Here is a 72,089-nt window from a genome sequence, read left to right as displayed (position 1 = left end):
AAAAAAAATTAAAAATTAAAAAATAAAAGTATTTTTTTTTCAAAACACGTTTAGTGTGATGAGTCGATCGACCCACCATACATACGCTCATAAGATTTTCAATATAGTTAAGGTCAGTGTGAGCTTGTTTATACATATTTGAATTTTAATTTTTGTGACAGTATAGAATTCTTAAGCATCCTGTGTATGTTTGTTAGCAAAATCCATTTTGTCAATTTTTTGCAAAATGGCGACAAGTATTAAAATTCAATCACCTATAACTCAGTAGTGTTGAATTTCGTCAAAAAGGTCTCAATACATGAAATGTTGAGAAGCCTAAAGTTCATCAGAATAAAATATAAAAAATATATATTTTTGCTTGAAAACAAGCGATGTATCAGTTCGATCGTACCCCCATACTAGCCATTTTGAGACTTTCGGAAGAGTTAACGCTCTTAACTGCTTGGTTTCAAAGATTAAAATTTAAATTTTAAGTATCGCATAGAACTAACGCGCAGCCCCTATACGTTGTGTTTAAAAAAAAAAAAAAAAATTTTTTTTTAAAATGGCGGCTATCGTAAAAATTCAAAGTGTCATAACTTTGCTAAATGACATCCTACTGAAAAATGTCGTATGCAAAAAGTGTTTGGAATTTTAATTTGCATATAAACGCAATTTTTAATTATTTTTTTTTTAATAAAAACCGAGTCTTACCATATATTGACCGAGACCTCGAACGAGCTTTTATGCGACTCTGCATAGAGTTAACGCTCGTATGAGGTTTCTATTTAAGAAATCGATTTGAATTTTTAATACAAAATAGAGCTTTCGACTATACTTACGATACTATAAAAAAAAATTAAAAATTAAAAAATAAAAGTATTTTTTTTTCAAAACACGTTTAGTGTGATGAGTCGATCGACCCACCATACATACGCTCATAAGATTTTCAATATAGTTAAGGTCAGTGTGAGCTTGTTTATACATATTTGAATTTTAATTTTTGTGACAGTATAGAATTCTTAAGCATCCTGTGTATGTTTGTTAGCAAAATCCATTTTGTCAATTTTTTGCAAAATGGCGACAAGTATTAAAATTCAATCACTTATAACTCAGTAGTGTTGAATTTCGTCAAAAAGGTCTCAATACATGAAATGTTGAGAAGCCTAAAGTTCATCAGAATAAAATATAAAAAATATATATTTTTGCTTGAAAACAAGCGATGTATCAGTTCGATCGTACCCCCATACTAGCCATTTTGAGACTTTCGGAAGAGTTAACGCTCTTAACTGCTTGGTTTCAAAGATTAAAATTTAAATTTTAAGTATCGCATAGAACTAACGCGCAGCCCCTATACGTTATGTTTAAAAAAAATATATAAATTTTTTTTTCAAAATGGCGGCTATCGTAAAAATTCAAAGTGTCATAACTTTGCTAAATGACATCCTACTGAAAAATGTCGTATGCAAAAAGTGTTTGGAATTTTAATTTGCATATAAAAGCAATTTTTAATTATTTTTTTTTTAATAAAAACCTAGTCTTACCATATATTGACCGAGACCTCGAACGAGCTTTTATGCGACTCTGCATAGAGTTAACGCTCGTATGAGGTTTCTATTTAAGAAATCGATTTGAATTTTTAATACAAAATAGAGCTTTCGACTATACTTACGATACTATAAAAAAAAATTAAAAATTAAAAAATAAAAGTATTTTTTTTTCAAAACACGTTTAGTGTGATGAGTCGATCGACCCACCATACATACGCTCATAAGATTTTCAATATAGTTAAGGTCAGTGTGAGCTTGTTTATACATATTTGAATTTTAATTTTTGTGACAGTATAGAATTCTTAAGCATCCTGTGTATGTTTGTTAGCAAAATCCATTTTGTCAATTTTTTGCAAAATGGCGACAAGTATTAAAATTCAATCACTTATAACTCAGTAGTGTTGAATTTCGTCAAAAAGGTCTCAATACATGAAATGTTGAGAAGCCTAAAGTTCATCAGAATAAAATATAAAAAATATATATTTTTGCTTGAAAACAAGCGATGTATCAGTTCGATCGTACCCCCATACTAGCCATTTTGAGACTTTCGGAAGAGTTAACGCTCTTAACTGCTTGGTTTTAAAGATTCAAATTTAAATTTTAAGTATCGCATAGAACTAACGCGCAGCCCCTATACGTTATGTTTAAAAAAAATATATAAATTTTTTTTTCAAAATGGCGGCTATCGTAAAAATTCAAAGTGTCATAACTTTGCTAAATGACATCCTACTAAAAAATGTCGTATGCAAAAAGTGTTTGGAATTTTAATTTGCATATAAAAGCAATTTTTAATTATTTTTTTTTTAATAACAACCGAGTCTTACCATATATTGACCGAGACCTCGAACGAGCTTTTATGCGACTCTGCATAGAGTTAACGCTCGTATGAGGTTTCTATTTAAGAAATCGATTTGAATTTTTAATACAAAATAAAGCTTTCGACTATACTTACGATACTATAAAAAAAAATTAAAAATTAAAAAATAAAAGTATTTTTTTTTCAAAACACGTTTAGTGTGATGAGTCGATCGACCCACCATACATACGCTCATAAGATTTTCAATATAGTTAAGGTCAGTGTGAGCTTGTTTATACATATTTGAATTTTAATTTTTGTGACAGTATAGAATTCTTAAGCATCCTGTGTATGTTTGTTAGCAAAATCCATTTTGTCAATTTTTTGCAAAATGGCGACAAGTATTAAAATTCAATCACTTATAACTCAGTAGTGTTGAATTTCGTCAAAAAGGTCTCAATACATGAAATGTTGAGAAGCCTAAAGTTCATCAGAATAAAATATAAAAAATATATATTTTTGCTTGAAAACAAGCGATGTATCAGTTCGATCGTACCCCCATACTAGCCATTTTGAGACTTTCGGAAGAGTTAACGCTCTTAACTGCTTGGTTTCAAAGATTAAAATTTAAATTTTAAGTATCGCATAGAACTAACGCGCAGCCCCTATACGTTATGTTTAAAAAAAATATATAAATTTTTTTTTCAAAATGGCGGCTATCGTAAAAATTCAAAGTGTCATAACTTTGCTAAATGACATCCTACTGAAAAATGTCGTATGCAAAAAGTGTTTGGAATTTTAATTTTCATATAAAAGCAATTTTTAATTATTTTTTTTTTAATAAAAACCGAGTCTTACCATATATTGACCGAGACCTCGAACGAGCTTTTATGCGACTCTGCATAGAGTTAACGCTCGTATGAGGTTTCTATTTAAGAAATCGATTTGAATTTTTAATACAAAATAGAGCTTTCGACTATACTTACGATACTATAAAAAAAAATTAAAAATTAAAAAATAAAAGTATTTTTTTTTCAAAACACGTTTAGTGTGATGAGTCGATCGACCCACCATACATACGCTCATAAGATTTTCAATATAGTTAAGGTCAGTGTGAGCTTGTTTATACATATTTGAATTTTAATTTTTGTGACAGTATAGAATTCTTAAGCATCCTGTGTATGTTTGTTAGCAAAATCCATTTTGTCAATTTTTTGCAAAATGGCGACAAGTATTAAAATTCAATCACTTATAACTCAGTAGTGTTGAATTTCGTCAAAAAGGTCTCAATACATGAAATGTTGAGAAGCCTAAAGTTCATCAGAATAAAATATAAAAAATATATATTTTTGCTTGAAAACAAGCGATGTATCAGTTCGATCGTACCCCCATACTAGCCATTTTGAGACTTTCGGAAGAGTTAACGCTCTTAACTGCTTGGTTTCAAAGATTAAAATTTAAATTTTAAGTATCGCATAGAACTAACGCGCAGCCCCTATACGTTATGTTTATAAAAAAATATATAATTTTTTTTTTCAAAATGGCGGCTATCGTAAAAATTCAAAGTGTCATAACTTTGCTAAATGACATCCTACTGAAAAATGTCGTATGCAAAAAGTGTTTGGAATTTTAATTTGCATATAAAAGCAATTTTTAATTATTTTTTTTTTAATAAAAACCGAGTCTTACCATATATTGACCGAGACCTCGAACGAGCTTTTATGCGACTCTGCATAGAGTTAACGCTCGTATGAGGTTTCTATTTAAGAAATCGATTTGAATTTTTAATACAAAATAGAGCTTTCGACTATACTTACGATACTATAAAAAAAAATTAAAAATTAAAAAATAAAAGTATTTTTTTTTCAAAACACGTTTAGTGTGATGAGTCGATCGACCCACCATACATACGCTCATAAGATTTTCAATATAGTTAAGGTCAGTGTGAGCTTGTTTATACATATTTGAATTTTAATTTTTGTGACAGTATAGAATTCTTAAGCATCCTGTGTATGTTTGTTAGCAAAATCCATTTTGTCAATTTTTTGCAAAATGGCGACAAGTATTAAAATTCAATCACTTATAACTCAGTAGTGTTGAATTTCGTCAAAAAGGTCTCAATACATGAAATGTTGAGAAGCCTAAAGTTCATCAGAATAAAATATAAAAAATATATATTTTTGCTTGAAAACAAGCGATGTATCAGTTCGATCGTACCCCCATACTAGCCATTTTGAGACTTTCGGAAGAGTTAACGCTCTTAACTGCTTGGTTTCAAAGATTAAAATTTAAATTTTAAGTATCGCATAGAACTAACGCGCAGCCCCTATACGTTATGTTTAAAAAAAATATATAAATTTTTTTTTCAAAATGGCGGCTATCGTAAAAATTCAAAGTGTCATAACTTTGCTAAATGACATCCTACTGAAAAATGTCGTATGCAAAAAGTGTTTGGAATTTTAATTTGCATATAAAAGCAATTTTTAATTATTTTTTTTTTAATAACAACCGAGTCTTACCATATATTGACCGAGACCTCGAACGAGCTTTTATGCGACTCTGCATAGAGTTAACGCTCGTATGAGGTTTCTATTTAAGAAATCGGTTTGAATTTTTAATACAAAATAGAGATTTCGACTATACTTACGATACTATAAAAAAAAATTAAAAATTAAAAAATAAAAGTATTTTTTTTTCAAAACACGTTTAGTGTGATGAGTCGATCGACCCACCATACATACGCTCATAAGATTTTCAATATAGTTAAGGTCAGTGTGAGCTTGTTTATACATATTTGAATTTTAATTTTTGTGACAGTATAGAATTCTTAAGCATCCTGTGTATGTTTGTTAGCAAAATCCATTTTGTCAATTTTTTGCAAAATGGCGACAAGTATTAAAATTCAATCACTTATAACTCAGTAGTGTTGAATTTCGTCAAAAAGGTCTCAATACATGAAATGTTGAGAAGCCTAAAGTTCATCAGAATAAAATATAAAAAATATATATTTTTGCTTGAAAACAAGCGATGTATCAGTTCGATCGTACCCCCATACTAGCCATTTTGAGACTTTCGGAAGAGTTAACGCTCTTAACTGCTTGGTTTCAAAGATTAAAATTTAAATTTTAAGTATCGCATAGAACTAACGCGCAGCCCCTATACGTTATGTTTAAAAAAAATATATAAATTTTTTTTCAAAATGGCGGCTATCGTAAAAATTCAAAGTGTCATAACTTTGCTAAATGACATCCTACTAAAAAATGTCGTATGCAAAAAGTGTTTGGAATTTTAATTTGCATATAAAAGCAATTTTTAATTATTTTTTTTTTAATAAAAACCGAGTCTTACCATATATTGACCGAGACCTCGAACGAGCTTTTATGCGACTCTGCATAGAGTTAACGCTCGTATGAGGTTTCTATTTAAGAAATCGATTTGAATTTTTAATACAAAATAGAGCTTTCGACTATACTTACGATACTATAAAAAAAAATTAAAAATTAAAAAATAAAAGTATTTTTTTTTCAAAACACGTTTAGTGTGATGAGTCGATCGACCCACCATACATACGCTCATAAGATTTTCAATATAGTTAAGGTCAGTGTGAGCTTGTTTATACATATTTGAATTTTAATTTTTGTGACAGTATAGAATTCTTAAGCATCCTGTGTATGTTTGTTAGCAAAATCCATTTTGTCAATTTTTTGCAAAATGGCGACAAGTATTAAAATTCAATCACTTATAACTCAGTAGTGTTGAATTTCGTCAAAAAGGTCTCAATACATGAAATGTTGAGAAGCCTAAAGTTCATCAGAATAAAATATAAAAAATATATATTTTTGCTTGAAAACAAGCGATGTATCAGTTCGATCGTACCCCCATACTAGCCATTTTGAGACTTTCGGAAGAGTTAACGCTCTTAACTGCTTGGTTTCAAAGATTAAAATTTAAATTTTAAGTATCGCATAGAACTAACGCGCAGCCCCTATACGTTATGTTTATAAAAAAATATATAATTTTTTTTTTCAAAATGGCGGCTATCGTAAAAATTCAAAGTGTCATAACTTTGCTAAATGACATCCTACTGAAAAATGTCGTATGCAAAAAGTGTTAGGAATTTTAATTTGCATATAAAAGCAATTTTTAATTATTTTTTTTTTAATAAAAACCGAGTCTTACCATATATTGACCGAGACCTCGAACGAGCTTTTATGCGACTCTGCATAGAGTTAACGCTCGTATGAGGTTTCTATTTAAGAAATCGATTTGAATTTTTAATACAAAATAGAGCTTTTGACTATACTTACGATACTATAAAAAAAAATTAAAAATTAAAAAATAAAAGTATTTTTTTTTCAAAACACGTTTAGTGTGATGAGTCGATCGACCCACCATACATACGCTCATAAGATTTTCAATATAGTTAAGGTCAGTGTGAGCTTGTTTATACATATTTGAATTTTAATTTTTGTGACAGTATAGAATTCTTAAGCATCCTGTGTATGTTTGTTAGCAAAATCCATTTTGTCAATTTTTTGCAAAATGGCGACAAGTATTAAAATTCAATCACTTATAACTCAGTAGTGTTGAATTTCGTCAAAAAGGTCTCTAACCATGAAATGTTGAGAAGCCTAAAGTTCATCAGAATAAAATATAAAAAATATATATTTTTGCTTGAAAACAAGCGATGTATCAGTTCGATCGTACCCCCATACTAGCCATTTTGAGACTTTCGGAAGAGTTAACGCTCTTAACTGCTTGGTTTCAAAGATTAAAATTTAAATTTTAAGTATCGCATAGAACTAACGCGCAGCCCCTATACGTTATGTTTAAAAAAAATATATAAATTTTTTTTTCAAAATGGCGGCTATCGTAAAAATTCAAAGTGTCATAACTTTGCTAAATGACATCCTACTGAAAAATGTCGTATGCAAAAAGTGTTTGGAATTTTAATTTGCATATAAAAGCAATTTTTAATTATTTTTTTTTTAATAAAAACCGAGTCTTACCATATATTGACCGAGACCTCGAACGAGCTTTTATGCGACTCTGCATAGAGTTAACGCTCGTATGAGGTTTCTATTTAAGAAATCGATTTGAATTTTTAATACAAAATAGAGCTTTCGACTATACTTACGATACTATAAAAAAAAATTAAAAATTAAAAAATAAAAGTATTTTTTTTTCAAAACACGTTTAGTGTGATGAGTCGATCGACCCACCATACATACGCTCATAAGATTTTCAATATAGTTAAGGTCAGTGTGAGCTTGTTTATACATATTTGAATTTTAATTTTTGTGACAGTATAGAATTCTTAAGCATCCTGTGTATGTTTGTTAGCAAAATCCATTTTGTCAATTTTTTGCAAAATGGCGACAAGTATTAAAATTCAATCACTTATAACTCAGTAGTGTTGAATTTCGTCAAAAAGGTCTCAATACGTGAAATGTTGAGAAGCCTAAAGTTCATCAGAATAAAATATAAAAAATATATATTTTTGCTTGAAAACAAGCGATGTATCAGTTCGATCGTACCCCCATACTAGCCATTTTGAGACTTTCGGAAGAGTTAACGCTCTTAACTGCTTGGTTTCAAAGATTAAAATTTAAATTTTTAGTATCGCATAGAACTAACGCGCAGCCCCTATACGTTATGTTTAAAAAAAATATATAAATTTTTTTTTCAAAATGGCGGCTATCGTAAAAATTCAAAGTGTCATAACTTTGCTAAATGACATCCTACTGAAAAATGTCGTATGCAAAAAGTGTTTGGAATTTTAATTTGCATATAAAAGCAATTTTTAATTATTTTTTTTTTAATAAAAACCGAGTCTTACCATATATTGACCGAGACCTCGAACGAGCTTTTATGCGACTCTGCATAGAGTTAACGCTCGTATGAGGTTTCTATTTAAGAAATCGATTTGAATTTTGAATACAAAATAGAGCTTTCGACTATACTTACGATACTATAAAAAAAAATTAAAAATTAAAAAATAAAAGTATTTTTTTTTAAAACACGTTTAGTGTGATGAGTCGATCGACCCACCATACATACGCTCATAAGATTTTCAATATAGTTAAGGTCAGTGTGAGCTTGTTTATACATATTTGAATTTTAATTTTTGTGACAGTATAGAATTCTTAAGCATCCTGTGTATGTTTGTTAGCAAAATCCATTTTGTCAATTTTTTGCAAAATGGCGACAAGTATTAAAATTCAATCACTTATAACTCAGTAGTGTTGAATTTCGTCAAAAAGGTCTCAATACATGAAATGTTGAGAAGCCTAAAGTTCATCAGAATAAAATATAAAAAATATATATTTTTGCTTGAAAACAAGCGATGTATCAGTTCGATCGTACCCCCATACTAGCCATTTTGAGACTTTCGGAAGAGTTAACGCTCTTAACTGCTTGGTTTCAAAGATTAAAATTTAAATTTTAAGTATCGCATAGAACTAACGCGCAGCCCCTATACGTTATGTTTAAAAAAAATATATAAATTTTTTTTTCAAAATAGCGGCTATCGTAAAAATTCAAAGTGTCATAACTTTGCTAAATGACATCCTACTGAAAAATGTCGTATGCAAAAAGTGTTTGGAATTTTAATTTGCATATAAAAGCAATTTTTAATTATTTTTTTTTTAATAAAAACCGAGTCTTACCATATATTGACCGAGACCTCGAACGAGCTTTTATGCGACTCTGCATAGAGTTAACGCTCGTATGAGGTTTCTATTTAAGAAATCGATTTGAATTTTTAATACAAAATAGAGCTTTCGACTATACTTACGATACTATAAAAAAAAATTAAAAATTAAAAAATAAAAGTATTTTTTTTTCAAAACACGTTTAGTGTGATGAGTCGATCGACCCACCATACATACGCTCATAAGATTTTCAATATAGTTAAGGTCAGTGTGAGCTTGTTTATACATATTTGAATTTTAATTTTTGTGACAGTATAGAATTCTTAAGCATCCTGTGTATGTTTGTTAGCAAAATCCATTTTGTCAATTTTTTGCAAAATGGCGACAAGTATTAAAATTCAATCACTTATAACTCAGTAGTGTTGAATTTCGTCAAAAAGGTCTCAATACGTGAAATGTTGAGAAGCCTAAAGTTCATCAGAATAAAATATAAAAAATATATATTTTTGCTTGAAAACAAGCGATGTATCAGTTCGATCGTACCCCCATACTAGCCATTTTGAGACTTTCGGAAGAGTTAACGCTCTTAACTGCTTGGTTTCAAAGATTAAAATTTAAATTTTAAGTATCGGATAGAACTAACGCGCAGCCCCTATACGTTATGTTTAAAAAAAATATATAAATTTTTTTTTCAAAATGGCGGCTATCGTAAAAATTCAAAGTGTCATAACTTTGCTAAATGACATCCTACTGAAAAATGTCGTATGCAAAAAGTGTTTGGAATTTTAATTTGCATATAAAAGCAATTTTTAATTATTTTTTTTTTAATAAAAACCGAGTCTTACCATATATTGACCGAGACCTCGAACGAGCTTTTATGCGACTCTGCATAGAGTTAACGCTCGTATGAGGTTTCTATTTAAGAAATCGATTTGAATTTTTAATACAAAATAGAGCTTTCGACTATACTTACGATACTATAAAAAAAAATTAAAAATTAAAAAATAAAAGTATTTTTTTTTCAAAACACGTTTAGTGTGATGAGTCGATCGACCCACCATACATACGCTCATAAGATTTTCAATATAGTTAAGGTCAGTGTGAGCTTGTTTATACTTATTTAAATTTTAATTTTTGTGACAGTATAGAATTCTTAAGCATCCTGTGTATGTTTGTTAGCAAAATCCATTTTGTCAATTTTTTGCAAAATGGCGACAAGTATTAAAATTCAATCACTTATAACTCAGTAGTGTTGAATTTCGTCAAAAAGGTTTCAATACATGAAATGTTGAGAAGCCTAAAGTTCATCAGAATAAAATATAAAAAATATATATTTTTGCTTGAAAACAAGCGATGTATCAGTTCGATCGTACCCCCATACTAGCCATTTTGAGACTTTCGGAAGAGTTAACGCTCTTAACTGCTTGGTTTCAAAGATTAAAATTTAAATTTTAAGTATCGCATAGAACTAACGCGCAGCCCCTATACGTTATGTTTAAAAAAAATATATAAATTTTTTTTTCAAAATGGCGGCTATCGTAAAAATTCAAAGTGTCATAACTTTGCTAAATGACATCCTACTGAAAAATGTCGTATGCAAAAAGTGTTTGGAATTTTAATTTGCATATAAAAGCAATTTTTAATTATTTTTTTTTTAATAAAAACCGAGTCTTACCATATATTGACCGAGACCTCGAACGAGCTTTTATGCGACTCTGCATAGAGTTAACGCTCGTATGAGGTTTCTATTTAAGAAATCGATTTGAATTTTTAATACAAAATAGAGCTTTCGACTATACTTACGATACTATAAAAAAAATTAAAAATTAAAAAATAAAAGTATTTTTTTTTCAAAACACGTTTAGTGTGATGAGTCGATCGACCCACCATACATACGCTCATAAGATTTTCAATATAGTTAAGGTCAGTGTGAGCTTGTTTATACATATTTGAATTTTAATTTTTGTGACAGTATAGAATTCTTAAGCATCCTGTGTATGTTTGTTAGCAAAATCCATTTTGTCAATTTTTTGCAAAATGGCGACAAGTATTAAAATTCAATCACTTATAACTCAGTAGTGTTGAATTTCGTCAAAAAGGTCTCTAACCATGAAATGTTGAGAAGCCTAAAGTTCATCAGAATAAAATATAAAAAATATATATTTTTGCTTGAAAACAAGCGATGTATCAGTTCGATCGTACCCCCATACTAGCCATTTTGAGACTTTCGGAAGAGTTAACGCTCTTAACTGCTTGGTTTCAAAGATTAAAATTTAAATTTTAAGTATCGCATAGAACTAACGCGCAGCCCCTATACGTTATGTTTAAATAAAATATATAAATTTTTTTTTCAAAATGGCGGCTATCGTAAAAATTCAAAGTGTCATAACTTTGCTAAATGACATCCTACTGAAAAATGTCGTATGCAAAAAGTGTTTGGAATTTTAATTTGCATATAAAAGCAATTTTTAATTATTTTTTTTTTAATAACAACCGAGTCTTACCATATATTGACCGAGACCTCGAACGAGCTTTTATGCGACTCTGCATAGAGTTAACGCTCGTATGAGGTTTCTATTTAAGAAATCGATTTGAATTTTTAATACAAAATAGAGCTTTCGACTATACTTACGATACTATAAAAAAAAATTAAAAATTAAAAAATAAAAGTATTTTTTTTTCAAAACACGTTTAGTGTGATGAGTCGATCGACCCACCATACATACGCTCATAAGATTTTCAATATAGTTAAGGTCAGTGTGAGCTTGTTTATACATATTTGAATTTTAATTTTTGTGACAGTATAGAATTCTTAAGCATCCTGTGTATGTTTGTTAGCAAAATCCATTTTGTCAATTTTTTGCAAAATGGCGACAAGTATTAAAATTCAATCACTTATAACTCAGTAGTGTTGAATTTCGTCAAAAAGGTCTCAATACATGAAATGTTGAGAAGCCTAAAGTTCATCAGAATAAAATATAAAAAATATATATTTTTGCTTGAAAACAAGCGATGTATCAGTTCGATCGTACCCCCATACTAGCCATTTTGAGACTTTCGGAAGAGTTAACGCTCTTAACTGCTTGGTTTCAAAGATTAAAATTTAAATTTTAAGTATCGCATAGAACTAACGCGCAGCCCCTATACGTTATGTTTATAAAAAAATATATAATTTTTTTTTTCAAAATGGCGGCTATCGTAAAAATTCAAAGTGTCATAACTTTGCTAAATGACATCCTACTGAAAAATGTCGTATGCAAAAAGTGTTAGGAATTTTAATTTGCATATAAAAGCAATTTTTAATTATTTTTTTTTTAATAAAAACCGAGTCTTACCATATATTGACCGAGACCTCGAACGAGCTTTTATGCGACTCTGCATAGAGTTAACGCTCGTATGAGGTTTCTATTTAAGAAATCGATTTGAATTTTTAATACAAAATAGAGCTTTCGACTATACTTACGATACTATAAAAAAAAATTAAAAATTAAAAAATAAAAGTATTTTTTTTTCAAAACACGTTTAGTGTGATGAGTCGATCGACCCACCATACATACGCTCATAAGATTTTCAATATAGTTAAGGTCAGTGTGAGCTTGTTTATACATATTTGAATTTTAATTTTTGTGACAGTATAGAATTCTTAAGCATCCTGTGTATGTTTGTTAGCAAAATCCATTTTGTCAATTTTTTGCAAAATGGCGACAAGTATTAAAATTCAATCACTTATAACTCAGTAGTGTTGAATTTCGTCAAAAAGGTCTCTAACCATGAAATGTTGAGAAGCCTAAAGTTCATCAGAATAAAATATAAAAAATATATATTTTTGCTTGAAAACAAGCGATGTATCAGTTCGATCGTACCCCCATACTAGCCATTTTGAGACTTTCGGAAGAGTTAACGCTCTTAACTGCTTGGTTTCAAAGATTAAAATTTAAATTTTAAGTATCGCATAGAACTAACGCGCAGCCCCTATACGTTATGTTTAAAAAAAATATATAAATTTTTTTTTCAAAATGGCGGCTATCGTAAAAATTCAAAGTGTCATAACTTTGCTAAATGACATCCTACTGAAAAATGTCGTATGCAAAAAGTGTTTGGAATTTTAATTTGCATATAAAAGCAATTTTTAATTATTTTTTTTTTAATAACAACCGAGTCTTACCATATATTGACCGAGACCTCGAACGAGCTTTTATGCGACTCTGCATAGAGTTAACGCTCGTATGAGGTTTCTATTTAAGAAATCGATTTGAATTTTTAATACAAAATAGAGCTTTCGACTATACTTACGATACTATAAAAAAAAATTAAAAATTAAAAAATAAAAGTATTTTTTTTTCAAAACACGTTTAGTGTGATGAGTCGATCGACCCACCATACATACGCTCATAAGATTTTCAATATAGTTAAGGTCAGTGTGAGCTTGTTTATACATATTTGAATTTTAATTTTTGTGACAGTATAGAATTCTTAAGCATCCTGTGTATGTTTGTTAGCAAAATCCATTTTGTCAATTTTTTGCAAAATGGCGACAAGTATTAAAATTCAATCACTTATAACTCAGTAGTGTTGAATTTCGTCAAAAAGGTCTCAATACATGAAATGTTGAGAAGCCTAAAGTTCATCAGAATAAAATATAAAAAATATATATTTTTGCTTGAAAACAAGCGATGTATCAGTTCGATCGTACCCCCATACTAGCCATTTTGAGACTTTCGGAAGAGTTAACGCTCTTAACTGCTTGGTTTCAAAGATTAAAATTTAAATTTTAAGTATCGCATAGAACTAACGCGCAGCCCCTATACGTTATGTTTAAAAAAAATATATAAATTTTTTTTTCAAAATGGCGGCTATCGTAAAAATTCAAAGTGTCATAACTTTGCTAAATGACATCCTACTGAAAAATGTCGTATGCAAAAAGTGTTTGGAATTTTAATTTGCATATAAAAGCAATTTTTAATTATTTTTTTTTTAATAAAAACCGAGTCTTACCATATATTGACCGAGACCTCGAACGAGCTTTTATGCGACTCTGCATAGAGTTAACGCTCGTATGAGGTTTCTATTTAAGAAATCGATTTGAATTTTTAATACAAAATAGAGCTTTCGACTATACTTACGATACTATAAAAAAAAATTAAAAATTAAAAAATAAAAGTATTTTTTTTTCAAAACACGTTTAGTGTGATGAGTCGATCGACCCACCATACATACGCTCATAAGATTTTCAATATAGTTAAGGTCAGTGTGAGCTTGTTTATACATATTTGAATTTTAATTTTTGTGACAGTATAGAATTCTTAAGCATCCTGTGTATGTTTGTTAGCAAAATCCATTTTGTCAATTTTTTGCAAAATGGCGACAAGTATTAAAATTCAATCACTTATAACTCAGTAGTGTTGAATTTCGTCAAAAAGGTCTCAATACATGAAATGTTGAGAAGCCTAAAGTTCATCAGAATAAAATATAAAAAATATATATTTTTGCTTGAAAACAAGCGATGTATCAGTTCGATCGTACCCCCATACTAGCCATTTTGAGACTTTCGGAAGAGTTAACGCTCTTAACTGCTTGGTTTCAAAGATTAAAATTTAAATTTTAAGTATCGCATAGAACTAACGCGCAGCCCCTATACGTTATGTTTATAAAAAAATATATAATTTTTTTTTTCAAAATGGCGGCTATCGTAAAAATTCAAAGTGTCATAACTTTGCTAAATGACATCCTACTGAAAAATGTCGTATGCAAAAAGTGTTAGGAATTTTAATTTGCATATAAAAGCAATTTTTAATTATTTTTTTTTTAATAAAAACCGAGTCTTACCATATATTGACCGAGACCTCGAACGAGCTTTTATGCGACTCTGCATAGAGTTAACGCTCGTATGAGGTTTCTATTTAAGAAATCGATTTGAATTTTTAATACAAAATAGAGCTTTCGACTATACTTACGATACTATAAAAAAAAATTAAAAATTAAAAAATAAAAGTATTTTTTTTTCAAAACACGTTTAGTGTGATGAGTCGATCGACCCACCATACATACGCTCATAAGATTTTCAATATAGTTAAGGTCAGTGTGAGCTTGTTTATACATATTTGAATTTTAATTTTTGTGACAGTATAGAATTCTTAAGCATCCTGTGTATGTTTGTTAGCAAAATCCATTTTGTCAATTTTTTGCAAAATGGCGACAAGTATTAAAATTCAATCACTTATAACTCAGTAGTGTTGAATTTCGTCAAAAAGGTCTCAATACATGAAATGTTGAGAAGCCTAAAGTTCATCAGAATAAAATATAAAAAATATATATTTTTGCTTGAAAACAAGCGATGTATCAGTTCGATCGTACCCCCATACTAGCCATTTTGAGACTTTCGGAAGAGTTAACGCTCTTAACTGCTTGGTTTCAAAGATTAAAATTTAAATTTTAAGTATCGCATAGAACTAACGCGCAGCCCCTATACGTTATGTTTAAAAAAAATATATAAATTTTTTTTTCAAAATGGCGGCTATCGTAAAAATTCAAAGTGTCATAACTTTGCTAAATGACATCCTACTGAAAAATGTCGTATGCAAAAAGTGTTTGGAATTTTAATTTGCATATAAAAGCAATTTTTAATTATTTTTTTTTTAATAACAACCGAGTCTTACCATATATTGACCGAGACCTCGAACGAGCTTTTATGCGACTCTGCATAGAGTTAACGCTCGTATGAGGTTTCTATTTAAGAAATCGATTTGAATTTTTAATACAAAATAGAGCTTTCGACTATACTTACGATACTATAAAAAAAATTAAAAATTAAAAAATAAAAGTATTTTTTTTTCAAAACACGTTTAGTGTGATGAGTCGATCGACCCACCATACATACGCTCATAAGATTTTCAATATAGTTAAGGTCAGTGTGAGCTTGTTTATACATATTTGAATTTTAATTTTTGTGACAGTATAGAATTCTTAAGCATCCTGTGTATGTTTGTTAGCAAAATCCATTTTGTCAATTTTTTGCAAAATGGCGACAAGTATTAAAATTCAATCACTTATAACTCAGTAGTGTTGAATTTCGTCAAAAAGGTCTCAATACATGAAATGTTGAGAAGCCTAAAGTTCATCAGAATAAAATATAAAAAATATATATTTTTGCTTGAAAACAAGCGATGTATCAGTTCGATCGTACCCCCATACTAGCCATTTTGAGACTTTCGGAAGAGTTAACGCTCTTAACTGCTTGGTTTCAAAGATTAAAATTTAAATTTTAAGTATCGCATAGAACTAACGCGCAGCCCCTATACGTTATGTTTATAAAAAAATATATAAATTTTTTTTTCAAAATGGCGGCTATCGTAAAAATTCAAAGTGTTATAACTTTGCTAAATGACATCCTACTGAAAAATGTCGTATGCAAAAAGTGTTTGGAATTTTAATTTGCATATAAAAGCAATTTTTAATTATTTTTTTTTTAATAAAAACCGAGTCTTACCATATATTGACCGAGACCTCGAACGAGCTTTTATGCGACTCTGCATAGAGTTAACGCTCGTATGAGGTTTCTATTTAAGAAATCGATTTGAATTTTTAATACAAAATAGAGCTTTCGACTATACTTACGATACTATAAAAAAAAATTAAAAATTAAAAAATAAAAGTATTTTTTTTTCAAAACACGTTTAGTGTGATGAGTCGATCGACCCACCATACATACGCTCATAAGATTTTCAATATAGTTAAGGTCAGTGTGAGCTTGTTTATACATATTTAAATTTTAAATTTTGTGACAGTATAGAATTCTTAAGCATCCTGTGTATGTTTGTTAGCAAAATCCATTTTGTCAATTTTTTGCAAAATGGCGACAAGTATTAAAATTCAATCACTTATAACTCAGTAGTGTTGAATTTCGTCAAAAAGGTCTCAATACATGAAATGTTGAGAAGCCTAAAGTTCATCAGAATAAAATATAAAAAATATATATTTTTGCTTGAAAACAAGCGATGTATCAGTTCGATCGTACCCCCATACTAGCCATTTTGAGACTTTCGGAAGAGTTAACGCTCTTAACTGCTTGGTTTCAAAGATTAAAATTTAAATTTTAAGTATCGCATAGAACTAACGCGCAGCCCCTATACGTTATGTTTAAAAAAAATATATAAATTTTTTTTTCAAAATGGCGGCTATCGTAAAAATTCAAAGTGTCATAACTTTGCTAAATGACATCCTACTGAAAAATGTCGTATGCAAAAAGTGTTTGGAATTTTAATTTGCATATAAAAGCAATTTTTAATTATTTTTTTTTTAATAAAAACCGAGTCTTACCATATATTGACCGAGACCTCGAACGAGCTTTTATGCGACTCTGCATAGAGTTAACGCTCGTATGAGGTTTCTATTTAAGAAATCGATTTGAATTTTTAATACAAAATAGAGCTTTCGACTATACTTACGATACTATAAAAAAAAATTAAAAATTAAAAAATAAAAGTATTTTTTTTTCAAAACACGTTTAGTGTGATGAGTCGATCGACCCACCATACATACGCTCATAAGATTTTCAATATAGTTAAGGTCAGTGTGAGCTTGTTTATACATATTTGAATTTTAATTTTTGTGACAGTATAGAATTCTTAAGCATCCTGTGTATGTTTGTTAGCAAAATCCATTTTGTCAATTTTTTGCAAAATGGCGACAAGTATTAAAATTCAATCACTTATAACTCAGTAGTGTTGAATTTCGTCAAAAAGGTTTCAATACGTGAAATGTTGAGAAGCCTAAAGTTCATCAGAATAAAATATAAAAAATATATATTTTTGCTTGAAAACAAGCGATGTATCAGTTCGATCGTACCCCCATACTAGCCATTTTGAGACTTTCGGAAGAGTTAACGCTCTTAACTGCTTGGTTTCAAAGATTAAAATTTAAATTTTAAGTATCGGATAGAACTAACGCGCAGCCCCTATACGTTATGTTTAAAAAAAATATATAAATTTTTTTTTCAAAATTTCGGCTATCGTAAAAATTCAAAGTGTCATAACTTTGCTAAATGACATCCTACTGAAAAATGTCGTATGCAAAAAGTGTTTGGAATTTTAATTTGCATATAAAAGCAATTTTTAATTATTTTTTTTTTAATAAAAACCGAGTCTTACCATATATTGACCGAGACCTCGAACGAGCTTTTATGCGACTCTGCATAGAGTTAACGCTCGTATGAGGTTTCTATTTAAGAAATCGATTTGAATTTTTAATACAAAATAGAGCTTTCGACTATACTTACGATACTATAAAAAAAAATTAAAAATTAAAAAATAAAAGTATTTTTTTTTCAAAACACGTTTAGTGTGATGAGTCGATCGACCCACCATACATACGCTCATAAGATTTTCAATATAGTTAAGGTCAGTGTGAGCTTGTTTATACATATTTAAATTTTAAATTTTGTGACAGTATAGAATTCTTAAGCATCCTGTGTATGTTTGTTAGCAAAATCCATTTTGTCAATTTTTTGCAAAATGGCGACAAGTATTAAAATTCAATCACTTATAACTCAGTAGTGTTGAATTTCGTCAAAAAGGTCTCAATACATGAAATGTTGAGAAGCCTAAAGTTCATCAGAATAAAATATAAAAAATATATATTTTTGCTTGAAAACAAGCGATGTATCAGTTCGATCGTACCCCCATACTAGCCATTTTGAGACTTTCGGAAGAGTTAACGCTCTTAACTGCTTGGTTTCAAAGATTAAAATTTAAATTTTAAGTATCGCATAGAACTAACGCGCAGCCCCTATACGTTATGTTTAAAAAAAATATATATATTTTTTTTTCAAAATGGCGGCTATCGTAAAAATTCAAAGTGTCATAACTTTGCTAAATGACATCCTACTGAAAAATGTCGTATGCAAAAAGTGTTTGGAATTTTAATTTGCATATAAAAGCAATTTTTAATTATTTTTTTTTTAATAAAAACCGAGTCTTACCATATATTGACCGAGACCTCGAACGAGCTTTTATGCGACTCTGCATAGAGTTAACGCTCGTATGAGGTTTCTATTTAAGAAATCGATTTGAATTTTTAATACAAAATAGAGCTTTCGACTATACTTACGATACTATAAAAAAAAATTAAAAATTAAAAAATAAAAGTATTTTTTTTTCAAAACACGTTTAGTGTGATGAGTCGATCGACCCACCATACATACGCTCATAAGATTTTCAATATAGTTAAGGTCAGTGTGAGCTTGTTTATACATATTTGAATTTTAATTTTTGTGACAGTATAGAATTCTTAAGCATCCTGTGTATGTTTGTTAGCAAAATCCATTTTGTCAATTTTTTGCAAAATGGCGACAAGTATTAAAATTCAATCACTTATAACTCAGTAGTGTTGAATTTCGTCAAAAAGGTTTCAATACGTGAAATGTTGAGAAGCCTAAAGTTCATCAGAATAAAATATAAAAAATATATATTTTTGCTTGAAAACAAGCGATGTATCAGTTCGATCGTACCCCCATACTAGCCATTTTGAGACTTTCGGAAGAGTTAACGCTCTTAACTGCTTGGTTTCAAAGATTAAAATTTAAATTTTAAGTATCGGATAGAACTAACGCGCAGCCCCTATACGTTATGTTTAAAAAAAATATATAAATTTTTTTTTCAAAATGGCGGCTATCGTAAAAATTCAAAGTGTCATAACTTTGCTAAATGACATCCTACTGAAAAATGTCGTATGCAAAAAGTGTTTGGAATTTTAATTTGCATATAAAAGCAATTTTTAATTATTTTTTTTTTAATAAAAACCGAGTCTTACCATATATTGACCGAGACCTCGAACGAGCTTTTATGCGACTCTGCATAGAGTTAACGCTCGTATGAGGTTTCTATTTAAGAAATCGATTTGAATTTTTAATACAAAATAGAGCTTTCGACTATACTTACGATACTATAAAAAAAAATTAAAAATTAAAAAATAAAAGTATTTTTTTTTCAAAACACGTTTAGTGTGATGAGTCGATCGACCCACCATACATACGCTCATAAGATTTTCAATATAGTTAAGGTCAGTGTGAGCTTGTTTATACATATTTAAATTTTAAATTTTGTGACAGTATAGAATTCTTAAGCATCCTGTGTATGTTTGTTAGCAAAATCCATTTTGTCAATTTTTTGCAAAATGGCGACAAGTATTAAAATTCAATCACTTATAACTCAGTAGTGTTGAATTTCGTCAAAAAGGTCTCAATACATGAAATGTTGAGAAGCCTAAAGTTCATCAGAATAAAATATAAAAAATATATATTTTTGCTTGAAAACAAGCGATGTATCAGTTCGATCGTACCCCCATACTAGCCATTTTGAGACTTTCGGAAGAGTTAACGCTCTTAACTGCTTGGTTTCAAAGATTAAAATTTAAATTTTAAGTATCGCATAGAACTAACGCGCAGCCCCTATACGTTATGTTTAAAAAAAATATATAAATTTTTTTTTCAAAATGGCGGCTATCGTAAAAATTCAAAGTGTCATAACTTTGCTAAATGACATCCTACTGAAAAATGTCGTATGCAAAAAGTGTTTGGAATTTTAATTTGCATATAAAAGCAATTTTTAATTATTTTTTTTTTAATAAAAACCGAGTCTTACCATATATTGACCGAGACCTCGAACGAGCTTTTATGCGACTCTGCATAGAGTTAACGCTCGTATGAGGTTTCTATTTAAGAAATCGATTTGAATTTTTAATACAAAATAGAGCTTTCGACTATACTTACGATACTATAAAAAAAAATTAAAAATTAAAAAATAAAAGTATTTTTTTTTCAAAACACGTTTAGTGTGATGAGTCGATCGACCCACCATACATACGCTCATAAGATTTTCAATATAGTTAAGGTCAGTGTGAGCTTGTTTATACATATTTGAATTTTAATTTTTGTGACAGTATAGAATTCTTAAGCATCCTGTGTATGTTTGTTAGCAAAATCCATTTTGTCAATTTTTTGCAAAATGGCGACAAGTATTAAAATTCAATCACTTATAACTCAGTAGTGTTGAATTTCGTCAAAAAGGTTTCAATACGTGAAATGTTGAGAAGCCTAAAGTTCATCAGAATAAAATATAAAAAATATATATTTTTGCTTGAAAACAAGCGATGTATCAGTTCGATCGTACCCCCATACTAGCCATTTTGAGACTTTCGGAAGAGTTAACGCTCTTAACTGCTTGGTTTCAAAGATTAAAATTTAAATTTTAAGTATCGGATAGAACTAACGCGCAGCCCCTATACGTTATGTTTAAAAAAAATATATAAATTTTTTTTTCAAAATTTCGGCTATCGTAAAAATTCAAAGTGTCATAACTTTGCTAAATGACATCCTACTGAAAAATGTCGTATGCAAAAAGTGTTTGGAATTTTAATTTGCATATAAAAGCAATTTTTAATTATTTTTTTTTTAATAAAAACCGAGTCTTACCATATATTGACCGAGACCTCGAACGAGCTTTTATGCGACTCTGCATAGAGTTAACGCTCGTATGAGGTTTCTATTTAAGAAATCGATTTGAATTTTTAATACAAAATAGAGCTTTCGACTATACTTACGATACTATAAAAAAAAATTAAAAATTAAAAAATAAAAGTATTTTTTTTTCAAAACACGTTTAGTGTGATGAGTCGATCGACCCACCATACATACGCTCATAAGATTTTCAATATAGTTAAGGTCAGTGTGAGCTTGTTTATACATATTTAAATTTTAAATTTTGTGACAGTATAGAATTCTTAAGCATCCTGTGTATGTTTGTTAGCAAAATCCATTTTGTCAATTTTTTGCAAAATGGCGACAAGTATTAAAATTCAATCACTTATAACTCAGTAGTGTTGAATTTCGTCAAAAAGGTCTCAATACATGAAATGTTGAGAAGCCTAAAGTTCATCAGAATAAAATATAAAAAATATATATTTTTGCTTGAAAACAAGCGATGTATCAGTTCGATCGTACCCCCATACTAGCCATTTTGAGACTTTCGGAAGAGTTAACGCTCTTAACTGCTTGGTTTCAAAGATTAAAATTTAAATTTTAAGTATCGCATAGAACTAACGCGCAGCCCCTATACGTTATGTTTAAAAAAAATATATATATTTTTTTTTCAAAATGGCGGCTATCGTAAAAATTCAAAGTGTCATAACTTTGCTAAATGACATCCTACTGAAAAATGTCGTATGCAAAAAGTGTTTGGAATTTTAATTTGCATATAAAAGCAATTTTTAATTATTTTTTTTTTAATAAAAACCGAGTCTTACCATATATTGACCGAGACCTCGAACGAGCTTTTATGCGACTCTGCATAGAGTTAACGCTCGTATGAGGTTTCTATTTAAGAAATCGATTTGAATTTTTAATACAAAATAGAGCTTTCGACTATACTTACGATACTATAAAAAAAAATTAAAAATTAAAAAATAAAAGTATTTTTTTTTCAAAACACGTTTAGTGTGATGAGTCGATCGACCCACCATACATACGCTCATAAGATTTTCAATATAGTTAAGGTCAGTGTGAGCTTGTTTATACATATTTGAATTTTAATTTTTGTGACAGTATAGAATTCTTAAGCATCCTGTGTATGTTTGTTAGCAAAATCCATTTTGTCAATTTTTTGCAAAATGGCGACAAGTATTAAAATTCAATCACTTATAACTCAGTAGTGTTGAATTTCGTCAAAAAGGTTTCAATACGTGAAATGTTGAGAAGCCTAAAGTTCATCAGAATAAAATATAAAAAATATATATTTTTGCTTGAAAACAAGCGATGTATCAGTTCGATCGTACCCCCATACTAGCCATTTTGAGACTTTCGGAAGAGTTAACGCTCTTAACTGCTTGGTTTCAAAGATTAAAATTTAAATTTTAAGTATCGGATAGAACTAACGCGCAGCCCCTATACGTTATGTTTAAAAAAAATATATAAATTTTTTTTTCAAAATGGCGGCTATCGTAAAAATTCAAAGTGTCATAACTTTGCTAAATGACATCCTACTGAAAAATGTCGTATGCAAAAAGTGTTTGGAATTTTAATTTGCATATAAAAGCAATTTTTAATTATTTTTTTTTTAATAAAAACCGAGTCTTACCATATATTGACCGAGACCTCGAACGAGCTTTTATGCGACTCTGCATAGAGTTAACGCTCGTATGAGGTTTCTATTTAAGAAATCGATTTGAATTTTTAATACAAAATAGAGCTTTCGACTATACTTACGATACTATAAAAAAAAATTAAAAATTAAAAAATAAAAGTATTTTTTTTTCAAAACACGTTTAGTGTGATGAGTCGATCGACCCACCATACATACGCTCATAAGATTTTCAATATAGTTAAGGTCAGTGTGAGCTTGTTTATACATATTTGAATTTTAATTTTTGTGACAGTATAGAATTCTTAAGCATCCTGTGTATGTTTGTTAGCAAAATCCATTTTGTCAATTTTTTGCAAAATGGCGACAAGTATTAAAATTCAATCACTTATAACTCAGTAGTGTTGAATTTCGTCAAAAAGGTCTCAATACATGAAATGTTGAGAAGCCTAAAGTTCATCAGAATAAAATATAAAAAATATATATTTTTGCTTGAAAACAAGCGATGTATCAGTTCGATCGTACCCCCATACTAGCCATTTTGAGACTTTCGGAAGAGTTAACGCTCTTAACTGCTTGGTTTCAAAGATTAAAATTTAAATTTTTAGTATCGCATAGAACTTACGCGCAGCCCCTATACGTTATGTTTAAAAAAAATATATAAATTTTTTTTTCAAAATGGCGGCTATCGTAAAAATTCAAAGTGTCATAACTTTGCTAAATGACATCCTACTAAAAAATGTCGTATGCAAAAAGTGTTTGGAATTTTAATTTGCATATAAAAGCAATTTTTAATTATTTTTTTTTTAATAAAAACCGAGTCTTAATATATATTGACCGAGACCTCGAACGAGCTTTTATGCGACTCTGCATAGAGTTAACGCTCGTATGAGGTTTCTATTTAAGAAATCGATTTGAATTTTTAATACAAAATAGAGCTTTCGACTATACTTACGATACTATAAAAAAAAATTAAAAATTAAAAAATAAAAGTATTTTTTTTTCAAAACACGTTTAGTGTGATGAGTCGATCGACCCACCATACATACGCTCATAAGATTTTCAATATAGTTAAGGTCAGTGTGAGCTTGTTTATACATATTTGAATTTTAATTTTTGTGACAGTATAGAATTCTTAAGCATCCTGTGTATGTTTGTTAGCAAAATCCATTTTGTCAATTTTTTGCAAAATGGCGACAAGTATTAAAATTCAATCACTTATAACTCAGTAGTGTTGAATTTCGTCAAAAAGGTCTCTAACCATGAAATGTTGAGAAGCCTAAAGTTCATCAGAATAAAATATAAAAAATATATATTTTTGCTTGAAAACAAGCGATGTATCAGTTCGATCGTACCCCCATACTAGCCATTTTGAGACTTTCGGAAGAGTTAACGCTCTTAACTGCTTGGTTTCAAAGATTAAAATTTAAATTTTAAGTATCGCATAGAACTAACGCGCAGCCCCTATACGTTATGTTTAAAAAAAATATATAAATTTTTTTTTCAAAATGGCGGCTATCGTAAAAATTCAAAGTGTCATAACTTTGCTAAATGACATCCTACTGAAAAATGTCGTATGCAAAAAGTGTTTGGAATTTTAATTTGCATATAAAAGCAATTTTTAATTATTTTTTTTTTAATAACAACCGAGTCTTACCATATATTGACCGAGACCTCGAACGAGCTTTTATGCGACTCTGCATAGAGTTAACGCTCGTATGAGGTTTCTATTTAAGAAATCGATTTGAATTTTTAATACAAAATAGAGCTTTCGACTATACTTACGATACTATAAAAAAAAATTAAAAATTAAAAAATAAAAGTATTTTTTTTTCAAAACACGTTTAGTGTGATGAGTCGATCGACCCACCATACATACGCTCATAAGATTTTCAATATAGTTAAGGTCAGTGTGAGCTTGTTTATACATATTTGAATTTTAATTTTTGTGACAGTATAGAATTCTTAAGCATCCTGTGTATGTTTGTTAGCAAAATCCATTTTGTCAATTTTTTGCAAAATGGCGACAAGTATTAAAATTCAATCACTTATAACTCAGTAGTGTTGAATTTCGTCAAAAAGGTCTCAATACATGAAATGTTGAGAAGCCTAAAGTTCATCAGAATAAAATATAAAAAATATATATTTTTGCTTGAAAACAAGCGATGTATCAGTTCGATCGTACCCCCATACTAGCCATTTTGAGACTTTCGGAAGAGTTAACGCTCTTAACTGCTTGGTTTCAAAGATTAAAATTTAAATTTTAAGTATCGCATAGAACTAACGCGCAGCCCCTATACGTTATGTTTAAAAAAAATATATAAATTTTTTTTTCAAAATGGCGGCTATCGTAAAAATTCAAAGTGTCATAACTTTGCTAAATGACATCCTACTGAAAAATGTCGTATGCAAAAAGTGTTTGGAATTTTAATTTGCATATAAAAGCAATTTTTAATTATTTTTTTTTTAATAAAAACCGAGTCTTACCATATATTGACCGAGACCTCGAACGAGCTTTTATGCGACTCTGCATAGAGTTAACGCTCGTATGAGGTTTCTATTTAAGAAATCGATTTGAATTTTTAATACAAAATAGAGCTTTCGACTATACTTACGATACTATAAAAAAAAATTAAAAATTAAAAAATAAAAGTATTTTTTTTTCAAAACACGTTTAGTGTGATGAGTCGATCGACCCACCATACATACGCTCATAAGATTTTCAATATAGTTAAGGTCAGTGTGAGCTTGTTTATACATATTTGAATTTTAATTTTTGTGACAGTATAGAATTCTTAAGCATCCTGTGTATGTTTGTTAGCAAAATCCATTTTGTCAATTTTTTGCAAAATGGCGACAAGTATTAAAATTCAATCACTTATAACTCAGTAGTGTTGAATTTCGTCAAAAAGGTCTCAATACATGAAATGTTGAGAAGCCTAAAGTTCATCAGAATAAAATATAAAAAATATATATTTTTGCTTGAAAACAAGCGATGTATCAGTTCGATCGTACCCCCATACTAGCCATTTTGAGACTTTCGGAAGAGTTAACGCTCTTAACTGCTTGGTTTCAAAGATTAAAATTTAAATTTTAAGTATCGCATAGAACTAACGCGCAGCCCCTATACGTTATGTTTAAAAAAAATATATATATTTTTTTTTCAAAATGGCGGCTATCGTAAAAATTCAAAGTGTCATAACTTTGCTAAATGACATCCTACTGAAAAATGTCGTATGCAAAAAGTGTTTGGAATTTTAATTTGCATATAAAAGCAATTTTTAATTATTTTTTTTTTAATAAAAACCGAGTCTTACCATATATTGACCGAGACCTCGAACGAGCTTTTATGCGACTCTGCATAGAGTTAACGCTCGTATGAGGTTTCTATTTAAGAAATCGATTTGAATTTTTAATACAAAATAGAGCTTTCGACTATACTTACGATACTATAAAAAAAAATTAAAAATTAAAAAATAAAAGTATTTTTTTTTCAAAACACGTTTAGTGTGATGAGTCGATCGACCCACCATACATACGCTCATAAGATTTTCAATATAGTTAAGGTCAGTGTGAGCTTGTTTATACATATTTGAATTTTAATTTTTGTGACAGTATAGAATTCTTAAGCATCCTGTGTATGTTTGTTAGCAAAATCCATTTTGTCAATTTTTTGCAAAATGGCGACAAGTATTAAAATTCAATCACTTATAACTCAGTAGTGTTGAATTTCGTCAAAAAGGTTTCAATACGTGAAATGTTGAGAAGCCTAAAGTTCATCAGAATAAAATATAAAAAATATATATTTTTGCTTGAAAACAAGCGATGTATCAGTTCGATCGTACCCCCATACTAGCCATTTTGAGACTTTCGGAAGAGTTAACGCTCTTAACTGCTTGGTTTCAAAGATTAAAATTTAAATTTTAAGTATCGGATAGAACTAACGCGCAGCCCCTATACGTTATGTTTAAAAAAAATATATAAATTTTTTTTTCAAAATGGCGGCTATCGTAAAAATTCAAAGTGTCATAACTTTGCTAAATGACATCCTACTGAAAAATGTCGTATGCAAAAAGTGTTTGGAATTTTAATTTGCATATAAAAGCAATTTTTAATTATTTTTTTTTTAATAAAAACCGAGTCTTACCATATATTGACCGAGACCTCGAACGAGCTTTTATGCGACTCTGCATAGAGTTAACGCTCGTATGAGGTTTCTATTTAAGAAATCGATTTGAATTTTTAATACAAAATAGAGCTTTCGACTATACTTACGATACTATAAAAAAAAATTAAAAATTAAAAAATAAAAGTATTTTTTTTTCAAAACACGTTTAGTGTGATGAGTCGATCGACCCACCATACATACGCTCATAAGATTTTCAATATAGTTAAGGTCAGTGTGAGCTTGTTTATACATATTTGAATTTTAATTTTTGTGACAGTATAGAATTCTTAAGCATCCTGTGTATGTTTGTTAGCAAAATCCATTTTGTCAATTTTTTGCAAAATGGCGACAAGTATTAAAATTCAATCACTTATAACTCAGTAGTGTTGAATTTCGTCAAAAAGGTCTCAATACATGAAATGTTGAGAAGCCTAAAGTTCATCAGAATAAAATATAAAAAATATATATTTTTGCTTGAAAACAAGCGATGTATCAGTTCGATCGTACCCCCATACTAGCCATTTTGAGACTTTCGGAAGAGTTAACGCTCTTAACTGCTTGGTTTCAAAGATTAAAATTTAAATTTTTAGTATCGCATAGAACTAACGCGCAGCCCCTATACGTTATGTTTAAAAAAAATATATAAATTTTTTTTTCAAAATGGCGGCTATCGTAAAAATTCAAAGTGTCATAACTTTGCTAAATGACATCCTACTAAAAAATGTCGTATGCAAAAAGTGTTTGGAATTTTAATTTGCATATAAAAGCAATTTTTAATTATTTTTTTTTTAATAAAAACCGAGTCTTAATATATATTGACCGAGACCTCGAACGAGCTTTTATGCGACTCTGCATAGAGTTAACGCTCGTATGAGGTTTCTATTTAAGAAATCGATTTGAATTTTTGATACAAAATAGAGCTTTCGACTATACTTACGATACTATAAAAAAAAATTAAAAATTAAAAAATAAAAGTATTTTTTTTTCAAAACACGTTTAGTGTGATGAGTCGATCGACCCACCATACATACGCTCATAAGATTTTCAATATAGTTAAGGTCAGTGTGAGCTTGTTTATACATATTTGAATTTTAATTTTTGTGACAGTATAGAATTCTTAAGCATCCTGTGTATGTTTGTTAGCAAAATCCATTTTGTCAATTTTTTGCAAAATGGCGACAAGTATTAAAATTCAATCACTTATAACTCAGTAGTGTTGAATTTCGTCAAAAAGGTCTCTAACCATGAAATGTTGAGAAGCCTAAAGTTCATCAGAATAAAATATAAAAAATATATATTTTTGCTTGAAAACAAGCGATGTATCAGTTCGATCGTACCCCCATACTAGCCATTTTGAGACTTTCGGAAGAGTTAACGCTCTTAACTGCTTGGTTTCAAAGATTAAAATTTAAATTTTAAGTATCGCATAGAACTAACGCGCAGCCCCTATACGTTATGTTTAAAAAAAATATATAAATTTTTTTTTCAAAATGGCGGCTATCGTAAAAATTCAAAGTGTCATAACTTTGCTAAATGACATCCTACTGAAAAATGTCGTATGCAAAAAGTGTTTGGAATTTTAATTTGCATATAAAAGCAATTTTTAATTATTTTTTTTTTAATAACAACCGAGTCTTACCATATATTGACCGAGACCTCGAACGAGCTTTTATGCGACTCTGCATAGAGTTAACGCTCGTATGAGGTTTCTATTTAAGAAATCGATTTGAATTTTTAATACAAAATAGAGCTTTCGACTATACTTACGATACTATAAAAAAAAATTAAAAATTAAAAAATAAAAGTATTTTTTTTTCAAAACACGTTTAGTGTGATGAGTCGATCGACCCACCATACATACGCTCATAAGATTTTCAATATAGTTAAGGTCAGTGTGAGCTTGTTTATACATATTTGAATTTTAATTTTTGTGACAGTATAGAATTCTTAAGCATCCTGTGTATGTTTGTTAGCAAAATCCATTTTGTCAATTTTTTGCAAAATGGCGACAAGTATTAAAATTCAATCACTTATAACTCAGTAGTGTTGAATTTCGTCAAAAAGGTCTCAATACATGAAATGTTGAGAAGCCTAAAGTTCATCAGAATAAAATATAAAAAATATATATTTTTGCTTGAAAACAAGCGATGTATCAGTTCGATCGTACCCCCATACTAGCCATTTTGAGACTTTCGGAAGAGTTAACGCTCTTAACTGCTTGGTTTCAAAGATTAAAATTTAAATTTTAAGTATCGCATAGAACTAACGCGCAGCCCCTATACGTTATGTTTAAAAAAAATATATAAATTTTTTTTTCAAAATGGCGGCTATCGTAAAAATTCAAAGTGTCATAACTTTGCTAAATGACATCCTACTGAAAAATGTCGTATGCAAAAAGTGTTTGGAATTTTAATTTGCATATAAAAGCAATTTTTAATTATTTTTTTTTTAATAAAAACCGAGTCTTACCATATATTGACCGAGACCTCGAACGAGCTTTTATGCGACTCTGCATAGAGTTAACGCTCGTATGAGGTTTCTATTTAAGAAATCGATTTGAATTTTTAATACAAAATAGAGCTTTCGACTATACTTACGATACTATAAAAAAAAATTAAAAATTAAAAAATAAAAGTATTTTTTTTTCAAAACACGTTTAGTGTGATGAGTCGATCGACCCACCATACATACGCTCATAAGATTTTCAATATAGTTAAGGTCAGTGTGAGCTTGTTTATACATATTTGAATTTTAATTTTTGTGACAGTATAGAATTCTTAAGCATCCTGTGTATGTTTGTTAGCAAAATCCATTTTGTCAATTTTTTGCAAAATGGCGACAAGTATTAAAATTCAATCACTTATAACTCAGTAGTGTTGAATTTCGTCAAAAAGGTCTCAATACATGAAATGTTGAGAAGCCTAAAGTTCATCAGAATAAAATATAAAAAATATATATTTTTGCTTGAAAACAAGCGATGTATCAGTTCGATCGTACCCCCATACTAGCCATTTTGAGACTTTCGGAAGAGTTAACGCTCTTAACTGCTTGGTTTCAAAGATTAAAATTTAAATTTTAAGTATCGCATAGAACTAACGCGCAGCCCCTATACGTTATGTTTATAAAAAAATATATAATTTTTTTTTTCAAAATGGCGGCTATCGTAAAAATTCAAAGTGTCATAACTTTGCTAAATGACATCCTACTGAAAAATGTCGTATGCAAAAAGTGTTAGGAATTTTAATTTGCATATAAAAGCAATTTTTAATTATTTTTTTTTTAATAAAAACCGAGTCTTACCATATATTGACCGAGACCTCGAACGAGCTTTTATGCGACTCTGCATAGAGTTAACGCTCGTATGAGGTTTCTATTTAAGAAATCGATTTGAATTTTTAATACAAAATAGAGCTTTCGACTATACTTACGATACTATAAAAAAAAATTAAAAATTAAAAAATAAAAGTATTTTTTTTTCAAAACACGTTTAGTGTGATGAGTCGATCGACCCACCATACATACGCTCATAAGATTTTCAATATAGTTAAGGTCAGTGTGAGCTTGTTTATACATATTTGAATTTTAATTTTTGTGACAGTATAGAATTCTTAAGCATCCTGTGTATGTTTGTTAGCAAAATCCATTTTGTCAATTTTTTGCAAAATGGCGACAAGTATTAAAATTCAATCACTTATAACTCAGTAGTGTTGAATTTCGTCAAAAAGGTCTCAATACATGAAATGTTGAGAAGCCTAAAGTTCATCAGAATAAAATATAAAAAATATATATTTTTGCTTGAAAACAAGCGATGTATCAGTTCGATCGTACCCCCATACTAGCCATTTTGAGACTTTCGGAAGAGTTAACGCTCTTAACTGCTTGGTTTCAAAGATTAAAATTTAAATTTTAAGTATCGCATAGAACTAACGCGCAGCCCCTATACGTTATGTTTAAAAAAAATATATAAATTTTTTTTTCAAAATGGCGGCTATCGTAAAAATTCAAAGTGTCATAACTTTGCTAAATGACATCCTACTGAAAAATGTCGTATGCAAAAAGTGTTTGGAATTTTAATTTGCATATAAAAGCAATTTTTAATTATTTTTTTTTTAATAACAACCGAGTCTTACCATATATTGACCGAGACCTCGAACGAGCTTTTATGCGACTCTGCATAGAGTTAACGCTCGTATGAGGTTTCTATTTAAGAAATCGATTTGAATTTTTAATACAAAATAGAGCTTTCGACTATACTTACGATACTATAAAAAAAAATTAAAAATTAAAAAATAAAAGTATTTTTTTTTCAAAACACGTTTAGTGTGATGAGTCGATCGACCCACCATACATACGCTCATAAGATTTTCAATATAGTTAAGGTCAGTGTGAGCTTGTTTATACATATTTGAATTTTAATTTTTGTGACAGTATAGAATTCTTAAGCATCCTGTGTATGTTTGTTAGCAAAATCCATTTTGTCAATTTTTTGCAAAATGGCGACAAGTATTAAAATTCAATCACTTATAACTCAGTAGTGTTGAATTTCGTCAAAAAGGTCTCAATACATGAAATGTTGAGAAGCCTAAAGTTCATCAGAATAAAATATAAAAAATATATATTTTTGCTTGAAAACAAGCGATGTATCAGTTCGATCGTACCCCCATACTAGCCATTTTGAGACTTTCGGAAGAGTTAACGCTCTTAACTGCTTGGTTTCAAAGATTAAAATTTAAATTTTAAGTATCGCATAGAACTAACGCGCAGCCCCTATACGTTATGTTTATAAAAAAATATATAAATTTTTTTTTCAAAATGGCGGCTATCGTAAAAATTCAAAGTGTCATAACTTTGCTAAATGACATCCTACTGAAAAATGTCGTATGCAAAAAGTGTTTGGAATTTTAATTTGCATATAAAAGCAATTTTTAATTATTTTTTTTTTAATAAAAACCGAGTCTTACCATATATTGACCGAGACCTCGAACGAGCTTTTATGCGACTCTGCATAGAGTTAACGCTCGTATGAGGTTTCTATTTAAGAAATCGATTTGAATTTTTAATACAAAATAGAGCTTTCGACTATACTTACGATACTATAAAAAAAAATTAAAAATTAAAAAATAAAAGTATTTTTTTTTCAAAACACGTTTAGTGTGATGAGTCGATCGACCCACCATACATACGCTCATAAGATTTTCAATATAGTTAAGGTCAGTGTGAGCTTGTTTATACATATTTAAATTTTAAATTTTGTGACAGTATAGAATTCTTAAGCATCCTGTGTATGTTTGTTAGCAAAATCCATTTTGTCAATTTTTTGCAAAATGGCGACAAGTATTAAAATTCAATCACTTATAACTCAGTAGTGTTGAATTTCGTCAAAAAGGTCTCAATACATGAAATGTTGAGAAGCCTAAAGTTCATCAGAATAAAATATAAAAAATATATATTTTTGCTTGAAAACAAGCGATGTATCAGTTCGATCGTACCCCCATACTAGCCATTTTGAGACTTTCGGAAGAGTTAACGCTCTTAACTGCTTGGTTTCAAAGATTAAAATTTAAATTTTAAGTATCGCATAGAACTAACGCGCAGCCCCTATACGTTATGTTTAAAAAAAATATATATATTTTTTTTTCAAAATGGCGGCTATCGTAAAAATTCAAAGTGTCATAACTTTGCTAAATGACATCCTACTGAAAAATGTCGTATGCAAAAAGTGTTTGGAATTTTAATTTGCATATAAAAGCAATTTTTAATTATTTTTTTTTTAATAAAAACCGAGTCTTACCATATATTGACCGAGACCTCGAACGAGCTTTTATGCGACTCTGCATAGAGTTAACGCTCGTATGAGGTTTCTATTTAAGAAATCGATTTGAATTTTTAATACAAAATAGAGCTTTCGACTATACTTACGATACTATAAAAAAAAATTAAAAATTAAAAAATAAAAGTATTTTTTTTTCAAAACACGTTTAGTGTGATGAGTCGATCGACCCACCATACATACGCTCATAAGATTTTCAATATAGTTAAGGTCAGTGTGAGCTTGTTTATACATATTTGAATTTTAATTTTTGTGACAGTATAGAATTCTTAAGCATCCTGTGTATGTTTGTTAGCAAAATCCATTTTGTCAATTTTTTGCAAAATGGCGACAAGTATTAAAATTCAATCACTTATAACTCAGTAGTGTTGAATTTCGTCAAAAAGGTCTCAATACATGAAATGTTGAGAAGCCTAAAGTTCATCAGAATAAAATATAAAAAATATATATTTTTGCTTGAAAACAAGCGATGTATCAGTTCGATCGTACCCCCATACTAGCCATTTTGAGACTTTCGGAAGAGTTAACGCTCTTAACTGCTTGGTTTCAAAGATTAAAATTTAAATTTTAAGTATCGCATAGAACTAACGCGCAGCCCCTATACGTTATGTTTAAAAAAAATATATAAATTTTTTTTTCAAAATGGCGGCTATCGTAAAAATTCAAAGTGTCATAACTTTGCTAAATGACATCCTACTGAAAAATGTCGTATGCAAAAAGTGTTTGGAATTTTAATTTGCATATAAAAGCAATTTTTAATTATTTTTTTTTTAATAAAAACCGAGTCTTACCATATATTGACCGAGACCTCGAACGAGCTTTTATGCGACTCTGCATAGAGTTAACGCTCGTATGAGGTTTCTATTTAAGAAATCGATTTGAATTTTTAATACAAAATAGAGCTTTCGACTATACTTACGATACTATAAAAAAAAATTAAAAATTAAAAAATAAAAGTATTTTTTTTTCAAAACACGTTTAGTGTGATGAGTCGATCGACCCACCATACATACGCTCATAAGATTTTCAATATAGTTAAGGTCAGTGTGAGCTTGTTTATACATATTTGAATTTTAATTTTTGTGACAGTATAGAATTCTTAAGCATCCTGTGTATGTTTGTTAGCAAAATCCATTTTGTCAATTTTTTGCAAAATGGCGACAAGTATTAAAATTCAATCACTTATAACTCAGTAGTGTTGAATTTCGTCAAAAAGGTTTCAATACGTGAAATGTTGAGAAGCCTAAAGTTCATCAGAATAAAATATAAAAAATATATATTTTTGCTTGAAAACAAGCGATGTATCAGTTCGATCGTACCCCCATACTAGCCATTTTGAGACTTTCGGAAGAGTTAACGCTCTTAACTGCTTGGTTTCAAAGATTAAAATTTAAATTTTAAGTATCGGATAGAACTAACGCGCAGCCCCTATACGTTATGTTTAAAAAAAATATATAAATTTTTTTTTCAAAATGGCGGCTATCGTAAAAATTCAAAGTGTCATAACTTTGCTAAATGACATCCTACTGAAAAATGTCGTATGCAAAAAGTGTTTGGAATTTTAATTTGCATATAAAAGCAATTTTTAATTATTTTTTTTTTAATAAAAACCGAGTCTTACCATATATTGACCGAGACCTCGAACGAGCTTTTATGCGACTCTGCATAGAGTTAACGCTCGTATGAGGTTTCTATTTAAGAAATCGATTTGAATTTTTAATACAAAATAGAGCTTTCGACTATACTTACGATACTATAAAAAAAAATTAAAAATTAAAAAATAAAAGTATTTTTTTTCAAAACACGTTTAGTGTGATGAGTCGATCGACCCACCATACATACGCTCATAAGATTTTCAATATAGTTAAGGTCAGTGTGAGCTTGTTTATACATATTTGAATTTTAATTTTTGTGACAGTATAGAATTCTTAAGCATCCTGTGTATGTTTGTTAGCAAAATCCATTTTGTCAATTTTTTGCAAAATGGCGACAAGTATTAAAATTCAATCACTTATAACTCAGTAGTGTTGAATTTCGTCAAAAAGGTCTCAATACATGAAATGTTGAGAAGCCTAAAGTTCATCAGAATAAAATATAAAAAATATATATTTTTGCTTGAAAACAAGCGATGTATCAGTTCGATCGTACCCCCATACTAGCCATTTTGAGACTTTCGGAAGAGTTAACGCTCTTAACTGCTTGGTTTCAAAGATTAAAATTTAAATTTTTAGTATCGCATAGAACTAACGCGCAGCCCCTATACGTTATGTTTAAAAAAAATATATAAATTTTTTTTTCAAAATGGCGGCTATCGTAAAAATTCAAAGTGTCATAACTTTGCTAAATGACATCCTACTGAAAAATGTCGTATGCAAAAAGTGTTTGGAATTTTAATTTGCATATAAAAGCAATTTTTAATTATTTTTTTTTTAATAAAAACCGAGTCTTAATATATATTGACCGAGACCTCGAACGAGCTTTTATGCGACTCTGCATAGAGTTAACGCTCGTATGAGGTTTCTATTTAAGAAATCGATTTGAATTTTGAATACAAAATAGAGCTTTCGACTATACTTACGATACTATAAAAAAAAATTAAAAATTAAAAAATAAAAGTATTTTTTTTTCAAAACACGTTTAGTGTGATGAGTCGATCGACCCACCATACATACGCTCATAAGATTTTCAATATAGTTAAGGTCAGTGTGAGCTTGTTTATACATATTTGAATTTTAATTTTTGTGACAGTATAGAATTCTTAAGCATCCTGTGTATGTTTGTTAGCAAAATCCATTTTGTCAATTTTTTGCAAAATGGCGACAAGTATTAAAATTCAATCACTTATAACTCAGTAGTGTTGAATTTCGTCAAAAAGGTCTCTAACCATGAAATGTTGAGAAGCCTAAAGTTCATCAGAATAAAATATAAAAAATATATATTTTTGCTTGAAAACAAGCGATGTATCAGTTCGATCGTACCCCCATACTAGCCATTTTGAGACTTTCGGAAGAGTTAACGCTCTTAACTGCTTGGTTTCAAAGATTAAAATTTAAATTTTAAGTATCGCATAGAACTAACGCGCAGCCCCTATACGTTATGTTTAAAAAAAATATATAAATTTTTTTTTCAAAATGGCGGCTATCGTAAAAATTCAAAGTGTCATAACTTTGCTAAATGACATCCTACTGAAAAATGTCGTATGCAAAAAGTGTTTGGAATTTTAATTTGCATATAAAAGCAATTTTTAATTATTTTTTTTTTAATAACAACCGAGTCTTACCATATATTGACCGAGACCTCGAACGAGCTTTTATGCGACTCTGCATAGAGTTAACGCTCGTATGAGGTTTCTATTTAAGAAATCGATTTGAATTTTTAATACAAAATAGAGCTTTCGACTATACTTACGATACTATAAAAAAAAATTAAAAATTAAAAAATAAAAGTATTTTTTTTTCAAAACACGTTTAGTGTGATGAGTCGATCGACCCACCATACATACGCTCATAAGATTTTCAATATAGTTAAGGTCAGTGTGAGTTTGTTTATACATATTTGAATTTTAATTTTTGTGACAGTATAGAATTCTTAAGCATCCTGTGTATGTTTGTTAGCAAAATCCATTTTGTCAATTTTTTGCAAAATGGCGACAAGTATTAAAATTCAATCACTTATAACTCAGTAGTGTTGAATTTCGTCAAAAAGGTCTCTAACCATGAAATGTTGAGAAGCCTAAAGTTCATCAGAATAAAATATAAAAAATATATATTTTTGCTTGAAAACAAGCGATGTATCAGTTCGATCGTACCCCCATACTAGCCATTTTGAGACTTTCGGAAGAGTTAACGCTCTTAACTGCTTGGTTTCAAAGATTAAAATTTAAATTTTAAGTATCGCATAGAACTAACGCGCAGCCCCTATACGTTATGTTTAAAAAAAATATATAAATTTTTTTTTCAAAATGGCGGCTATCGTAAAAATTCAAAGTGTCATAACTTTGCTAAATGACATCCTACTGAAAAATGTCGTATGCAAAAAGTGTTTGGAATTTTAATTTGCATATAAAAGCAATTTTTAATTATTTTTTTTTTAATAACAACCGAGTCTTACCATATATTGACCGAGACCTCGAACGAGCTTTTATGCGACTCTGCATAGAGTTAACGCTCGTATGAGGTTTCTATTTAAGAAATCGATTTGAATTTTTAATACAAAATAGAGCTTTCGACTATACTTACGATACTATAAAAAAAAATTAAAAATTAAAAAATAAAAGTATTTTTTTTTCAAAACACGTTTAGTGTGATGAGTCGATCGACCCACCATACATACGCTCATAAGATTTTCAATATAGTTAAGGTCAGTGTGAGCTTGTTTATACATATTTGAATTTTAATTTTTGTGACAGTATAGAATTCTTAAGCATCCTGTGTATGTTTGTTAGCAAAATCCATTTTGTCAATTTTTTGCAAAATGGCGACAAGTATTAAAATTCAATCACTTATAACTCAGTAGTGTTGAATTTCGTCAAAAAGGTCTCAATACATGAAATGTTGAGAAGCCTAAAGTTCATCAGAATAAAATATAAAAAATATATATTTTTGCTTGAAAACAAGCGATGTATCAGTTCGATCGTACCCCCATACTAGCCATTTTGAGACTTTCGGAAGAGTTAACGCTCTTAACTGCTTGGTTTCAAAGATTAAAATTTAAATTTTAAGTATCGCATAGAACTAACGCGCAGCCCCTATACGTTATGTTTAAAAAAATATATAAATTTTTTTTTCAAAATGGCGGCTATCGTAAAAATTCAAAGTGTCATAACTTTGCTAAATGACATCCTACTGAAAAATGTCGTATGCAAAAAGTGTTTGGAATTTTAATTTGCATATAAAAGCAATTTTTAATTATTTTTTTTTTAATAAAAACCGAGTCTTACCATATATTGACCGAGACCTCGAACGAGCTTTTATGCGACTCTGCATAGAGTTAACGCTCGTATGAGGTTTCTATTTAAGAAATCGATTTGAATTTTTAATACAAAATAGAGCTTTCGACTATACTTACGATACTATAAAAAAAAATTAAAAATTAAAAAATAAAAGTATTTTTTTTTCAAAACACGTTTAGTGTGATGAGTCGATCGACCCACCATACATACGCTCATAAGATTTTCAATATAGTTAAGGTCAGTGTGAGCTTGTTTATACATATTTGAATTTTAATTTTTGTGACAGTATAGAATTCTTAAGCATCCTGTGTATGTTTGTTAGCAAAATCCATTTTGTCAATTTTTTGCAAAATGGCGACAAGTATTAAAATTCAATCACTTATAACTCAGTAGTGTTGAATTTCGTCAAAAAGGTCTCTAACCATGAAATGTTGAGAAGCCTAAAGTTCATCAGAATAAAATATAAAAAATATATATTTTTGCTTGAAAACAAGCGATGTATCAGTTCGATCGTACCCCCATACTAGCCATTTTGAGACTTTCGGAAGAGTTAACGCTCTTAACTGCTTGGTTTCAAAGATTAAAATTTAAATTTTAAGTATCGCATAGAACTAACGCGCAGCCCCTATACGTTATGTTTAAAAAAAATATATAAATTTTTTTTTCAAAATGGCGGCTATCGTAAAAATTCAAAGTGTCATAACTTTGCTAAATGACATCCTACTGAAAAATGTCGTATGCAAAAAGTGTTTGGAATTTTAATTTGCATATAAAAGCAATTTTTAATTATTTTTTTTTTAATAACAACCGAGTCTTACCATATATTGACCGAGACCTCGAACGAGCTTTTATGCGACTCTGCATAGAGTTAACGCTCGTATGAGGTTTCTATTTAAGAAATCGATTTGAATTTTTAATACAAAATAGAGCTTTCGACTATACTTACGATACTATAAAAAAAAATTAAAAATTAAAAAATAAAAGTATTTTTTTTTCAAAACACGTTTAGTGTGATGAGTCGATCGACCCACCATACATACGCTCATAAGATTTTCAATATAGTTAAGGTCAGTGTGAGCTTGTTTATACATATTTGAATTTTAATTTTTGTGACAGTATAGAATTCTTAAGCATCCTGTGTATGTTTGTTAGCAAAATCCATTTTGTCAATTTTTTGCAAAATGGCGACAAGTATTAAAATTCAATCACTTATAACTCAGTAGTGTTGAATTTCGTCAAAAAGGTCTCTAACCATGAAATGTTGAGAAGCCTAAAGTTCATCAGAATAAAATATAAAAAATATATATTTTTGCTTGAAAACAAGCGATGTATCAGTTCGATCGTACCCCCATACTAGCCATTTTGAGACTTTCGGAAGAGTTAACGCTCTTAACTGCTTGGTTTCAAAGATTAAAATTTAAATTTTAAGTATCGCATAGAACTAACGCGCAGCCCCTATACGTTATGTTTAAAAAAAATATATAAATTTTTTTTTCAAAATGGCGGCTATCGTAAAAATTCAAAGTGTCATAACTTTGCTAAATGACATCCTACTGAAAAATGTCGTATGCAAAAAGTGTTTGGAATTTTAATTTGCATATAAAAGCAATTTTTAATTATTTTTTTTTTAATAACAACCGAGTCTTACCATATATTGACCGAGACCTCGAACGAGCTTTTATGCGACTCTGCATAGAGTTAACGCTCGTATGAGGTTTCTATTTAAGAAATCGATTTGAATTTTTAATACAAAATAGAGCTTTCGACTATACTTACGATACTATAAAAAAAAATTAAAAATTAAAAAATAAAAGTATTTTTTTTTCAAAACACGTTTAGTGTGATGAGTCGATCGACCCACCATACATACGCTCATAAGATTTTCAATATAGTTAAGGTCAGTGTGAGCTTGTTTATACATATTTGAATTTTAATTTTTGTGACAGTATAGAATTCTTAAGCATCCTGTGTATGTTTGTTAGCAAAATCCATTTTGTCAATTTTTTGCAAAATGGCGACAAGTATTAAAATTCAATCACTTATAACTCAGTAGTGTTGAATTTCGTCAAAAAGGTCTCAATACATGAAATGTTGAGAAGCCTAAAGTTCATCAGAATAAAATATAAAAAATATATATTTTTGCTTGAAAACAAGCGATGTATCAGTTCGATCGTACCCCCATACTAGCCATTTTGAGACTTTCGGAAGAGTTAACGCTCTTAACTGCTTGGTTTCAAAGATTAAAATTTAAATTTTAAGTATCGCATAGAACTAACGCGCAGCCCCTATACGTTATGTTTAAAAAAATATATAAATTTTTTTTTCAAAATGGCGGCTATCGTAAAAATTCAAAGTGTCATAACTTTGCTAAATGACATCCTACTGAAAAATGTCGTATGCAAAAAGTGTTTGGAATTTTAATTTGCATATAAAAGCAATTTTTAATTATTTTTTTTTTAATAAAAACCGAGTCTTACCATATATTGACCGAGACCTCGAACGAGCTTTTATGCGACTCTGCATAGAGTTAACGCTCGTATGAGGTTTCTATTTAAGAAATCGATTTGAATTTTTAATACAAAATAGAGCTTTCGACTATACTTACGATACTATAAAAAAAAATTAAAAATTAAAAAATAAAAGTATTTTTTTTTCAAAACACGTTTAGTGTGATGAGTCGATCGACCCACCATACATACGCTCATAAGATTTTCAATATAGTTAAGGTCAGTGTGAGCTTGTTTATACATATTTGAATTTTAATTTTTGTGACAGTATAGAATTCTTAAGCATCCTGTGTATGTTTGTTAGCAAAATCCATTTTGTCAATTTTTTGCAAAATGGCGACAAGTATTAAAATTCAATCACTTATAACTCAGTAGTGTTGAATTTCGTCAAAAAGGTCTCAATACATGAAATGTTGAAAAGCCTAAAGTTCATCAGAATAAAATATAAAAAATATATATTTTTGCTTGAAAACAAGCGATGTATCAGTTCGATCGTACCCCCATACTAGCCATTTTGAGACTTTCGGAAGAGTTAACGCTCTTAACTGCTTGGTTTCAAAGATTAAAATTTAAATTTTAAGTATCGCATAGAACTAACGCGCAGCCCCTATACGTTATGTTTATAAAAAAATATATAATTTTTTTTTTCAAAATGGCGGCTATCGTAAAAATTCAAAGTGTCATAACTTTGCTAAATGACATCCTACTGAAAAATGTCGTATGCAAAAAGTGTTTGGAATTTTAAGTTGCATATAAAAGCAATTTTTAATTATTTTTTTTTTAATAAAAACCGAGTCTTACCATATATTGACCGAGACCTCGAACGAGCTTTTATGCGACTCTGCATAGAGTTAACGCTCGTATGAGGTTTCTATTTAAGAAATCGATTTGAATTTTGAATACAAAATAGAGCTTTCGACTATACTTACGATACTATAAAAAAAAATTAAAAATTAAAAAATAAAAGTATTTTTTTTTCAAAACACGTTTAGTGTGATGAGTCGATCGACCCACCATACATACGCTCATAAGATTTTCAATATAGTTAAGGTCAGTGTGAGCTTGTTTATACATATTTGAATTTTAATTTTTGTGACAGTATAGAATTCTTAAGCATCCTGTGTATGTTTGTTAGCAAAATCCATTTTGTCAATTTTTTGCAAAATGGCGACAAGTATTAAAATTCAATCACTTATAACTCAGTAGTGTTGAATTTCGTCAAAAAGGTCTCTAACCATGAAATGTTGAGAAGCCTAAAGTTCATCAGAATAAAATATAAAAAATATATATTTTTGCTTGAAAACAAGCGATGTATCAGTTCGATCGTACCCCCATACTAGCCATTTTGAGACTTTCGGAAGAGTTAACGCTCTTAACTGCTTGGTTTCAAAGATTAAAATTTAAATTTTAAGTATCGCATAGAACTAACGCGCAGCCCCTATACGTTATGTTTAAAAAAAATATATAAATTTTTTTTTCAAAATGGCGGCTATCGTAAAAATTCAAAGTGTCATAACTTTGCTAAATGACATCCTACTGAAAAATGTCGTATGCAAAAAGTGTTTGGAATTTTAATTTGCATATAAAAGCAATTTTTAATTATTTTTTTTTTAATAACAACCGAGTCTTACCATATATTGACCGAGACCTCGAACGAGCTTTTATGCGACTCTGCATAGAGTTAACGCTCGTATGAGGTTTCTATTTAAGAAATCGATTTGAATTTTTAATACAAAATAGAGCTTTCGACTATACTTACGATACTATAAAAAAAAATTAAAAATTAAAAAATAAAAGTATTTTTTTTTCAAAACACGTTTAGTGTGATGAGTCGATCGACCCACCATACATACGCTCATAAGATTTTCAATATAGTTAAGGTCAGTGTGAGCTTGTTTATACATATTTGAATTTTAATTTTTGTGACAGTATAGAATTCTTAAGCATCCTGTGTATGTTTGTTAGCAAAATCCATTTTGTCAATTTTTTGCAAAATGGCGACAAGTATTAAAATTCAATCACTTATAACTCAGTAGTGTTGAATTTCGTCAAAAAGGTCTCTAACCATGAAATGTTGAGAAGCCTAAAGTTCATCAGAATAAAATATAAAAAATATATATTTTTGCTTGAAAACAAGCGATGTATCAGTTCGATCGTACCCCCATACTAGCCATTTTGAGACTTTCGGAAGAGTTAACGCTCTTAACTGCTTGGTTTCAAAGATTAAAATTTAAATTTTAAGTATCGCATAGAACTAACGCGCAGCCCCTATACGTTATGTTTAAAAAAAATATATAATTTTTTTTTTCAAAATGGCGGCTATCGTAAAAATTCAAAGTGTCATAACTTTGCTAAATGACATCCTACTGAAAAATGTCGTATGCAAAAAGTGTTTGGAATTTTAATTTGCATATAAAAGCAATTTTTAATTATTTTTTTTTTAATAACAACCGAGTCTTACCATATATTGACCGAGACCTCGAACGAGCTTTTATGCGACTCTGCATAGAGTTAACGCTCGTATGAGGTTTCTATTTAAGAAATCGATTTGAATTTTTAATACAAAATAGAGCTTTCGACTATACTTACGATACTATAAAAAAAAATTAAAAATTAAAAAATAAAAGTATTTTTTTTTCAAAACACGTTTAGTGTGATGAGTCGATCGACCCACCATACATACGCTCATAAGATTTTCAATATAGTTAAGGTCAGTGTGAGCTTGTTTATACATATTTAAATTTTAATTTTTGTGACAGTATAGAATTCTTAAGCATCCTGTGTATGTTTGTTAGCAAAATCCATTTTGTCAATTTTTTGCAAAATGGCGACAAGTATTAAAATTCAATCACTTATAACTCAGTAGTGTTGAATTTTGTCAAAAAGGTTTCAATACATGAAATGTTGAGAAGCCTAAAGTTCATCAGAATAAAATATAAAAAATATATATTTTTGCTTGAAAACAAGCGATGTATCAGTTCGATCGTACCCCCATACTAGCCATTTTGAGACTTTCGGAAGAGTTAACGCTCTTAACTGCTTGGTTTCAAAGATTAAAATTTAAATTTTAAGTATCGCATAGAACTAACGCGCAGCCCCTATACGTTATGTTTAAAAAAAATATATAAATTTTTTTTTCAAAATGGCGGCTATCGTAAAAATTCAAAGTGTCATAACTTTGCTAAATGACATCCTACTGAAAAATGTCGTATGCAAAAAGTGTTTGGAATTTTAATTTGCATATAAAAGCAATTTTTAATTATTTTTTTTTTAATAACAACTGAGTCTTACCATATATTGAGCGAGACCTCGAACGAGCTTTTATGCGACTCTGCATAGAGTTAACGCTCGTATGAGGTTTCTATTTAAGAAATCGATTTGAATTTTTAATACAAAATAGAGCTTTCGACTATACTTACGATACTATAAAAAAAAATTAAAAATTAAAAAATAAAAGTATTTTTTTTTCAAAACACGTTTAGTGTGATGAGTCGATCGACCCACCATACATACGCTCATAAGATTTTCAATATAGTTAAGGTCAGTGTGAGCTTGTTTATACATATTTGAATTTTAATTTTTGTGACAGTATAGAATTCTTAAGCATCCTGTGTATGTTTGTTAGCAAAATCCATTTTGTCAATTTTTTGCAAAATGGCGACAAGTATTAAAATTCAATCACTTATAACTCAGTAGTGTTGAATTTCGTCAAAAAGGTCTCAATACATGAAATGTTGAGAAGCCTAAAGTTCATCAGAATAAAATATAAAAAATATATATTTTTGCTTGAAAACAAGCGATGTATCAGTTCGATCGTACCCCCATACTAGCCATTTTGAGACTTTCGGAAGAGTTAACGCTCTTAACTGCTTGGTTTCAAAGATTAAAATTTAAATTTTAAGTATCGCATAGAACTAACGCGCAGCCCCTATACGTTATGTTTAAAAAAAATATATAAATTTTTTTTTCAAAATGGCGGCTATCGTAAAAATTCAAAGTGTCATAACTTTGCTAAATGACATCCTACTGAAAAATGTCGTATGCAAAAAGTGTTTGGAATTTTAATTTGCATATAAAAGCAATTTTTAATTATTTTTTTTTTAATAACAACCGAGTCTTACCATATATTGACCGAGACCTCGAACGAGCTTTTATGCGACTCTGCATAGAGTTAACGCTCGTATGAGGTTTCTATTTAAGAAATCGATTTGAATTTTTAATACAAAATAGAGCTTTCGACTATACTTACGATACTATAAAAAAAAATTAAAAATTAAAAAATAAAAGTATTTTTTTTTCAAAACACGTTTAGTGTGATGAGTCGATCGACCCACCATACATACGCTCATAAGATTTTCAATATAGTTAAGGTCAGTGTGAGCTTGTTTATACATATTTGAATTTTAATTTTTGTGACAGTATAGAATTCTTAAGCATCCTGTGTATGTTTGTTAGCAAAATCCATTTTGTCAATTTTTTGCAAAATGGCGACAAGTATTAAAATTCAATCACTTATAACTCAGTAGTGTTGAATTTCGTCAAAAAGGTCTCTAACCATGAAATGTTGAGAAGCCTAAAGTTCATCAGAATAAAATATAAAAAATATATATTTTTGCTTGAAAACAAGCGATGTATCAGTTCGATCGTACCCCCATACTAGCCATTTTGAGACTTTCGGAAGAGTTAACGCTCTTAACTGCTTGGTTTCAAAGATTAAAATTTAAATTTTAAGTATCGCATAGAACTAACGCGCAGCCCCTATACGTTATGTTTAAAAAAAATATATAATTTTTTTTTTCAAAATGGCGGCTATCGTAAAAATTCAAAGTGTCATAACTTTGCTAAATGACATCCTACTGAAAAATGTCGTATGCAAAAAGTGTTTGGAATTTTAATTTGCATATAAAAGCAATTTTTAATTATTTTTTTTTTAATAACAACCGAGTCTTACCATATATTGACCGAGACCTCGAACGAGCTTTTATGCGACTCTGCATAGAGTTAACGCTCGTATGAGGTTTCTATTTAAGAAATCGATTTGAATTTTTAATACAAAATAGAGCTTTCGACTATACTTACGATACTATAAAAAAAAATTAAAAATTAAAAAATAAAAGTATTTTTTTTTCAAAACACGTTTAGTGTGATGAGTCGATCGACCCACCATACATACGCTCATAAGATTTTCAATATAGTTAAGGTCAGTGTGAGCTTGTTTATACATATTTGAATTTTAATTTTTGTGACAGTATAGAATTCTTAAGCATCCTGTGTATGTTTGTTAGCAAAATCCATTTTGTCAATTTTTTGCAAAATGGCGACAAGTATTAAAATTCAATCACTTATAACTCAGTAGTGTTGAATTTCGTCAAAAAGGTCTCTAACCATGAAATGTTGAGAAGCCTAAAGTTCATCAGAATAAAATATAAAAAATATATATTTTTGCTTGAAAACAAGCGATGTATCAGTTCGATCGTACCCCCATACTAGCCATTTTGAGACTTTCGGAAGAGTTAACGCTCTTAACTGCTTGGTTTCAAAGATTAAAATTTAAATTTTAAGTATCGCATAGAACTAACGCGCAGCCCCTATACGTTATGTTTAAAAAAAATATATAAATTTTTTTTTCAAAATGGCGGCTATCGTAAAAATTCAAAGTGTCATAACTTTGCTAAATGACATCCTACTGAAAAATGTCGTATGCAAAAAGTGTTTGGAATTTTAATTTGCATATAAAAGCAATTTTTAATTATTTTTTTTTTAATAACAACTGAGTCTTACCATATATTGAGCGAGACCTCGAACGAGCTTTTATGCGACTCTGCATAGAGTTAACGCTCGTATGAGGTTTCTATTTAAGAAATCGATTTGAATTTTTAATACAAAATAGAGCTTTCGACTATACTTACGATACTATAAAAAAAAATTAAAAATTAAAAAATAAAAGTATTTTTTTTTCAAAACACGTTTAGTGTGATGAGTCGATCGACCCACCATACATACGCTCATAAGATTTTCAATATAGTTAAGGTCAGTGTGAGCTTGTTTATACATATTTGAATTTTAATTTTTGTGACAGTATAGAATTCTTAAGCATCCTGTGTATGTTTGTTAGCAAAATCCATTTTGTCAATTTTTTGCAAAATGGCGACAAGTATTAAAATTCAATCACTTATAACTCAGTAGTGTTGAATTTCGTCAAAAAGGTCTCAATACATGAAATGTTGAGAAGCCTAAAGTTCATCAGAATAAAATATAAAAAATATATATTTTTGCTTGAAAACAAGCGATGTATCAGTTCGATCGTACCCCCATACTAGCCATTTTGAGACTTTCGGAAGAGTTAACGCTCTTAACTGCTTGGTTTCAAAGATTAAAATTTAAATTTTTAGTATCGCATAGAACTAACGCGCAGCCCCTATACGTTATGTTTAAAAAAAATATATAAATTTTTTTTTCAAAATGGCGGCTATCGTAAAAATTCAAAGTGTCATAACTTTGCTAAATGACATCCTACTGAAAAATGTCAAACGCAAAAAGTGTTTGGAATTTTAATTTGCATATAAAAGCAATTTTTAATTATTTTTTTTTTAATAAAAACCGAGTCTTACAATATATTGACCGAGACCTCGAACGAGCTTTTATGCGACTCTGCATAGAGTTAACGCTCGTATGAGGTTTCTATTCAAGAAATCGATTTGAATTTTTAATACAAAATAGAGCTTTCGACTATACTTACGATACTATAAAAAAAAATTAAAAATTAAAAAATAAAAGTATTTTTTTTTCAAAACACGTTTAGTGTGATGAGTCGATCGACCCACCATACATACGCTCATAAGATTTTCAATATAGTTAAGGTCAGTGTGAGCTTGTTTATACATATTTGAATTTTATTTTTGTGACAGTATAGAATTCTTAAGCATCCTGTGTATGTTTGTTAGCAAAATCCATTTTGTCAATTTTTTGCAAAATGGCGACAAGTATTAAAATTCAATCACTTATAACTCAGTAGTGTTGAATTTCGTCAAAAAGGTCTCAATACATGAAATGTTGAGAAGCCTAAAGTCCATCAGAATAAAATATAAAAAATATATATTTTTGCTTGAAAACAAGCGATGTATCAGTTCGATCGTACCCCCATACTAGCCATTTTGAGACTTTCGGAAGAGTTAACGCTCTTAACTGCTTGGTTTCAAAGATTAAAATTTAAATTTTAAGTATCGCATAGAACTAACGCGCAGCCCCTATACGTTATGTTTAAAAAAAATATATAAATTTTTTTTTCAAAATGGCGGCTATCGTAAAAATTCAAAGTGTCATAACTTTGCTAAATGACATCCTACTGAAAAATGTCGTATGCAAAAAGTGTTTGGAATTTTAATTTGCATATAAAAGCAATTTTTAATTATTTTTTTTTTAATAAAAACCGAGTCTTACCATATATTGACCGAGACCTCGAACGAGCTTTTATGCGACTCTGCATAGAGTTAACGCTCGTATGAGGTTTCTATTTAAGAAATCGATTTCAATTTTTAATACAAAATAGAGCTTTCGACTATACTTACGATACTATAAAAAAAAATTAAAAATTAAAAAATAAAAGTATTTTTTTTTCAAAACACGTTTAGTGTGATGAGTCGATCGACCCACCATACATACGCTCATAAGATTTTCAATATAGTTAAGGTCAGTGTGAGCTTGTTTATACATATTTGAATTTTAATTTTTGTGACAGTATAGAATTCTTAAGCATCCTGTGTATGTTTGTTAGCAAAATCCATTTTGTCAATTTTTTGCAAAATGGCGACAAGTATTAAAATTCAATCACTTATAACTCAGTAGTGTTGAATTTCGTCAAAAAGGTCTCAATACATGAAATGTTGAGAAGCCTAAAGTTCATCAGAATAAAATATAAAAAATATATATTTTTGCTTGAAAACAAGCGATGTATCAGTTCGATCGTACCCCCATACTAGCCATTTTGAGACTTTCGGAAGAGTTAACGCTCTTAACTGCTTGGTTTCAAAGATTAAAATTTAAATTTTAAGTATCGCATAGAACTAACGCGCAGCCCCTATACGTTATGTTTAAAAAAAATATATAAATTTTTTTTTCAAAATGGCGGCTATCGTAAAAATTCAAAGTGTCATAACTTTGCTAAATGACATCCTACTGAAAAATGTCGTATGCAAAAAGTGTTTGGAATTTTAATTTGCATATAAAAGCAATTTTTAATTATTTTTTTTTTAATAACAACCGAGTCTTACCATATATTGACCGAGACCTCGAACGAGCTTTTATGCGACTCTGCATAGAGTTAACGCTCGTATGAGGTTTCTATTTAAGAAATCGATTTGAATTTTTAATACAAAATAGAGCTTTCGACTATACTTACGATACTATAAAAAAAAATTAAAAATTAAAAAATAAAAGTATTTTTTTTTCAAAACACGTTTAGTGTGATGAGTCGATCGACCCACCATACATACGCTCATAAGATTTTCAATATAGTTAAGGTCAGTGTGAGCTTGTTTATACATATTTGAATTTTAATTTTTGTGACAGTATAGAATTCTTAAGCATCCTGTGTATGTTTGTTAGCAAAATCCATTTTGTCAATTTTTTGCAAAATGGCGACAAGTATTAAAATTCAATCACTTATAACTCAGTAGTGTTGAATTTCGTCAAAAAGGTCTCTAACCATGAAATGTTGAGAAGCCTAAAGTTCATCAGAATAAAATATAAAAAATATATATTTTTGCTTGAAAACAAGCGATGTATCAGTTCGATCGTACCCCCATACTAGCCATTTTGAGACTTTCGGAAGAGTTAACGCTCTTAACTGCTTGGTTTCAAAGATTAAAATTTAAATTTTAAGTATCGCATAGAACTAACGCGCAGCCCCTATACGTTATGTTTAAAAAAAATATATAAATTTTTTTTTCAAAATGGCGGCTATCGTAAAAATTCAAAGTGTCATAACTTTGCTAAATGACATCCTACTGAAAAATGTCGTATGCAAAAAGTGTTTGGAATTTTAATTTGCATATAAAAGCAATTTTTAATTATTTTTTTTTTAATAACAACCGAGTCTTACCATATATTGACCGAGACCTCGAACGAGCTTTTATGCGACTCTGCATAGAGTTAACGCTCGTATGAGGTTTCTATTTAAGAAATCGATTTGAATTTTTAATACAAAATAGAGCTTTCGACTATACTTACGATACTATAAAAAAAAAATAAAAATTAAAAAATAAAAGTATTTTTTTTTCAAAACACGTTTAGTGTGATGAGTCGATCGACCCACCATACATACGCTCATAAGATTTTCAATATAGTTAAGGTCAGTGTGAGCTTGTTTATACATATTTGAATTTTAATTTTTGTGACAGTATAGAATTCTTAAGCATCCTGTGTATGTTTGTTAGCAAAATCCATTTTGTCAATTTTTTGCAAAATGGCGACAAGTATTAAAATTCAATCACTTATAACTCAGTAGTGTTGAATTTCGTCAAAAAGGTCTCAATACATGAAATGTTGAGAAGCCTAAAGTTCATCAGAATAAAATATAAAAAATATATATTTTTGCTTGAAAACAAGCGATGTATCAGTTCGATCGTACCCCCATACTAGCCATTTTGAGACTTTCGGAAGAGTTAACGCTCTTAACTGCTTGGTTTCAAAGATTAAAATTTAAATTTTAAGTATCGCATAGAACTAACGCGCAGCCCCTATAGGTTATGTTTAAAAAAAATATATAAATTTTTTTTTCAAAATGGCGGCTATCGTAAAAATTCAAAGTGTCATAACTTTGCTAAATGACATCCTACTGAAAAATGTCGTATGCAAAAAGTGTTTGGAATTTTAATTTGCATATAAAAGCAATTTTTAATTATTTTTTTTTTAATAAAAACCGAGTCTTACCATATATTGACCGAGACCTCGAACGAGCTTTTATGCGACTCTGCATAGAGTTAACGCTCGTATGAGGTTTCTATTTAAGAAATCGATTTGAATTTTTAATACAAAATAGAGCTTTCGACTATACTTACGATACTATAAAAAAAAATTAAAAATTAAAAAATAAAAGTATTTTTTTTTCAAAACACGTTTAGTGTGATGAGTCGATCGACCCACCATACATACGCTCATAAGATTTTCAATATAGTTAAGGTCAGTGTGAGCTTGTTTATACATATTTGAATTTTAATTTTTGTGACAGTATAGAATTCTTAAGCATCCTGTGTATGTTTGTTAGCAAAATCCATTTTGTCAATTTTTTGCAAAATGGCGACAAGTATTAAAATTCAATCACTTATAACTCAGTAGTGTTGAATTTCGTCAAAAAGGTCTCAATACATGAAATGTTGAGAAGCCTAAAGTTCATCAGAATAAAATATAAAAAATATATATTTTTGCTTGAAAACAAGCGATGTATCAGTTCGATCGTACCCCCATACTAGCCATTTTGAGACTTTCGGAAGAGTTAACGCTCTTAACTGCTTGGTTTCAAAGATTAAAATTTAAATTTTAAGTATCGCATAGAACTAACGCGCAGCCCCTATACGTTATGTTTATAAAAAAATATATAATTTTTTTTTTCAAAATGGCGGCTATCGTAAAAATTCAAAGTGTCATAACTTTGCTAAATGACATCCTACTGAAAAATGTCGTATGCAAAAAGTGTTTGGAATTTTAATTTGCATATAAAAGCAATTTTTAATTATTTTTTTTTAATAACAACCGAGTCTTACCATATATTGACCGAGACCTCGAACGAGCTTTTATGCGACTCTGCATAGAGTTAACGCTCGTATGAGGTTTCTATTTAAGAAATCGATTTGAATTTTTAATACAAAATAGAGCTTTCGACTATACTTACGATACTATAAAAAAAAATTAAAAATTAAAAAATAAAAGTATTTTTTTTTCAAAACACGTTTAGTGTGATGAGTCGATCGACCCACCATACATACGCTCATAAGATTTTCAATATAGTTAAGGTCAGTGTGAGCTTGTTTATACATATTTGAATTTTAATTTTTGTGACAGTATAGAATTCTTAAGCATCCTGTGTATGTTTGTTAGCAAAATCCATTTTGTCAATTTTTTGCAAAATGGCGACAAGTATTAAAATTCAATCACTTATAACTCAGTAGTGTTGAATTTCGTCAAAAAGGTCTCAATACATGAAATGTTGAGAAGCCTAAAGTTCATCAGAATAAAATATAAAAAATATATATTTTTGCTTGAAAACAAGCGATGTATCAGTTCGATCGTACCCCCATACTAGCCATTTTGAGACTTTCGGAAGAGTTAACGCTCTTAACTGCTTGGTTTCAAAGATTAAAATTTAAATTTTAAGTATCGCATAGAACTAACGCGCAGCCCCTATACGTTATGTTTAAAAAAAATATATAAATTTTTTTTTCAAAATGGCGGCTATCGTAAAAATTCAAAGTGTCATAACTTTGCTAAATGACATCCTACTGAAAAATGTCGTATGCAAAAAGTGTTTGGAATTTTAATTTGCATATAAAAGCAATTTTTAATTATTTTTTTTTTAATAAAAACCGAGTCTTACCATATATTGACCGAGACCTCGAACGAGCTTTTATGCGACTCTGCATAGAGTTAACGCTCGTATGAGGTTTCTATTTAAGAAATCGATTTGAATTTTTAATACAAAATAGAGCTTTCGACTATACTTACGATACTATAAAAAAAAATTAAAAATTAAAAAATAAAAGTATTTTTTTTTCAAAACACGTTTAGTGTGATGAGTCGATCGACCCACCATACATACGCTCATAAGATTTTCAATATAGTTAAGGTCAGTGTGAGCTTGTTTATACATATTTGAATTTTAATTTTTGTGACAGTATAGAATTCTTAAGCATCCTGTGTATGTTTGTTAGCAAAATCCATTTTGTCAATTTTTTGCAAAATGGCGACAAGTATTAAAATTCAATCACTTATAACTCAGTAGTGTTGAATTTCGTCAAAAAGGTCTCAATACATGAAATGTTGAGAAGCCTAAAGTTCATCAGAATAAAATATAAAAAATATATATTTTTGCTTGAAAACAAGCGATGTATCAGTTCGATCGTACCCCCATACTAGCCATTTTGAGACTTTCGGAAGAGTTAACGCTCTTAACTGCTTGGTTTCAAAGATTAAAATTTAAATTTTAAGTATCGCATAGAACTAACGCGCAGCCCCTATACGTTATGTTTAAAAAAAATATATAAATTTTTTTTTCAAAATGGCGGCTATCGTAAAAATTCAAAGTGTCATAACTTTGCTAAATGACATCCTACTGAAAAATGTCGTATGCAAAAAGTGTTTGGAATTTTAATTTGCATATAAAAGCAATTTTTAATTATTTTTTTTTAATAACAACCGAGTCTTACCATATATTGACCGAGACCTCGAACGAGCTTTTATGCGACTCTGCATAGAGTTAACGCTCGTATGAGGTTTCTATTTAAGAAATCGATTTGAATTTTTAATACAAAATAGAGCTTTCGACTATACTTACGATACTATAAAAAAAAATTAAAAATTAAAAAATAAAAGTATTTTTTTTTCAAAACACGTTTAGTGTGATGAGTCGATCAACCCACCATACATACGCTCATAAGATTTTCAATATAGTTAAGGTCAGTGTGAGCTTGTTTATACATATTTGAATTTTATTTTTGTGACAGTATAGAATTCTTAAGCATCCTGTGTATGTTTGTTAGCAAAATCCATTTTGTCAATTTTTTGCAAAATGGCGACAAGTATTAAAATTCAATCACTTATAACTCAGTAGTGTTGAATTTCGTCAAAAAGGTCTCAATACATGAAATGTTGAGAAGCCTAAAGTCCATCAGAATAAAATATAAAAAATATATATTTTTGCTTGAAAACAAGCGATGTATCAGTTCGATCGTACCCCCATACTAGCCATTTTGAGACTTTCGGAAGAGTTAACGCTCTTAACTGCTTGGTTTCAAAGATTAAAATTTAAATTTTAAGTATCGCATAGAACTAACGCGCAGCCCCTATACGTTATGTTTAAAAAAAATATATAAATTTTTTTTTCAAAATGGCGGCTATCGTAAAAATTCAAAGTGTCATAACTTTGCTAAATGACATCCTACTGAAAAATGTCGTATGCAAAAAGTGTTTGGAATTTTAATTTGCATATAAAAGCAATTTTTAATTATTTTTTTTTTAATAAAAACCGAGTCTTACCATATATTGACCGAGACCTCGAACGAGCTTTTATGCGACTCTGCATAGAGTTAACGCTCGTATGAGGTTTCTATTTAAGAAATCGATTTGAATTTTTAATACAAAATAGAGCTTTCGACTATACTTACGATACTATAAAAAAAAATTAAAAATTAAAAAATAAAAGTATTTTTTTTTCAAAACACGTTTAGTGTGATGAGTCGATCGACCCACCATACATACGCTCATAAGATTTTTAATATAGTTAAGGTCAGTGTGAGCTTGTTTATACATATTTGAATTTTAATTTTTGTGACAGTATAGAATTCTTAAGCATCCTGTGTATGTTTGTTAGCAAAATCCATTTTGTCAATTTTTTGCAAAATGGCGACAAGTATTAAAATTCAATCACTTATAACTCAGTAGTGTTGAATTTCGTCAAAAAGGTCTCAATACGTGAAATGTTGAGAAGCCTAAAGTTCATCAGAATAAAATATAAAAAATATATATTTTTGCTTGAAAACAAGCGATGTATCAGTTCGATCGTACCCCCATACTAGCCATTTTGAGACTTTCGGAAGAGTTAACGCTCTTAACTGCTTGGTTTCAAAGATTAAAATTTAAATTTTAAGTATCGGATAGAACTAACGCGCAGCCCCTATACGTTATGTTTAAAAAAAATATATAAATTTTTTTTTCAAAATGGCGGCTATCGTAAAAATTCAAAGTGTCATAACTTTGCTAAATGACATCCTACTGAAAAATGTCGTATGCAAAAAGTGTTTGGAATTTTAATTTGCATATAAAAGCAATTTTTAATTATTTTTTTTTTAATAAAAACCGAGTCTTACCATATATTGACCGAGACCTCGAACGAGCTTTTATGCGACTCTGCATAGAGTTAACGCTCGTATGAGGTTTCTATTTAAGAAATCGATTTGAATTTTTAATACAAAATAGAGCTTTCGACTATACTTACGATACTATAAAAAAAAATTAAAAATTAAAAAATAAAAGTATTTTTTTTTCAAAACACGTTTAGTGTGATGAGTCGATCGACCCACCATACATACGCTCATAAGATTTTCAATATAGTTAAGGTCAGTGTGAGCTTGTTTATACATATTTGAATTTTAATTTTTGTGACAGTATAGAATTCTTAAGCATCCTGTGTATGTTTGTTAGCAAAATCCATTTTGTCAATTTTTTGCAAAATGGCGACAAGTATTAAAATTCAATCACTTATAACTCAGTAGTGTTGAATTTCGTCAAAAAGGTCTCAATACATGAAATGTTGAGAAGCCTAAAGTTCATCAGAATAAAATATAAAAAATATATATTTTTGCTTGAAAACAAGCGATGTATCAGTTCGATCGTACCCCCATACTAGCCATTTTGAGACTTTCGGAAGAGTTAACGCTCTTAACTGCTTGGTTTCAAAGATTAAAATTTAAATTTTAAGTATCGCATAGAACTAACGCGCAGCCCCTATACGTTATGTTTAAAAAAAATATATAATTTTTTTTTTCAAAATGGCGGCTATCGTAAAAATTCAAAGTGTCATAACTTTGCTAAATGACATCCTACTGAAAAATGTCGTATGCAAAAAGTGTTTGGAATTTTAATTTGCATATAAAAGCAATTTTTAATTATTTTTTTTTTAATAAAAACCGAGTCTTACCATATATTGACCGAGACCTCGAACGAGCTTTTATGCGACTCTGCATAGAGTTAACGCTCGTATGAGGTTTCTATTTAAGAAATCGATTTGAATTTTTAATACAAAATAGAGCTTTCGACTATACTTACGATACTATAAAAAAAAATTAAAAATTAAAAAATAAAAGTATTTTTTTTTCAAAACACGTTTAGTGTGATGAGTCGATCGACCCACCATACATACGCTCATAAGATTTTCAATATAGTTAAGGTCAGTGTGAGCTTGTTTATACATATTTGAATTTTAATTTTTGTGACAGTATAGAATTCTTAAGCATCCTGTGTATGTTTGTTAGCAAAATCCATTTTGTCAATTTTTTGCAAAATGGCGACAAGTATTAAAATTCAATCACTTATAACTCAGTAGTGTTGAATTTCGTCAAAAAGGTCTCAATACGTGAAATGTTGAGAAGCCTAAAGTTCATCAGAATAAAATATAAAAAATATATATTTTTGCTTGAAAACAAGCGATGTATCAGTTCGATCGTACCCCCATACTAGCCATTTTGAGACTTTCGGAAGAGTTAACGCTCTTAACTGCTTGGTTTCAAAGATTAAAATTTAAATTTTTAGTATCGCATAGAACTAACGCGCAGCCCCTATACGTTATGTTTAAAAAAAATATATAAATTTTTTTTTCAAAATGGCGGCTATCGTAAAAATTCAAAGTGTCATAACTTTGCTAAATGACATCCTACTGAAAAATGTCGTATGCAAAAAGTGTTTGGAATTTTAATTTGCATATAAAAGCAATTTTTAATTATTTTTTTTTTAATAAAAACCGAGTCTTACCATATATTGACCGAGACCTCGAACGAGCTTTTATGCGACTCTGCATAGAGTTAACGCTCGTATGAGGTTTCTATTTAAGAAATCGATTTCAATTTTTAATACAAAATAGAGCTTTCGACTATACTTACGATACTATAAAAAAAAATTAAAAATTAAAAAATAAAAGTATTTTTTTTTCAAAACACGTTTAGTGTGATGAGTCGATCGACCCACCATACATACGCTCATAAGATTTTCAATATAGTTAAGGTCAGTGTGAGCTTGTTTATACATATTTGAATTTTAATTTTTGTGACAGTATAGAATTCTTAAGCATCCTGTGTATGTTTGTTAGCAAAATCCATTTTGTCAATTTTTTGCAAAATGGCGACAAGTATTAAAATTCAATCACTTATAACTCAGTAGTGTTGAATTTCGTCAAAAAGGTCTCAATACATGAAATGTTGAGAAGCCTAAAGTTCATCAGAATAAAATATAAAAAATATATATTTTTGCTTGAAAACAAGCGATGTATCAGTTCGATCGTACCCCCATACTAGCCATTTTGAGACTTTCGGAAGAGTTAACGCTCTTAACTGCTTGGTTTCAAAGATTAAAACTTAAATTTTAAGTATCGCATAGAACTAACGCGCAGCCCCTATACGTTATGTTTAAAAAAAATATATAAATTTTTTTTTCAAAATGGCGGCTATCGTAAAAATTCAAAGTGTCATAACTTTGCTAAATGACATCCTACTGAAAAATGTCGTATGCAAAAAGTGTTTGGAATTTTAATTTGCATATAAAAGCAATTTTTAATTATTTTTTTTTTAATAAAAACCGAGTCTTACCATATATTGACCGAGACCTCGAACGAGCTTTTATGCGACTCTGCATAGAGTTAACGCTCGTATGAGGTTTCTATTTAAGAAATCGATTTGAATTTTGAATACAAAATAGAGCTTTCGACTATACTTACGATACTATAAAAAAAAATTAAAAATTAAAAAATAAAAGTATTTTTTTTTCAAAACACGTTTAGTGTGATGAGTCGATCGACCCACCATACATACGCTCATAAGATTTTCAATATAGTTAAGGTCAGTGTGAGCTTGTTTATACATATTTGAATTTTAATTTTTGTGACAGTATAGAATTCTTAAGCATCCTGTGTATGTTTGTTAGCAAAATCCATTTTGTCAATTTTTTGCAAAATGGCGACAAGTATTAAAATTCAATCACTTATAACTCAGTAGTGTTGAATTTCGTCAAAAAGGTCTCAATACGTGAAATGTTGAGAAGCCTAAAGTTCATCAGAATAAAATATAAAAAATATATATTTTTGCTTGAAAACAAGCGATGTATCAGTTCGATCGTACCCCCATACTAGCCATTTTGAGACTTTCGGAAGAGTTAACGCTCTTAACTGCTTGGTTTCAAAGATTAAAATTTAAATTTTAAGTATCGGATAGAACTAACGCGCAGCCCCTATACGTTATGTTTAAAAAAAATATATAAATTTTTTTTTCAAAATGGCGGCTATCGTAAAAATTCAAAGTGTCATAACTTTGCTAAATGACATCCTACTGAAAAATGTCGTATGCAAAAAGTGTTTGGAATTTTAATTTGCATATAAAAGCAATTTTTAATTATTTTTTTTTTAATAAAAACCGAGTCTTACCATATATTGACCGAGACCTCGAACGAGCTTTTATGCGACTCTGCATAGAGTTAACGCTCGTATGAGGTTTCTATTTAAGAAATCGATTTGAATTTTTAATACAAAATAGAGCTTTCGACTATACTTACGATACTATAAAAAAAAATTAAAAATTAAAAAATAAAAGTATTTTTTTTTCAAAACACGTTTAGTGTGATGAGTCGATCGACCCACCATACATACGCTCATAAGATTTTTAATATAGTTAAGGTCAGTGTGAGCTTGTTTATACATATTTGAATTTTAATTTTTGTGACAGTATAGAATTCTTAAGCATCCTGTGTATGTTTGTTAGCAAAATCCATTTTGTCAATTTTTTGCAAAATGGCGACAAGTATTAAAATTCAATCACTTATAACTCAGTAGTGTTGAATTTCGTCAAAAAGGTCTCAATACATGAAATGTTGAGAAGCCTAAAGTTCATCAGAATAAAATATAAAAAATATATATTTTTGCTTGAAAACAAGCGATGTATCAGTTCGATCGTACCCCCATACTAGCCATTTTGAGACTTTCGGAAGAGTTAACGCTCTTAACTGCTTGGTTTCAAAGATTAAAATTTAAATTTTAAGTATCGCATAGAACTAACGCGCAGCCCCTATACGTTATGTTTAAAAAAAATATATAAATTTTTTTTTCAAAATGGCGGCTATCGTAAAAATTCAAAGTGTCATAACTTTGCTAAATGACATCCTACTGAAAAATGTCGTATGCAAAAAGTGTTTGGAATTTTAATTTGCATATAAAAGCAATTTTTAATTATTTTTTTTTTAATAAAAACCGAGTCTTACCATATATTGACCGAGACCTCGAACGAGCTTTTATGCGACTCTGCATAGAGTTAACGCTCGTATGAGGTTTCTATTTAAGAAATCGATTTGAATTTTTAATACAAAATAGAGCTTTCGACTATACTTACGATACTATAAAAAAAAATTAAAAATTAAAAAATAAAAGTATTTTTTTTTCAAAACACGTTTAGTGTGATGAGTCGATCGACCCACCATACATACGCTCATAAGATTTTCAATATAGTTAAGGTCAGTGTGAGCTTGTTTATACATATTTGAATTTTAATTTTTGTGACAGTATAGAATTCTTAAGCATCCTGTGTATGTTTGTTAGCAAAATCCATTTTGTCAATTTTTTGCAAAATGGCGACAAGTATTAAAATTCAATCACTTATAACTCAGTAGTGTTGAATTTCGTCAAAAAGGTCTCAATACATGAAATGTTGAGAAGCCTAAAGTTCATCAGAATAAAATATAAAAAATATATATTTTTGCTTGAAAACAAGCGATGTATCAGTTCGATCGTACCCCCATACTAGCCATTTTGAGACTTTCGGAAGAGTTAACGCTCTTAACTGCTTGGTTTCAAAGATTAAAATTTAAATTTTAAGTATCGCATAGAACTAACGCGCAGCCCCTATACGTTATGTTTAAAAAAAATATATAAATTTTTTTTTCAAAATGGCGGCTATCGTAAAAATTCAAAGTGTCATAACTTTGCTAAATGACATCCTACTGAAAAATGTCGTATGCAAAAAGTGTTTGGAATTTTAATTTGCATATAAAAGCAATTTTTAATTATTTTTTTTTTAATAAAAACCGAGTCTTACCATATATTGACCGAGACCTCGAACGAGCTTTTATGCGACTCTGCATAGAGTTAACGCTCGTATGAGGTTTCTATTTAAGAAATCGATTTGAATTTTTAATACAAAATAGAGCTTTCGACTATACTTACGATACTATAAAAAAAAATTAAAAATTAAAAAATAAAAGTATTTTTTTTTCAAAACACGTTTAGTGTGATGAGTCGATCGACCCACCATACATACGCTCATAAGATTTTCAATATAGTTAAGGTCAGTGTGAGCTTGTTTATACATATTTGAATTTTAATTTTTGTGACAGTATAGAATTCTTAAGCATCCTGTGTATGTTTGTTAGCAAAATCCATTTTGTCAATTTTTTGCAAAATGGCGACAAGTATTAAAATTCAATCACTTATAACTCAGTAGTGTTGAATTTCGTCAAAAAGGTCTCAATACATGAAATGTTGAGAAGCCTAAAGTTCATCAGAATAAAATATAAAAAATATATATTTTTGCTTGAAAACAAGCGATGTATCAGTTCGATCGTACCCCCATACTAGCCATTTTGAGACTTTCGGAAGAGTTAACGCTCTTAACTGCTTGGTTTCAAAGATTAAAATTTAAATTTTAAGTATCGCATAGAACTAACGCGCAGCCCCTATACGTTATGTTTAAAAAAAATATATAAATTTTTTTTTCAAAATGGCGGCTATCGTAAAAATTCAAAGTGTCATAACTTTGCTAAATGACATCCTACTGAAAAATGTCGTATGCAAAAAGTGTTTGGAATTTTAATTTGCATATAAAAGCAATTTTTAATTATTTTTTTTTAATAACAACCGAGTCTTACCATATATTGACCGAGACCTCGAACGAGCTTTTATGCGACTCTGCATAGAGTTAACGCTCGTATGAGGTTTCTATTTAAGAAATCGATTTGAATTTTTAATACAAAATAGAGCTTTCGACTATACTTACGATACTATAAAAAAAAATTAAAAATTAAAAAATAAAAGTATTTTTTTTTCAAAACACGTTTAGTGTGATGAGTCGATCGACCCACCATACATACGCTCATAAGATTTTCAATATAGTTAAGGTCAGTGTGAGCTTGTTTATACATATTTGAATTTTAATTTTTGTGACAGTATAGAATTCTTAAGCATCCTGTGTATGTTTGTTAGCAAAATCCATTTTGTCAATTTTTTGCAAAATGGCGACAAGTATTAAAATTCAATCACTTATAACTCAGTAGTGTTGAATTTCGTCAAAAAGGTCTCAATACATGAAATGTTGAGAAGCCTAAAGTTCATCAGAATAAAATATAAAAAATATATATTTTTGCTTGAAAACAAGCGATGTATCAGTTCGATCGTACCCCCATACTAGCCATTTTGAGACTTTCGGAAGAGTTAACGCTCTTAACTGCTTGGTTTCAAAGATTAAAATTTAAATTTTAAGTATCGCATAGAACTAACGCGCAGCCCCTATACGTTATGTTTAAAAAAAATATATAAATTTTTTTTTCAAAATGGCGGCTATCGTAAAAATTCAAAGTGTCATAACTTTGCTAAATGACATCCTACTGAAAAATGTCGTATGCTAAAAGTGTTTGGAATTTTAATTTGCATATAAAAGCAATTTTTAATTATTTTTTTTTTAATAAAAACCGAGTCTTACCATATATTGACCGAGACCTCGAACGAGCTTTTATGCGACTCTGCATAGAGTTAACGCTCGTATGAGGTTTCTATTTAAGAAATCGATTTGAATTTTTAATACAAAATAGAGCTTTCGACTATACTTACGATACTATAAAAAAAAATTAAAAATTAAAAAATAAAAGTATTTTTTTTTCAAAACACGTTTAGTGTGATGAGTCGATCGACCCACCATACATACGCTCATAAGATTTTCAATATAGTTAAGGTCAGTGTGAGCTTGTTTATACATATTTGAATTTTAATTTTTGTGACAGTATAGAATTCTTAAGCATCCTGTGTATGTTTGTTAGCAAAATCCATTTTGTCAATTTTTTGCAAAATGGCGACAAGTATTAAAATTCAATCACTTATAACTCAGTAGTGTTGAATTTCGTCAAAAAGGTCTCAATACATGAAATGTTGAGAAGCCTAAAGTTCATCAGAATAAAATATAAAAAATATATATTTTTGCTTGAAAACAAGCGATGTATCAGTTCGATCGTACCCCCATACTAGCCATTTTGAGACTTTCGGAAGAGTTAACGCTCTTAACTGCTTGGTTTCAAAGATTAAAATTTAAATTTTAAGTATCGCATAGAACTAACGCGCAGCCCCTATACGTTATGTTTAAAAAAAATATATAAATTTTTTTTTCAAAATGGCGGCTATCGTAAAAATTCAAAGTGTCATAACTTTGCTAAATGACATCCTACTGAAAAATGTTGTATGCAAAAAGTGTTTGGAATTTTAATTTGCATATAAAAGCAATTTTTAATTATTTTTTTTTTAATAAAAACCGAGTCTTACCATATATTGACCGAGACCTCGAACGAGCTTTTATGCGACTCTGCATAGAGTTAACGCTCGTATGAGGTTTCTATTTAAGAAATCGATTTGAATTTTTAATACAAAATAGAGCTTTCGACTATACTTACGATACTATAAAAAAAAATTAAAAATTAAAAAATAAAAGTATTTTTTTTTCAAAACACGTTTAGTGTGATGAGTCGATCGACCCACCATACATACGCTCATAAGATTTTCAATATAGTTAAGGTCAGTGTGAGCTTGTTTATACATATTTGAATTTTAATTTTTGTGACAGTATAGAATTCTTAAGCATCCTGTGTATGTTTGTTAGCAAAATCCATTTTGTCAATTTTTTGCAAAATGGCGACAAGTATTAAAATTCAATCACTTATAACTCAGTAGTGTTGAATTTCGTCAAAAAGGTCTCAATACATGAAATGTTGAGAAGCCTAAAGTTCATCAGAATAAAATATAAAAAATATATATTTTTGCTTGAAAACAAGCGATGTATCAGTTCGATCGTACCCCCATACTAGCCATTTTGAGACTTTCGGAAGAGTTAACGCTCTTAACTGCTTGGTTTCAAAGATTAAAATTTAAATTTTAAGTATCGCATAGAACTAACGCGCAGCCCCTATACGTTATGTTTAAAAAAAATATATAATTTTTTTTTTCAAAATGGCGGCTATCGTAAAAATTCAAAGTGTCATAACTTTGCTAAATGACATCCTACTGAAAAATGTCGTATGCAAAAAGTGTTTGGAATTTTAATTTGCATATAAAAGCAATTTTTAATTATTTTTTTTTTAATAACAACCGAGTCTTACCATATATTGACCGAGACCTCGAACGAGCTTTTATGCGACTCTGCATAGAGTTAACGCTCGTATGAGGTTTCTATTTAAGAAATCGATTTGAATTTTTAATACAAAATAGAGCTTTCGACTATACTTACGATACTATAAAAAAAAATTAAAAATTAAAAAATAAAAGTATTTTTTTTTCAAAACACGTTTAGTGTGATGAGTCGATCGACCCACCATACATACGCTCATAAGATTTTCAATATAGTTAAGGTCAGTGTGAGCTTGTTTATACATATTTGAATTTTAATTTTTGTGACAGTATAGAATTCTTAAGCATCCTGTGTATGTTTGTTAGCAAAATCCATTTTGTCAATTTTTTGCAAAATGGCGACAAGTATTAAAATTCAATCACTTATAACTCAGTAGTGTTGAATTTCGTCAAAAAGGTCTCAATACATGAAATGTTGAGAAGCCTAAAGTTCATCAGAATAAAATATAAAAAATATATATTTTTGCTTGAAAACAAGCGATGTATCAGTTCGATCGTACCCCCATACTAGCCATTTTGAGACTTTCGGAAGAGTTAACGCTCTTAACTGCTTAGTTTCAAAGATTAAAATTTAAATTTTAGGTATCGCATAGAACTAACGCGCAGCCCCTATACGTTATGTTTAAAAAAAATATATAAATTTTTTTTTCAAAATGGCGGCTATCGTAAAAATTCAAAGTGTCATAACTTTGCTAAATGACATCCTACTGAAAAATGTCGTATGCAAAAAGTGTTTGGAATTTTAATTTTCATATAAAAGCAATTTTTAATTATTTTTTTTTTAATAAAAACCGAGTCTTACCATATATTGACCGAGACCTCGAACGAGCTTTTATGCGACTCTGCATAGAGTTAACGCTCGTATGAGGTTTCTATTTAAGAAATCGATTTGAATTTTTAATACGAAATAGAGCTTTCGACTATACTTACGATACTATAAAAAAAAATTAAAAATTAAAAAATAAAAGTATTTTTTTTTCAAAACACGTTTAGTGTGATGAGTCGATCGACCCACCATACATACGCTCATAAGATTTTCAATATAGTTAAGGTCAGTGTGAGCTTGTTTATACATATTTGAATTTTAATTTTTGTGACAGTATAGAATTCTTAAGCATCCTGTGTATGTTTGTTAGCAAAATCCATTTTGTCAATTTTTTGCAAAATGGCGACAAGTATTAAAATTCAATCACTTATAACTCAGTAGTGTTGAATTTCGTCAAAAAGGTCTCAATACATGAAATGTTGAGAAGCCTAAAGTTCATCAGAATAAAATATAAAAAATATATATTTTTGCTTGAAAACAAGCGATGTATCAGTTCGATCGTACCCCCATACTAGCCATTTTGAGACTTTCGGAAGAGTTAACGCTCTTAACTGCTTGGTTTCAAAGATTAAAATTTAAATTTTAAGTATCGCATAGAACTAACGCGCAGCCCCTATACGTTATGTTTAAAAAAAATATATAAATTTTTTTTTCAAAATGGCGGCTATCGTAAAAATTCAAAGTGTCATAACTTTGCTAAATGACATCCTACTGAAAAATGTCGTATGCAAAAAGTGTTTGGAATTTTAATTTGCATATAAAAGCAATTTTTAATTATTTTTTTTTTAATAAAAACCGAGTCTTACTATATATTGACCGAGACCTCGAACGAGCTTTTATGCGACTCTGCATAGAGTTAACGCTCGTATGAGGTTTCTATTTAAGAAATCGATTTGAATTTTTAATACAAAATAGAGCTTTCGACTATACTTACGATACTATAAAAAAAAATTAAAAATTAAAAAATAAAAGTATTTTTTTTTCAAAACACGTTTAGTGTGATGAGTCGATCGACCCACCATACATACGCTCATAAGATTTTCAATATAGTTAAGGTCAGTGTGAGCTTGTTTATACATATTTGAATTTTAATTTTTGTGACAGTATAGAATTCTTAAGCATCCTGTGTATGTTTGTTAGCAAAATCCATTTTGTCAATTTTTTGCAAAATGGCGACAAGTATTAAAATTCAATCACTTATAACTCAGTAGTGTTGAATTTCGTCAAAAAGGTCTCAATACATGAAATGTTGAGAAGCCTAAAGTTCATCAGAATAAAATATAAAAAATATATATTTTTGCTTGAAAACAAGCGATGTATCAGTTCGATCGTACCCCCATACTAGCCATTTTGAGACTTTCGGAAGAGTTAACGCTCTTAACTGCTTGGTTTCAAAGATTAAAATTTAAATTTTAAGTATCGCATAGAACTAACGCGCAGCCCCTATACGTTATGTTTAAAAAAAATATATAATTTTTTTTTTCAAAATGGCGGCTATCGTAAAAATTCAAAGTGTCATAACTTTGCTAAATGACATCCTACTGAAAAATGTCGTATGCAAAAAGTGTTTGGAATTTTAATTTGCATATAAAAGCAATTTTTAATTATTTTTTTTTTAATAAAAACCGAGTCTTATCATATATTGACCGAGACCTCGAACGAGCTTTTATGCGACTCTGCATAGAGTTAACGCTCGTATGAGGTTTCTATTTAAGAAATCGATTTGAATTTTTAATACAAAATAGAGCTTTCGACTATACTTACGATACTATAAAAAAAAATTAAAAATTAAAAAATAAAAGTATTTTTTTTTCAAAACACGTTTAGTGTGATGAGTCGATCGACCCACCATACATACGCTCATAAGATTTTCAATATAGTTAAGGTCAGTGTGAGCTTGTTTATACATATTTGAATTTTAATTTTTGTGACAGTATAGAATTCTTAAGCATCCTGTGTATGTTTGTTAGCAAAATCCATTTTGTCAATTTTTTGCAAAATGGCGACAAGTATTAAAATTCAATCACTTATAACTCAGTAGTGTTGAATTTCGTCAAAAAGGTCTCAATACATGAAATGTTGAGAAGCCTAAAGTTCATCAGAATAAAATATAAAAAATATATATTTTTGCTTGAAAACAAGCGATGTATCAGTTCGATCGTACCCCCATACTAGCCATTTTGAGACTTTCGGAAGAGTTAACGCTCTTAACTGCTTGGTTTCAAAGAATAAAATTTAAATTTTAGGTATCGCATAGAACTAACGCGCAGCCCCTATACGTTATGTTTAAAAAAAATATATAAATTTTTTTTTCAAAATGGCGGCTATCGTAAAAATTCAAAGTGTCATAACTTTGCTAAATGACATCCTACTGAAAAATGTCGTATGCAAAAAGTGTTTGGAATTTTAATTTGCATATAAAAGCAATTTTTAATTATTTTTTTTTTAATAAAAACCGAGTCTTACCATATATTGACCGAGACCTCGAACGAGCTTTTATGCGACTCTGCATAGAGTTAACGCTCGTATGAGGTTTCTATTTAAGAAATCGATTTGAATTTTTAATACAAAATAGAGCTTTCGACTATACTTACGATACTATAAAAAAAAATTAAAAATTAAAAAATAAAAGTATTTTTTTTTCAAAACACGTTTAGTGTGATGAGTCGATCGACCCACCATACATACGCTCATAAGATTTTCAATATAGTTAAGGTCAGTGTGAGCTTGTTTATACATATTTGAATTTTAATTTTTGTGACAGTATAGAATTCTTAAGCATCCTGTGTATGTTTGTTAGCAAAATCCATTTTGTCAATTTTTTGCAAAATGGCGACAAGTATTAAAATTCAATCACTTATAACTCAGTAGTGTTGAATTTCGTCAAAAAGGTCTCAATACATGAAATGTTGAGAAGCCTAAAGTTCATCAGAATAAAATATAAAAAATATATATTTTTGCTTGAAAACAAGCGATGTATCAGTTCGATCGTACCCCCATACTAGCCATTTTGAGACTTTCGGAAGAGTTAACGCTCTTAACTGCTTGGTTTCAAAGAATAAAATTTAAATTTTAGGTATCGCATAGAACTAACGCGCAGCCCCTATACGTTATGTTTAAAAAAAATATATAAATTTTTTTTTCAAAATGGCGGCTATCGTAAAAATTCAAAGTGTCATAACTTTACTAAATGACATCCTACTGAAAAATGTCGTATGCAAAAAGTGTTTGGAATTTTAATTTGCATATAAAAGCAATTTTTAATTATTTTTTTTTTAATAAAAACCGAGTCTTACCATATATTGACCGAGACCTCGAACGAGCTTTTATGCGACTCTGCATAGAGTTAACGCTCGTATGAGGTTTCTATTTAAGAAATCGATTTGAATTTTTAATACAAAATAGAGCTTTCGACTATACTTACGATACTATAAAAAAAAATTAAAAATTAAAAAATAAAAGTATTTTTTTTTCAAAACACGTTTAGTGTGATGAGTCGATCGACCCACCATACATACGCTCATAAGATTTTCAATATAGTTAAGGTCAGTGTGAGCTTGTTTATACATATTTGAATTTTAATTTTTGTGACAGTATAGAATTCTTAAGCATCCTGTGTATGTTTGTTAGCAAAATCCATTTTGTCAATTTTTTGCAAAATGGCGACAAGTATTAAAATTCAATCACTTATAACTCAGTAGTGTTGAATTTCGTCAAAAAGGTCTCAATACATGAAATGTTGAGAAGCCTAAAGTTCATCAGAATAAAATATAAAAAATATATATTTTTGCTTGAAAACAAGCGATGTATCAGTTCGATCGTACCCCCATACTAGCCATTTTGAGACTTTCGGAAGAGTTAACGCTCTTAACTGCTTGGTTTCAAAGATTAAAATTTAAATTTTAAGTATCGCATAGAACTAACGCGCAGCCCCTATACGTTATGTTTAAAAAAAATATATAAATTTTTTTTTCAAAATGGCGGCTATCGTAAAAATTCAAAGTGTCATAACTTTGCTAAATGACATCCTACTGAAAAATGTCGTATGCAAAAAGTGTTTGGAATTTTAATTTGCATATAAAAGCAATTTTTAATTATTTTTTTTTTAATAAAAACCGAGTCTTACTATATATTGACCGAGACCTCGAACGAGCTTTTATGCGACTCTGCATAGAGTTAACGCTCGTATGAGGTTTCTATTTAAGAAATCGATTTGAATTTTTAATACAAAATAGAGCTTTCGACTATACTTACGATACTATAAAAAAAAATTAAAAATTAAAAAATAAAAGTATTTTTTTTTCAAAACACGTTTAGTGTGATGAGTCGATCGACCCACCATACATACGCTCATAAGATTTTCAATATAGTTAAGGTCAGTGTGAGCTTGTTTATACATATTTGAATTTTAATTTTTGTGACAGTATAGAATTCTTAAGCATCCTGTGTATGTTTGTTAGCAAAATCCATTTTGTCAATTTTTTGCAAAATGGCGACAAGTATTAAAATTCAATCACTTATAACTCAGTAGTGTTGAATTTCGTCAAAAAGGTCTCAATACATGAAATGTTGAGAAGCCTAAAGTTCATCAGAATAAAATATAAAAAATATATATTTTTGCTTGAAAACAAGCGATGTATCAGTTCGATCGTACCCCCATACTAGCCATTTTGAGACTTTCGGAAGAGTTAACGCTCTTAACTGCTTGGTTTCAAAGAATAAAATTTAAATTTTAGGTATCGCATAGAACTAACGCGCAGCCCCTATACGTTATGTTTAAAAAAAATATATAAATTTGTTTTTCAAAATGGCGGCTATCGTAAAAATTCAAAGTGTCATAACTTTGCTAAATGACATCCTACTGAAAAATGTCGTATGCAAAAAGTGTTTGGAATTTTAATTTGCATATAAAAGCAATTTTTAATTATTTTTTTTTTAATAAAAACCGAGTCTTACCATATATTGACCGAGACCTCGAACGAGCTTTTATGCGACTCTGCATAGAGTTAACGCTCGTATGAGGTTTCTATTTAAGAAATCGATTTGAATTTTTAATACAAAATAGAGCTTTCGACTATACTTACGATACTATAAAAAAAAATTAAAAATTAAAAAATAAAAGTATTTTTTTTTCAAAACACGTTTAGTGTGATGAGTCGATCGACCCACCATACATACGCTCATAAGATTTTCAATATAGTTAAGGTCAGTGTGAGCTTGTTTATACATATTTGAATTTTAATTTTTGTGACAGTATAGAATTCTTAAGCATCCTGTGTATGTTTGTTAGCAAAATCCATTTTGTCAATTTTTTGCAAAATGGCGACAAGTATTAAAATTCAATCACTTATAACTCAGTAGTGTTGAATTTCGTCAAAAAGGTCTCAATACATGAAATGTTGAGAAGCCTAAAGTTCATCAGAATAAAATATAAAAAATATATATTTTTGCTTGAAAACAAGCGATGTATCAGTTCGATCGTACCCCCATACTAGCCATTTTGAGACTTTCGGAAGAGTTAACGCTCTTAACTGCTTGGTTTCAAAGAATAAAATTTAAATTTTAGGTATCGCATAGAACTAACGCGCAGCCCCTATACGTTATGTTTAAAAAAAATATATAAATTTTTTTTTCAAAATGGCGGCTATCGTAAAAATTCAAAGTGTCATAACTTTGCTAAATGACATCCTACTGAAAAATGTCGTATGCAAAAAGTGTTTGGAATTTTAATTTGCATATAAAAGCAATTTTTAATTACTTTTTTTTTTAATAAAAACCGAGTCTTACCATATATTGACCGAGACCTCGAACGAGCTTTTATGCGACTCTGCATAGAGTTAACGCTCGTATGAGGTTTCTATTTAAGAAATCGATTTGAATTTTTAATACAAAATAGAGCTTTCGACTATACTTACGATACTATAAAAAAAAATTAAAAATTAAAAAATAAAAGTATTTTTTTTTCAAAACACGTTTAGTGTGATGAGTCGATCGACCCACCATACATACGCTCATAAGATTTTCAATATAGTTAAGGTCAGTGTGAGCTTGTTTATACATATTTGAATTTTAATTTTTGTGACAGTATAGAATTCTTAAGCATCCTGTGTATGTTTGTTAGCAAAATCCATTTTGTCAATTTTTTGCAAAATGGCGACAAGTATTAAAATTCAATCACTTATAACTCAGTAGTGTTGAATTTCGTCAAAAAGGTCTCAATACATGAAATGTTGAGAAGCCTAAAGTTCATCAGAATAAAATATAAAAAATATATATTTTTGCTTGAAAACAAGCGATGTATCAGTTCGATCGTACCCCCATACTAGCCATTTTGAGACTTTCGGAAGAGTTAACGCTCTTAACTGCTTGGTTTTAAAGATTAAAATTTAAATTTTAAGTATCGCATAGAACTAACGCGCAGCCCCTATACGTTATGTTTAAAAAAAATATATAAAATTTTTTTTTAAAATGGCGGCTATCGTAAAAATTCAAAGTGTCATAACTTTGCTAAATGACATCCTACTGAAAAATGTCGTATGCAAAAAGTGTTTGGAATTTTAATTTGCATATAAAAGCAATTTTTAATTATTTTTTTTTTAATAACAACCGAGTCTTACCATATATTGACCGAGACCTCGAACGAGCTTTTATGCGACTCTGCATAGAGTTAACGCTCGTATGAGGTTTCTATTTAAGAAATCGATTTGAATTTTTAATACAAAATAGAGCTTTCGACTATACTTACGATACTATAAAAAAAAATTAAAAATTAAAAAATAAAAGTATTTTTTTTTCAAAACACGTTTAGTGTGATGAGTCGATCGACCCACCATACATACGCTCATAAGATTTTCAATATAGTTAAGGTCAGTGTGAGCTTGTTTATACATATTTGAATTTTAATTTTTGTGACAGTATAGAATTCTTAAGCATCCTGTGTATGTTTGTTAGCAAAATCCATTTTGTCAATTTTTTGCAAAATGGCGACAAGTATTAAAATTCAATCACTTATAACTCAGTAGTGTTGAATTTCGTCAAAAAGGTCTCAATACATGAAATGTTGAGAAGCCTAAAGTTCATCAGAATAAAATATAAAAAATATATATTTTTGCTTGAAAACAAGCGATGTATCAGTTCGATCGTACCCCCATACTAGCCATTTTGAGACTTTCGGAAGAGTTAACGCTCTTAACTGCTTGGTTTTAAAGATTAATATTTAAATTTTAGGTATCGCATAGAACTAACGCGCAGCCCTTATACGTTATGTTTAAAAAAAATATATAAATTTTTTTTTCAAAATGGCGGCTATCGTAAAAATTCAAAGTGTCATAACTTTGCTAAATGACATCCTACTGAAAAATTTCGTATGCAAAAAGTGTTTGGAATTTTAATTTGCATATAAAAGCAATTTTTAATTATTTTTTTTTTAATAAAAACCGAGTCTTACCATATATTGACCGAGACCTCGAACGAGCTTTTATGCGACTCTGCATAGAGTTAACGCTCGTATGAGGTTTCTATTTAAGAAATCGATTTGAATTTTTAATACAAAATAGAGCTTTCGACTATACTTACGATACTATAAAAAAAAATTAAAAATTAAAAAATAAAAGTATTTTTTTTTCAAAACACGTTTAGTGTGATGAGTCGATCGACCCACCATACATACGCTCATAAGATTTTCAATATAGTTAAGGTCAGTGTGAGCTTGTTTATACATATTTGAATTTTAATTTTTGTGACAGTATAGAATTCTTAAGCATCCTGTGTATGTTTGTTAGCAAAATCCATTTTGTCAATTTTTTGCAAAATGGCGACAAGTATTAAAATTCAATCACTTATAACTCAGTAGTGTTGAATTTCGTCAAAAAGGTCTCAATACATGAAATGTTGAGAAGCCTAAAGTTCATCAGAATAAAATATAAAAAATATATATTTTTGCTTGAAAACAAGCGATGTATCAGTTCGATCGTACCCCCATACTAGCCATTTTGAGACTTTCGGAAGAGTTAACGCTCTTAACTGCTTGGTTTCAAAGATTCAAATTTAAATTTTAAGTATCGCATAGAACTAACGCGCAGCCCCTATACGTTATGTTTAAAAAAAATATATAAATTTTTTTTTCAAAATGGCGGCTATCGTAAAAATTCAAAGTGTCATAACTTTGCTAAATGACATCCTACTGAAAAATGTCGTATGCAAAAAGTGTTTGGAATTTTAAGTTGCATATAAAAGCAATTTTTAATTATTTTTTTTTTAATAACAACCGAGTCTTACCATATATTGACCGAGACC

The sequence above is a fragment of the Plectrocnemia conspersa genome, unplaced genomic scaffold, assembly GCF_051122295.1.
Source record: "Plectrocnemia conspersa isolate PC_06_02 unplaced genomic scaffold, ASM5112229v1 ptg000014l, whole genome shotgun sequence".
NCBI lineage: Eukaryota > Metazoa > Arthropoda > Insecta > Trichoptera > Polycentropodidae > Plectrocnemia > Plectrocnemia conspersa.
This window is presented reverse-complemented; position numbering follows the sequence as displayed.